The sequence below is a fragment of the Python bivittatus genome, unplaced genomic scaffold (assembly GCF_059951505.1).
Source record: "Python bivittatus isolate LINGU-HERP-01145 unplaced genomic scaffold, Pbiv_v1 ctg000670_np1212, whole genome shotgun sequence".
Taxonomy (NCBI): Eukaryota; Metazoa; Chordata; class Lepidosauria; order Squamata; family Pythonidae; genus Python; species Python bivittatus.
Window position 1 is genome coordinate 10,990,543 of NW_028277094.1, and position 66,958 is coordinate 11,057,500.

At 45.4% G+C, this 66,958-nt stretch overlaps 3 protein-coding genes across 6 annotated transcripts in view; 1 reads left to right on the forward strand and 2 right to left on the reverse strand.

Annotated features, from left to right (window-relative positions):
- Positions 1 to 319: 319 nt before the first annotated feature.
- ARHGEF6 (Rac/Cdc42 guanine nucleotide exchange factor 6) lies at positions 320 to 37,505 on the forward strand. Of its 4 annotated transcripts, XR_015798063.1 has the most exons (23): positions 320 to 499; positions 3,923 to 4,006; positions 10,388 to 10,472; positions 14,533 to 14,645; positions 15,290 to 15,491; positions 16,991 to 17,061; positions 19,486 to 19,580; positions 20,032 to 20,127; positions 20,497 to 20,619; positions 20,710 to 20,848; positions 22,398 to 22,457; positions 23,834 to 23,980; positions 24,218 to 24,304; positions 24,606 to 24,684; positions 25,845 to 25,984; positions 26,651 to 26,776; positions 29,300 to 29,320; positions 30,475 to 30,568; positions 32,072 to 32,161; positions 33,890 to 33,989; positions 34,889 to 34,943; positions 35,499 to 35,958; positions 37,136 to 37,505. XR_015798063.1 is itself a non-coding variant. In XM_007428850.4 (22 exons), the coding sequence occupies exons 1-22, from the start codon at positions 335 to 337 to the stop codon at positions 35,637 to 35,639; spliced, it is 2,313 nt and encodes a 770-aa protein (XP_007428912.1). In that variant the 5' UTR covers positions 320 to 334; the 3' UTR covers positions 35,640 to 37,505. The 4 variants fall into 4 exon arrangements, 3 of the variants coding, with proteins under 3 accessions (XP_007428912.1, XP_088007611.1, XP_025022808.1); XM_007428850.4 differs by having other exon boundaries at positions 35,499 to 37,505; XM_088151485.1 differs by lacking the exons at positions 320 to 499; positions 3,923 to 4,006 and adding an exon at positions 7,245 to 7,601 and having other exon boundaries at positions 35,499 to 37,505.
- Positions 37,506 to 40,728: 3,223 nt separating this feature from the next.
- Positions 40,729 to 54,742, reverse strand: CD40LG (CD40 ligand). The gene is made up of 5 exons (XM_025167041.2): positions 54,571 to 54,742; positions 50,363 to 50,509; positions 46,191 to 46,224; positions 44,306 to 44,362; positions 40,729 to 42,796 (listed from the first exon to the last, which is right to left on the reverse strand). The coding sequence occupies exons 1-5, from the start codon at positions 54,733 to 54,735 to the stop codon at positions 42,426 to 42,428; spliced, it is 774 nt and encodes a 257-aa protein (XP_025022809.1). The 5' UTR covers positions 54,736 to 54,742; the 3' UTR covers positions 40,729 to 42,425.
- Positions 54,743 to 64,381: 9,639 nt separating this feature from the next.
- Positions 64,382 to 66,958, reverse strand: part of VGLL1 (vestigial like family member 1) — a 3,278-nt gene continuing 701 nt past the window's right edge. The window contains exons 1-2 of the mRNA XM_088151672.1: positions 66,440 to 66,958; positions 64,382 to 64,907 (exon numbers count right to left, since the gene is read on the reverse strand). The exon at positions 66,440 to 66,958 is cut by the window's right edge and continues 701 nt beyond it. Of these exons, the coding sequence (XP_088007798.1) occupies positions 64,516 to 64,907; positions 66,440 to 66,650 (603 nt within the window). The 5' untranslated portion in view covers positions 66,651 to 66,958 and the 3' untranslated portion in view covers positions 64,382 to 64,515. The remainder of the gene's footprint in view (positions 64,908 to 66,439) is intronic.

Below are 66,958 nucleotides of genomic sequence, written 5' to 3' on the forward strand. Positions count from 1 at the left end.
CCCATCTTAAAGTTGCCACAGTTAGGAAACATTGTGCTCAGGGGGAAAAAATGTTCTTCTGCTTTGTACTTCTGCAGAAGTAATTGCATAAGACAATCCATGTAAACGCGACGAACTTGTTCCTCCAGTCCTAGCCGATTCAAGATGGTGCTTTCACGGTTTGTTGTTTTTTTTAAGTATTCGACTGATTTATCCTCTTATAGGTGCAGGGTAATAGGGGAACCTCTAACTGCTCGTTCACCCACCTCAGAAGAAGCCGGAAGATGCAGCCACGGATGTGGGTTTGGCTTCATCGTTGCACAAAAGAAGCGTAAGGTCAAAAGAATCTTCAGTCATGAATCCAGAAGAGCAAATAGTGACTTGGTTGATTTCTCTGGGGGCCGTAAATTCCCCCAAAATGATAATTGGCGACCCCGTGCAATTCCTCAAGACATCCCTGAAAGATGGAGTTGCCCTGTGCAAACTGCTTCTGCGGCTTCTGCCCGGATCTATCGAAAAGGTACGCCTATGAGGATTTGTCTGCTTGTTTATAGAGGGGGTAGAGATGGACTTTTGGAGACCAGATGGACTGGTTTTTGGTATTTTTGTTGCAAGTCATAGAATCTATGGTTTGAGACTCTTGAGTACTGGGGGTGAAGTTTAATTGCAAGTGGAAAAAAACCCATGGTGGTGTTTAACGGGGGTGGAGGACGGGATCCCACACCACTGGGGAACCTAAGAAGCCCCAGACCTTGAATGGAGCAAAGAAACAAAAATATCTGATTGATCTACAATCCAGTAGAGATCTTTCTAATCCAGAATGGAAGAAGATGCCAGGTTTGCAGAATAAAGACCAAAAGCAATGAGGCTTCAGCTTTATAACAAAGATACAAAAGTCCTTTTAGGATGGGAAATGGACAGAAAACTGCCTGGGGCCAATCTAAAATAACATTCATTTTTTGAAATGGTTGGCTCAATGACACCTCTTGATTCAAGGCAGCAGAACTCGCCAGTTCAACTAGGACCCCAAAAGCCATTCCAGTATTTACCCCCTTCCACTCCTGTTTCCAGACGATTGATTTCAAAGGGGGGATGACCAAGGTAGAAGAAATGAATGTTGATTTTGAAATCCATGAGTAGAAAGTGAGAACCCCTCTCAGGATATGCCTGTATCTAGACAAACAGAACCGAGGATCTATGAACTCTTAGGCTGAGATAAGCCTTTGGAAAGTGCAAGAGACCGAAGGAAAACACCGAATAAGAAAGAGGAAGAAATAAAACTATGTTATATTCTATTGCCTTTGAAGTTCCTTTCTTTCTCTGAAAAAAGGAAGCTTTTCATGGCAAAACTGCTTGGACTGTGCTCCACATAACACCTGCGTGGGCAGCCTACCTCTCTGAATTGTTCTACAAAAGGGTCTAGATCAGTGTTCCTCAACCTTGGCCACTTGAAGACGTGTAGACTTCAACTCTCAGAATTCCCCAGCCAGCCAGCTGGCTGGCTGGGGAATTCTGAGAGTTGAAGTCTACACGTCTTCAAGTGGCCAAGGTTGAGGAACACTGATCTAGAGGTCTGGAGTGAGAAGAACCATTCAGGCATCTAGGTTTTTGTTCCCCCCTCTGAATGAGCTGCTCTTGAGGAAAAAGGAAGCAGTAATGCATTGGTCTGGGTTAAAAACACAACAGATTATTCCAAAATTTGACGGCCTGGAGATCCAAATCTACTGCTGTGTTTTGGCCACATCCTGCCCACGTGACTCTTGACCTCAGCTTCTGCTTCACGAGCTGCGGAAGATCTGCTGATGTTGCTTCTTATGGGCAACAGGAAGAGCAAGGCCCACGGCAGGCCCTGCAAGATGGGGGGCCCTGCACCCCCTGGCCTGGAATTTGAGGAACCTCACTGAGACAGCTGCTGAGTGCAAACATTTTGGGCCTCTCTTTGCAGCCCTCAGGGCTCTTGCTGACCTGAATCTCAAGGCTGTTACGTTTTTTTTATTTTTCCCCCCCAAAGCAAAAGCGTTCTGGACCCCACAACACACAGTGATTGTGTTTTAATTACAGTATGATATTACGTGCACAGAAGGACAGTCACTTTTCCCTCTCTCTACATCTCTGTGCTTCCAAAGTTGTTATCTATATATATGTTGAAAATCAGAAACCATGATTTGGAAGTCCAAGAGCCCTGGTTCAGCATCTCTAGGAAAAACCCTCTCTGGAGCGCCTGAGGGCTCCTGCAGCGCTAAGCACCAGCAACTGCCTGACTTTGCCCAAGCCATCTCCCCTTGTGCCTACTTAATCGGAACCACAGAGACTGAAATCTCGTTTGATTTTTAGGAGAAGCTCAGCCGTAGGGTGGACGCTTTGGGTGCAAAATGCTGATTCAGACCTGCTGGAAATCAATACATTTTCTTCATGCATGGCCTTAAGCTGTATTTGACTCCCACTTAGATGTGAATCGAGATCTAGAAGTCAGAGCTTCTGGGTTAGCAGTCCGGGAAGTCCCCTGTGGCTTATACAGTAGGACTTTGTTTTAGGCGTGACTCTAGCAAAGGGGATTTTATTCGACAAGCTGTATTCAAACACACAACTAAATATGTAACTAAATATGAGAACAATCATCTACCTGGATGATTGACAGCTACCCCAACTCCCATGATCTCCAGCCAGCATAAAGATAAGAGAGGGCTGTGAGAATTGAAGTCCAATGTATCTGCAGTTTGGACAGGTCAGTACGCAGGATAGACAAATGTGCCGACTTAATCTACAGCAATTTATTTATTTCTGAAACCATCTTAACCCGATGGCTGTCTTGAAAAACAATCTTCTCAACTGTGACCGTTAAAACCCGAGACAAGCCCATAATCAGTGCTAAATCAGCAAAGCAGGAAATCGTAAGAGCAGCAACAAAATGCAGGGGCCGAAAGAATTAAATATCACACCCGCATAAATGAAACAGTTTTCCCCGGTGTGCTTTCTTCAGAATTGCATTTCAGAAAGAGTATCATCGCAAATAAAGAAAGCAAGATGTTTTCCAGGTTCCTGGGTTCTCATGGGCCCCAGAAGACAGTTTCAGATGATTAATTCCTTTTTTTAGTTGTTGTTATGCACGTTTCTTCCCGACTCTTCAAAGAACTTCCCTGTTCTCAAAAAAAGAAAAGAAAAAAAAAATCCACTAGAGCAACAAAACCAGAAAGACAAGAATTATAATTAGAAGGTTGCCAACAATATCCAAAATGCAACGGTAACTGTTTTAAGCCTCAGATTTGCATGAGAGCAAGTCTTTGAAATGCAAGCGACATTACCTGGCTTTAAAGGTTGCCATTATCACCTGAAATTAGGCTAACCAACAGCCTGGTGGAGCAGGCCAAAGTCTCCCTTGTGGAGTATCCCGTCACAGGGTCACAGGGTCAGAAGCCATTTGAGAAACGGTGAGCGTTCCTCCCCTTGCTAGAATCCTTCTGTTTCATCTTGAAGGCCCTGCACATTCTCAGTGGCCTTCCAAGGTAGCCCTCTGCAGAAGACCTTCCCCATCAGTGTCTAAACACCTCCAGCCCACTTGGTGTATCTCCCATAAAGACACCTTCAAAATTCCCCCAAATTGCTCAGCAGTGGGATTCCCCCCTTCTTGCTCATCTGCAAAGATCTTTTTCTTCCTGGCAGAGGGAATCCCATGGGTGAGGTCTTCTCAAACGTTCAGGGCCAAGGTCTGAGCTGGGTGGCTTTGGGTTCATTTGTTCCATGGTTCTTCCTGAGCTGACAACTTGCCTTCCCCCCCGCCCACCCACAGCCCACCTTCTTGTGAAAATCCAGCGAGCACCAAGCTGTCTCATTCATTAGTACAAACGCCCAGGCTAATGTTTGCTGAGAACAAAAGCAGGCTAGCTGATAGGAGTTGTCGCAAGCTTCAAAATCCATTGATTGTCAGGTTGTGGTTCTTTTTTAGTATTGCCTGGAGCCCAAGACAGAAGCTGACTGCATTGGCAATATCCAACAGTTTTTAAATGGATGTGCAGCGCTGAAAGTGGAGGTAAGTGTCAACAGGTAACAGTGCCATGGTCCTGTTGTTGGATGGAGTGAGGGGCTGGAGGAGGTGAGGAAGAACTGCTGGAACTGGGTCAGCGGAACCACTGGTACCCACCAAGGACGCTGTTGTATGCCTTGTGTCAAAGAAAGATTTAGTGCTCATGTGCACAGCTGCTGCAGAGGGCAGGGACCCTTTGTCCTCAGCAAAAGCAAAATAATTTAAGCCAACTTTGGGGTAACAGGGATGTATCCCCAGCCTTGTTCTCTGCAGTTCTTTCATTGGGAATATCAGCAACTGAATCCAAGACATTCTGCAAAGAAGATGGATGGATGGATGGATGGATGGATGGATGGATGGATGGATGGATGGATGGATGGATAATCAGAGCAATCAGCTCAGGCTGGCAATGCCCCCACTAAAAGGTCTTTTTCAGCCTCACTCTGCAACCTTTCACTGGAGATGCTTAACTACTGTGGTGTGTTTTAACTGGGATAACCGAGTGGTTTTCAGCTCCTGAACGAGACAGGCTCAAGAGAGCACCTCTTGCCAAACCTGAAACTGGTCTGATTGTTTCTCGTGTGTTGACGGGGAACTTGTATCCTAAGAGAAAAATCAAAGGGGGCAAGGAATCGGTATTGCCCTCTTTCCCTAAATGCACAACCACATTGTCAGCAATGCTATCGTAAAAACGTATGGCTTTCTTTGAAAAGAGTTCTCCTTCCATACACGGACACCTCAAGTTCTGCACGGACTCCACGAAGCGAGCTTGAGAAACCTGCAGATGTTGCTGTGGGGCAACTCCCAACATTCCCAGCCAACCAGGCTGATGTGGGGCGTTATCCTGGAGCAACCTCTGAAATAAGGTACGAGGCTGGCTTAGCAGGGCCACCGGGGCAGGACTCACGGCAGGGGGTGATGTCACTACATCAGGGATTCCAACGAGGGCGGGGTGGTGGTGGCTGGGAGAGGGCTGGCGCTGAGGAGGATAAAAGAGGGGCTTTCTCTGAAATTGGACAAACTCCAGCCCCAAATCTTTAGCCCTGCTACTCTCTTGTAGCAAGACCAGCCCTGAGTTCAGACAACCGCAGATGAGCCTCCCTGAACCTGCGCCCATTCGGCACTTCTCTGGAGTCCAGCGAATCTGAGAACCAGAACGACAGGTTTTATGCTTCCCAAGGGTGGGGCACCTTCTCACAGTCCTGTCTTCTTCGCTGCATCTTATCTTTAGAAAGGCTGGTTTTGCTTCCCCCCACCCCCCCGGCCACCTTCCTGGGTTTGCAGACACAAGGTGGGGAGATGAAGTGTTAATGGGGGGGGGGAAGTGGAAGAGAAGAACACCATAATAGTCAGTTGTTGCAGCTTCATGCTGGCAACTCCCACCAGGTGCCATATGTGGGATGGGGGAGAGATGGTTGATTTGTTTAAGGGGGGAGGAGGAGACATGTTATTTTGCAGCCCAGTGCCATTGTTCCCGTGGCAGATTGTTTCTGAGTATGATTCAGTTTCTGCACCCGGGTGGGGAGGGACTTGAGCAAAACTGAAACAGATGTCTGGATTCGATCGGGTTGTCGTGAGTGAGTGCTTGGGCGAGATAACAGGGATGCTAAAATACCAGTTCCAAGTGGCACCAAGTCTTTTCCACCCACCCGCGCTCTCCATTGCCGTCCTGGGAATAAGGCTGCCAAGCCGGTCCCCGGGCCCACGGTGTGGAAGAGGTGGGCTGTCTAGGGCATAACCGAGCTCTGGTTGGCTGCCAGACCGGGCAACACACAAGCTGGGGGTTTTAAATAAATGGGGAACCTCAACCCCTGCCCCCCCCCGCTCCAGGATCTGGGGTGGGATCCCAGGTGGTTGCCCTGCTGTTAAAGGAAAGGTTCTCAGCACGCACTTCAAGACACGCCTTTCTTTGGGGCATGACTTCTGGTTTTCCAAAATTAGACTGTGAGGCTTGGCAGGGACTCAGATTGTTCTAAAGGAAGGGAGAACTATGGAATTCCATTGGGAAGTCCTAAAGCAGTGTTTCTCAACCTTGGCGGCTTTAAGATGGGTGGACTTCAACTCCCAGAATTCCCCAGCCAGCAAAGCTGGCTGGGGAATTCTGGGAGTTGAAGTCCACCCATCTTAAAGCTGCCAAGGTTGAGAAACACTGCCCTAAAGTCTCCTTTTTGGCCCACTTTTGTGGGTCCAGCCCTGTCCTCTCCAAAAGTCGAAGCCAGACAGCTTTTGGGTGGGGTAAATTTATGCCCAAGCATTAAAATCTGGACAAGGGCTTATTGACCCAACCCACCGTTTCGGCCTCCTGTATTTTCACGGTTCTTAAATGGGTTCATTCAAAGAAATGAATGAATGCACAAAGACCCGTTTTCTCACGTCTTTGCCCATTCCCACACCTCTCTTTTGCCCAAAGGAGCCGGCAGAGATGCGCAGGGACGATCTGCCATAAAGTCGGGTAAAACCAGCGACCCGAAGGCAATCTGTGCCACAAGGCTGCGGGCGGGCCACGTCTGGGGACGGGGTCCTCGCTTTCTCTTGGGGGGTTTAAAGCAGGTTTGGATGTCGCCCCCTCCCCACGCGCACAGACAAGTTTTGTACCGTGCTGCATTCGAGCCCTTCTCCTCTCGAAACGCAGACGCGCTGGGGCTAGACTTTGCCCGCAAGGGTGACGGATGCCCCAAAGAGAGGCTCGCTAGTGCCAGGGAGCGTAAGTGGGATTTTAAAGCGCCGTCGCCGTTCCCTCCTCCCGTCTTCTCTGCCCTCTGCAATCCGAAACTGCCGCCTCTTCGGGCCGAAACTTGTACGTGCAAAGCCTAGTGCTGATTACCAAACGGCCGGCAGGCCTGACCAGCCCCCCGCCCCGCTCCCCTCTCCCCAAATCTCCTGCTATCCGTTTTTGCAGATCCGGAGCAAAGAGCCGTTGGAAGGATGGTTTTCAGACGTGGCGCCCAGCGTCTGCCTGTCCTACTTTGCGAGGTTGTTGTGAAAGAGTTCGCAACCAGGTGCCCGACCCGGCCAGGCTGGCAGGCAGCCGCTTGGGCATCTGGAGGGTGGGACGCGGGTTTCCATCAACGCCTCGGAGAAACCCTCCGACCGGGCTGGGGAGGCGACGGGAGCTGAGCGGGAGCCCCGCGGACCCCTCTGCCCGGCCCGAGCGGCGGCGCGGAGGGGGCGCTCCGGAGCATCGCCCCCGCCCGCCTGCCTCCCGCCGCCGCCGCCGCCTGTCACTTCCCCTCCTTCGCGCCGCCCGCCCGCGATCCAGCTCCGGGTCAGAGCCGTCCCCTCCCCAGCAGGGGCTCCGCGGTCGAAGGCAGCGGCCGGGCGGAGCGCAGCGCAGCGGTGGAGACGCCGGGCAGGCGAGCGGGCGGGCGAGGCGAGGAGAGGCGGCGCTCCTCCTGCGGCCGCGCGGTCCCTCCGCATCCCCGCGCGCCCCGAGGCTCCGCGGACCCCCCGCGCCTGCGACCCGGGTGGGGCCCGCTCCTCCCCGCGATCCCCGCGGGGGCTGCCCGCGCGCCCTCGCCGCGCGCCCTGCCCGCATCCCGGCCCTGCTTGGCGCCCCGGCCGGCTCCGCGGGCCTGCAGCGCTTCCGGAGCTCCCCGCGCAGGTAAGCCGCTTCCTCCTTCCCCAAGTTGTCTTCTGGGCGCTTGGCCCGGCGGCTCCGGGGCTTCGCGGCGCCCCGCGCGGCGCCCGCGGGTCCCCTGTCCGGGCGAGTCGGTGGCGGAGGAGCCCTTCCCTGCTCGCCTCTGCCCAGCCGCAGAAGGGCCTGCGCGCCTGGGTCGTGCGAGGCTCCCAGATGCGGCGGGCTGACCCCCGGCAGCCCCAGCCGCCGGCCGAGGGCGAGGAGTATATACGGGCAGCCGCGGCCCTCCGCCTCTGCTGCCGGCCTCGTGCTGCCCGCCCGGGCTGGGCAGAGCCGCGGGCGCTTCCGGACCACACGGCACAGCCCTGCCTCGCCTGCAGAACGGGCTGGGGTCCGGGCCCATCCTCCCCTTCCAACCTTGCTCCATCTTTGCTCTCCTCCGCTCCAGTGGCCTTCCAGCTGGGGCGGTTCCTGGCCCTGACTGATTCTGTGCCGCTCTTGGCGGCCGGAGAGAGAGTTTGGAACCGCCGCCCCAGTCCGAAGACACGGAGTTTAATTCTTCCTCCTCCTCCTCCTCCTCAACCGAATCCCTTTTCTGGAGAACGCGGATGGCAGAAACAAGGGGAAGAACGGAGGAAAGCTGCTGCGGGCGAGGGCTGGGTCTCTGCACGGGGAGGGGAGGTGACTGACCATCGAAGGTTGGAAGTAGCCCCCTTGAAGGGTGAAAAAGCTGGAATGGGTGCGCCGTGTCCATGGTGGGGGTGGCTAGGAGGGGAATATCTGGGGGCCTCTAGGCCACAGAGAAGGCCAGGAAGAGCTTGTCTAAAAGTGGGAATGGGACCCACGCATTCCACAGGGAAGACACGCCGTGGCACCAGTTCTGCCTGCTCGCGCTCGATCCGTCTGCAAGTTCTGGAGGGCAACAGAAGGCTGGGCTCTCCCCATCTCTTTCTTCCAAGTGGGGCTGCGGGATACATAACGGCTCCTTCCATGGGGTGCTTCCTTCTGTTGCCCACTCAGGTCCCAATCTGCCATCCCCCCCCCCCCAAGACATCTCTTTTCTACCTCTGCTGCTTTCCATCCGAAGGAGCCATGGCCATGTTTTCATCACTTAATCTTCCTTTTTCACATCTGGAAGCAAATACAAAGCTTTCATATGGCAGTGTAGGATAAAAGTTTGGCCAGACACGTCTCTTTTCGCTTGCTGTTTTAAAGCATTCTATTGAACGGATAAATTGGTTTTAAGGGAATTGATCTGCCTATACAGTTAGGTAAATCAGCGAAACTTCTTTAGATCGATTGCAAAGATGTTTCTTACTAAACTTAGAAGAGGCATTCTGGGTACTTTTGAATGAGACTGGATCTGTATTGGACATGGACGCACTGCTATTTTTAACCTAGAGTTTGGGTGTGATTAATCCCTTGTAGGGGAGATGATTCTTACATAAATGTAGGATACAAATAATATGTTTCACGAGGAGAGGAGAGGAGAGGAGAGGAGAGGAGAGGAGAGGAGAGGAGAGGAGAGGAGAGGAGAGGAGAGGCATTTTCCCAGTTGTGCACATGATGGAATGCCTCTTCTGAAATGATGCATGCTACGCCGGCTGCCACAGATGGTGTCCTTTCTCTCCCCTTTTTTCAAAAGGGCTCAAGACTTTTTTCACGAGGCCTTTTCGTACTAATTGCCGCTGCTTCTGCACATTTTCTCCTGGCCTGTTTCACCAGCAGAAGATTTGATTTTGTTTCTGGTTGCATCTGTAACGGAGTGCATGTTTTATCATGTGCTGCCTTGCACGGATAATCATCCTGGAGAATGGACTATACTTGCTTACAAGAATAAAAGGGATTCCAACCTATAGGTCCCCCCCACAGCCTGCGCTGCCCTTGCCATAACCCAGACCACGTGGGCCTTGCACCCCGATACCGTGGGCTCTCAAATAAGGCCTCCGGGGTCTGTAGTCGTCAAACTGTAGGGGAAGGCGTGAGTCACAATCCAGGATCTCAGGGTGGTACAATTCACTGCCAGTTTTATAGCTGGCCTTGCAAGCGGTTTTTCAAATAAACCAACTCCCGTTCCCTCTTTAGAAATCTAAATTATAGTCCGCAGGCCACAGAATAGCCGCCGGTTGGCCAGTATGGAAAGAAAGCCACAGAGCCCAGCGTTCAGGGGTACAGCTGCAGAGGAGCTGACGTAGAAGGAAAAGGGAGCTGTCCCCCCGCTTCCCTGCACTGATTTTAAAATTTAACTCACTTTAGTAAAGCAGGGCTGGGCTCTTGCTTGAAGATTGTGGAGAATGCAACGAACTCCGCATACCTCTATTTTAAGGAAGAACGAGCAAAATGCACCAAAGCCAGCCAAGTTGCTAACCGAAGAGAACCTGCAGGAAATGAAAATAAATGTCTACCCACCCCAAATGAAACCCAGAATGGTGCAGTGTTAAAAGCATTGGGCTTTGGTGCTGGACTTGATCGTTTGTGTTTAGAAAATCCCAGCGTCCCCCAATTCGCATGGTGGTGGCAGAGGATTCTGGGAATTGAAGTCCACACATCTGGAGGGTGCTTGGGTTGGGAAAGCTGGATTGATTAGAAACTGAAGGACCCAACACCCCTACTGTGGCCAGCCAGATATCTCTAGGAAGCTCACCCTGTAGCACCCAGCCTTAGCAACAGGTATTGTGAGGTAGGCTGCCCCTGAATGTGGAGGCTTACATAGAGGCTCCCAGCAACTGAAACATCTCTCCTGAATTTTCGATCGCTTTTGCTCATGGATGCAAAGATTGGCCTGACGTTTTTTCTCCTTCTTTGCACAGCTGTTTGATGCCCACGATCTCTACTCCGGAGAAAACTTCTCCAAGGTACTGACTGCCCTTTCTTCTCTCAACAGAGCAACTGAAGGTAAGGAAAAGAAAAAGTTATGTCACAGTGCTTTCCTGCGGACGTCTCTTGTGGAAGCAAAGGCCTTGATTCCTCAGCTTTGTTCTGAGCTCCAGAGATATTTCTCCAGGCGGCACCTCGCCAACCGTGGCTAGTTTCAAAAAGCTAAGCAGGGCTGGAAACAGCCACGACACCCCAGGGCTGGGGGAACATCCTGAAGGAAGGCGGGGCGAACTGTCCGGGTCGTTGCTAAATAAAGCCCGAAGACGTGTCCAGAGAGGCCTCAGGGGCCAGGCTAGACTTGAAAGAGGCTTTATCTTTACAACAGGGAGCATCTCCATACACACCCAGCCCCAGCCCCATCTATCTATCTGCAGTGTAACAATAGAAGAAAAGCTGTCCCTTTTGGCTGTTCCCATATAAACTGGTGCTTACTCCTTCTCAAAGATAAAAATGTACTCCCTTTTTATTATTTTCCCATATTCTATTTTTTTAAGCTAGCTAGCTGGCTAGGTAGCTAGCTAGCTTGCTTGCTTCTTTGGTCTGTCTGTCTTTCCTTCCTTCCTTCCTTCCTCACAGTTAACTTTGATTTGCCCTTCCTTCTTTCCTTTCTTCCTTCCACTTAACTTTGATTTTTCCTTCCTTCCTTCCTTCCTTCCTTCCTTCCTTCCTTCCTTCCTTCCTTCCTTCCTTCCTTCCCAGCAGCATTGGTCTGCTAATAGAGGAAAATGCACATGTTGTAGTTTCTCTATCCAAAAACCCACTATCCACAGAAGGCTAATCAATTAGGAAGCAGCTGGCTCTAAAATCCTTCTTTTTATTCTACCACCTTCCAGGCCCACAAGTCTGTACTGCATTTTCCCTAAATGCCACTTGAGACTTTTAGAGGAAGAAATGGGGGTGCAAGCTATCTCTGCTCTCCCCCTCCCTTTCCCAGGGGTATCTGCAGAATGGGGTCAAAAAAGTCAAGATGGTGGCTGCAGTGGCACAATCAATGGCATAAAAAAATGGTGGAGCTTCAGTTGCACTCTTGTGGCCTCCATCTCAACTTCCTTGACCACACCCTGTGGACTCTCCTGTCTTTCCCCAAATTGTTTCACTCTGTGGCTGCCACGCTTGCGTTTCATTTCTGTCTCTTTTCCCCTTCTGTTATTTAAAAATCTTGAACTGACTGTGGATTCTTTAAGGTGTAAGATGGTACAAGGTAGGGTTACACTTTTAGAGAAATAAATTATGAAGCCTGCAAGAGGGAAAACTAGAAATGTAAATGTAAAATCTAGCATTGTGATCATTCTTGGAGGGTTTGGGAAACGGCCCTCTTAGCATGATGTGGTCTGGCTGGTAATGCACAATGAAATCTTTATTTAAAGCTGAAAGCTTTAGGAGATGCAAACAGTGGAGCCCTGCTGAACAGATGCTCGATTTTAACAAGATTCTAAGAAGAGAACAAGTTATCCTTGTCAAAGAATACAGACTGAGGCTTCCTAAGCGTATCTAAAAATAAGGAAAAATACTATATTTTAAGTTGTCCTGGGTTGGTGTGAAATAGATGCCAGACCCTCAAGATCTTGCCTCACCAGTGAAGGTGTATAAGCGGTTGGGATGGCAAGGACCTTGATGGCCCTGAATGGAAGATGTTGAAGGTTATAGTTTGATACCTTAAAACAGAAACAGATCATGCTCTGTTGGTCTTTTTCTCAGCCGGGGATTTATTTCTTGGTCACTGTGTTCTGGTGCCCATTTTTTCTGTCTTGGATGGATGGATGGATGGATGGATGGATGGATGGATGGATGGATGAATACCTCTATCTATCTATCTATCTATCTATCTATCTATCTATCTATCTATCTATCTATCTATCTATCTATCTATCTATCTATCTGATACAGTAGGTAGGTAGACAGACAGATAAATATATGGTAGGTAGATAAGTGGGTAGACAGAAGGGTAGGTAGGTAGACAGACAGATAGATAGGTACGGTAGATAGGGTACAAGCAAAGCATCAGCTTCTACTCTTTATATTTACTGAACGCTGTGGACCCCCCTTCCCATCCGTAAGCATGGTGAAAAAATACAAATGCCAGATGATTTTTAATCCAATGTTTTTCTATGGCTGTCACCAAAAAAAAAAAAAGGATAGGACTTAAGTTGGGGTTCCAAGGAACATCCTGGGTGTTTTGTGGAGGTAGCAGAGAATCTATTCCCCAGCGCATCTTCTGCAAATGTTTTGTGTCTGTGTGTGACTGGCCGGGCCTGTTTTAGGAATAGGCAAGCCCCCCAGTAACCACCCTTTTGTGAGCACGCTCGTGACCCACTCCCCAGTTTCCAGCATGGGCCCACCCACCAGCTCTGAATATTTGCTAACTAGCCGAGGGACGTCATCGTGACTTCACGCTGTTAGATTTTTCCTCCTCCCTGCTTGAGGAGACTCTGCTGAAGGTTTTGGGCCCAGAACCTTTGGCAGCAGAAGAGGAAGGCACTGCGAGTTCTTCGGCCACGTTGCTTGCCTCCCCCCCGAAAGACCCCGCCTGGGCTTTGGATTTTCAGAAGCGAATTCTGCAGAATAATTCCTGCTCCGGGACCCTCAGCTCAGTCCCTTATTAAATGGGGCTTGATTCCTGGGGGCCAACCTCACACTGGGCGCTTCTTCCCCAATGGGAGGGGGGAGATATGAAGCACCAGGGCTCAAAATAGTACCCTGCCCAGCGTTCGGAACAGAACGTGTGTTGCTAAGTAGAACACTTTCAGCGTCATATGGCGAGCCATTTTGGAAGGAGGAAAGCGTGGGTGGTTTCTGCGATGTGGAATCCACGCGCTGTCCTCTCCGTCCACCAGCTGGTGTCACAGAACGTGTGAGTTGGACGGGCATCTAGTCCAGCCCCGTCCTGGGCAGGAATTCACCAAACCATCAGCTGAGCTTGGATCTGACGGAAGCAGCTCCAAGGCAGATTTAAATTCCGGAACGTTGCCCTGCGGAACATTTTGCTGGGTTGCAACAGAGCCTCGGGGAGAAGCGTCAGCATCGGCATGCTCTCAGTTCAGTAGGACGCGGAGCCAGGATCACTCCACCTCTGGCCTTCTCCTCCCTGCTTTCCCCACAAAGGGAAATCGGCTTGGCAACTCGCATCTAATGCCAGCACCGTGGATCTTTTTTTGGGACCTGTTTTCTGCCGTGCGGATTTTCCTTACGCTCACTCTTTGGCCAAGTCCTGCTGAACAAGCCAAACCAGGAAAATCTGGTCAGCCCCCGGCGGAAGAGATACACCCCTTCTCCTCTGATTTTCTTGGAACAGGGGCACGATGGTTCTGTATCCTGGCAGAACTTTGCTAAAACTCCCGACAGGAACAAGCGTGGAATTGGGTGTCTGCCACAAAGCAGCCTTTTTCATGCCTTTGTTTACGTTCGAGTAAGCTTATAAGGGATAGTTTCGCTGGGGAATGAAAGAATTAGAGAGTTGAGGAGTTGGAAGGGGTCCCAAGGATCATCTAGTCCAACCCTCTGCAGGGTGCAGAAAAACCACATAAGCCATCCACGAGAGATGGCTCTCCAGCCTCTTCTTACAGACCTCCAAAGAGGTCTGGGTCTGAGCCATTTACGAAGGATCATGCTGCTGAAATGGCTGTACCCTCCAGAGCTCTGGGGAACCTCCATATTTAGGGGAAATATACCTCAGGATAACACCCCAGTTTTGGAATGATCTTCCCTGAAGGCCGGGCTAGCATCAACGTTGCCTAGTTTTGGATACCAGGCGAAGACTGGGCTTCCCACTCCTGCGTTCAGGACGTTGATCTACAGCTTGGGTGACCCGTATCGTCACCTATGAAATATTTCTGGCTTTCGCTTACTGTACACTGCTTATGGCTCTTTTAAGTTTTAAAATCTTGCTTCTTTTTGGTTCCCTTTATAGTTTGGATGGACTGTAGCCTGGCCTCCCAGAGCTGATCGTTTAGGAGGTTTCAGTTGGGTCGCAGAGGAAGTAGGATGTGGGCTTTCATCTGAACGAATATGGCTCTTTTTCTATCCTCAGCGCAGCAAGGGTTATTTCCTTCCCTTTTTCACCTCTTCTCCTTTTTAACAGATCCAGGCTCGACCAGGAAGCCATGTTCTCTAACCGCCGGTGACTGCCACCCCCTGAGCCAAGCAGCATCAACTCGGCCATCAAGAGGGCTGCAGAGGCAGTCAAGAGTTGTGGTATGTTTCGGTACGATCCCACTGAGGGCAGAAACGCCCAGGCGGCACCCTCCCTTCACCACCCTTGGGTGCATGGCCCTCCGGGGTCTATTCTATCCTCTTCTGCCATCTCTCAGCAGAAGGTGGAGACATACGGGGAACGGCTTATGAACTGAATTTAATTAATGCGAGGCTGTTTTCTTTTCAATTCAAGATGGCTTAGGGTTGTGCTGGCCTTGTCTATTCTCCATTTCCACCCCCTCCTGGCCCATTGCTTTGTAGAGGTTGGCCCCTGCCCCGGCAGGCCGAGTCGAGAGTAATCTGCCGTCCTAAAAATGTGTTGAGTCAGCAAGAGAAATAGCAGGAAGGGGTCCAAGGCCTGGTGTTAAATCTCCTCCTGCAGCAGAAGAGTCGTGCAACTGCGTGGTGAGGCAGGAATTTCCTAGTCAACCCCTACGTTTTTGGGGAGCTGTGAGCCTCCTTGTTTCCGCCCTCCCCGTCTTGATTCTGCTTCTTCCTTAGCCGGGTGGAATCACCTGGCTGGGTGATTCCACCCAAGCCCTAGCAGGATCTCCTTTCGGACCACATCTCGCCTCTTCACAGCATCCTTCTTCAGCGTTTGTCTTTTGGAACCAACCGTTCTCCTGATCTTACCTCGTGTTTAGGAGATGGCAGAAAACGGCAGTCACCAACTGGTGGTGAAGGCCCGGTTCCAGTTCAAGCAGACCAACGAAGACGAGCTGACCATCAACAAGGGGGACATCATTTACGTCACCCGCACTGAGGAAGGGGGCTGGTGGGAAGGGACCCTTAACGGAAAGACGGGTTGGTTCCCCAGCAACTACGTCAGAGAAATTAAATCCACCGGTAAGAAGCCTGTTATTATCAGCCTTGTCATCGTTTATGCTTGTATTCATGTGTTGTTGTTGTGATGGCCTTTGCTTGGATATTTATGGTTTGCATGCACAAAGAGGTTTGTGAGGTGCATTAAAGTACATAGCAGCCTATAAGGATAGGAACATAAGAGAGTGTGGCTTCCATAGGTAGCTTTGTGTGTTCTATATGCATTTGTGGAAAAAAAAAACCTTTTCCTTCTCCTTCTTCTCCATCACCTCCACCTCCACCTCAATCCCCTAACATCTCCTTCTCCTCCTTCTCCTTCTCCTTCTCCTTCTCCTTCTCCTTCTCCTTCTCCTTCTCCTTCAATTATTGCTTCAATCCCCCTCCCCCCCCCCCAATTCTCCACAGCACTGCTTTGTGTTTTCAATCTCTCATGGTAAGGAGTGGAAATCCTGCTTGTTCCTCTTCCTCTAAAGGAAAAAAAAGGCAGTTTTGGTTTCTTAGGCTATGTTGAGGAAGTAAGATTGAATGGACATTCCCTCGGGTTTTGCCCTTGTGGTCAGATGAGTCACACACTACAGTGGAACTCCTGGTCCTTTCTCTAGCCTGAAACTGAGTTCTGTCTCCAGGAAGAGGTTTAATTTGTGCTGGTAATCACTGGATGGTCATTCCTCCTGGTGCTGGGATACCAGAGGGTCCTTGGTCCTTCTCCCTTGTGCAAGTCATGCCTTCAGAGATTGCTAGAAATCCCACACCAGTGGAGACCATTCAGAACCATTCAGAGATACCCTTGTCGTTTCAGGAAAGCCAACAATTATGTTGGGAGTCTTCCCTCTGCTTTTGCATAACATTAACTTTGTTTATAATAGGTTTCTAAACCGAGACTATAATTTCCCCAGGGGCAGAGAGCCATAGCACTCTATGTTTGTAAATTGAAATGTTCGGTGTTTCACCAGCAGAGGAGATTGTAAGCCAAGGAGATTTGTAGCAATCATGGGTGAAACAACAGTAGCAATGAAAATAAGTTATAATCAACCCTCGGAAGGAAGGAAGGAAGGAAGGAAGGAAGGAAGGAAGGAAGGAAGGAAGGAAGGAAGGAAGGAAGGAAGGAAGGAAGGAAGGAAGGTCAACCATTGCTTGGTTAAATAAGAAAAGTAACTTTTACCTGCAGGGTTCCAGTCATGCTATAAGGTATCTAAGCTTGGCCCCAGTTGAGGCACAAATGCCAAATTTCCTCTATTCCCTGCTGCTTGTCTACTTCTAGAGCAGCTGTTGCCACCTACCACTTTCCAGGTCCACACCTCATGGTCATGTGGGGTAAGACTTCTAAAAGTTGTGGTTCAGCACCCCTGGCTGGAGAAGGTTGCTCCAGGCAAGTAAGTGCATCTCATACCTGCTCCAAGGCTCTACTTCTACCATTGCACACCTGTGGGTTGTTGGCTTGTGTGTGTCAATGCGTCTTCTTCCTCCTCCTCTGGCAACATAAGATCACCTCTGTATAACCACTTCTATTGTTTCTCCTCCAGATAAATTGCTCTCTCCTAAGGCTTTGAAAGGGGCTGACAGTCCTCAACTTACTAAGAATTACTACACTGTGGTAAGCCTGTGAAGTCTCTGTTATTCCTGAATTCTGTTAACCAGAAGGATGCCTGTAAATATTTCTTTGTTTATTAAGAATGAAAGCAAAGGGTGGAGCACCTTTGCACATGTGGTGGGGAAGAAATGAAAGTGCTATATAAATATTTCATATGGTTCATATTCCATAGAATCATATAATTTAAGGGTTGGAAGAGACCATCTAATCTAATCCTTACCCATTGCAAGAATTCACTACTACAATATCCCTGAAAGCAGCCATCCAGCCTTTCTTCAAACATCTCAAACAAAGAACAGTCCATCACTTCCTGAGGCATCTGTTCTGTTGTTGAACAGTTCTTACTATGGGGAGTAAGAACTCCTTGCTGTCCAGTCAACATCAACTTCCTTGTAATTTAAGCCCCCTGTTTCTTCTCCTGTCTTCTGGAACAACTCAAGACCAATCTATTCCATCTTCTTCATGATAGACCTTCAGGTTCAGAAAGACAGTCTTCTCCAGGCTGAACCCCTCCAAGAACTTCTCTTAAGCAAAAAATATATACACATTAGTGAAGTGAAGGTTGCATGAATAGCCTTATTCACACGTCACACTAAACTGTGTTACTGAATTAACCAATTCTAGAGTTTGTGCAATCCACTGAACCATAAACTTAACTATAAATGGGTTGGCTTCACACAACACACTAAGTCATAAAAAATCAAGCCAAGCTTAAACTAAGCATATGTTGAGCAAATGCAGCAACCAGGTGTGCCCTGGTTATGAGAATTATCTGAGAAGTACATGGCTCTTCTCAATTTCACTTTTCTTAGCTAAGGAAGACACTCCCTCGCTTCAGCATCACAGCTGAGTCTCCTGCTTTTTGGCCTATTGAAGTCACGCTGTAGTTGAGAGACAGAACACGGAAATGCATTATCCTTTCCAAGAAAGGTCTCTTCTAATGTTGGCTCCCGTTTTGAGCGTAAATGGTCCACTTTGAATTGAAACGGAGAAGAGACTGGCTTAAATGTCTGTTTCATCCCCAGGACTTCCTTCTTTGAATTTAAGCCTCTGGCACGTGGATGGTTGGGCCAGTGGGGATGTCAGAGGTCAAATGCATTCCTGGGGGGCGCGTTGGGAAAGGTTTTATTATTAGAAAGGAGAATAAAATTCTTAAGAGAGCTCCCTCTTGTGATTTTAACCTCTAGATTTTTGCTGTTTTGTCAGGGGAAAAAAAATTCAACTCTTATGCCATTTTTAGTCATGCTATGCCAAAAAGTTCTCCTGCCTCTTTTTGCTAGGTCTTATTTACTTTGGTGGAAGAGAGTTAGCTTTCAACTTTTCTTCCAAAGGAGAAGAGAATTGCAATGACATTCTTCTGGGGGAGCACAGCATTCTTGCCTTTAATTTTTGTCCAAGCAGCAAGGGGGTGGATGGAGGGAAACGTCTCATATTTCCTTTCAAAAGAATGTCTCCAGCGCTCGGCCACTTTCCATGTATTACAGTTAAATTCCAAGGAAAGAAATCAGGTGACGTTGCTCTCCATAGATATTTATGAATTGATGATTTATTAATCTCATTCGTCCTTTCCAAGGACGTGATCCCCGTGGTAGTGGTTCAGTAAAATACCCACAATTTTTTAAAAAAGAAAATATGTTAATGTAGCCATTTTTATCCTGGTTATCAAATGCCAGCCCAAGAAGGAAGGGTTTTATCTCTCTCAACACAGCATGAAAATTTGGATTCCAAATTATAAAGGGTAGAAGTTTACTGTGATGGGGCAGTCCCAGAGACTATTTCTCTGACTGAACCCTCAAGGCCTAAAAATATGTAGCCTGGGGTTTCATTGCTTATCAATATATCAATATCAATATGGAACCACCCAGAGCCGCCCCCTGGGGGAGATGGGTGGCATATAAATGTAATAAATAAAATAATAAAAATAAATAAAAATACCCAACTTTTTCCATATCCTGGAAGGCAGCAATATTGTTGCCCAAAAAACAGCATAAACAACAGAAACTGACCTCAACTCAAGGGTTTCTTTCGAAAAGCTAAGAAGGGTTGGGTCTGCTTCATGCTTGAATGGGAGAGTCAAGACTGTAGGCTAAACTGGGAAGGTGAAAAACCTATCTTGGAAGCACACAATGACAAACCATTTCCAACTGTTGCCAAGAAACTACACAGATGTTTGTATGAAGTCACCAGCAGCTGAGCTGACTCAAGGGAGACTTTATTTTTAGCATTCCTTATTAGCAGCCTACATGACCGTAGACACGTGATGAGAGGAATTCCATACTCATGGGCCTAGCCATGTTGATAAGCATATAGTATGTTCACAGATTCCATGGTTCATAGGCAAGATGTGTTTGGATCCTAACACACATAATTAACGCACATTCCTAACCCGTCCTTTATTTCTCCTGCTTATGAACTCAACTGCTCCAGGTGCTTCAAAATATTTTGGAAACGGAGCGAGAATATGCCAAGGAACTACAGTCACTTCTAGGAACCTACTTAAAGTCTCTCCAGTCTTATGACAAGTAAGATTATTTCAGGTTGATCTCCATTAATGTGGATGAGGACAGATGGCCACTTCTGAAATGATCATTGATGACCAGTTCTTCCAACTCTACAGCCTGGTCTTTAGCTGCTGGCAGATTTAAATGCCTCTTTAATTGATGGGGATGGTCTTTTGCTTTGCTTCTCTAACCCTTCCAGTGTTTTAATGTCCTTTTCAAATGTTTGATTGCCCTTAACCACTTAAGCCTAGCCCACAAAATGGGGAAAAGGGTCTCCGTAGTGCCAAGGGAAAGATCCACACTCAAGGGCACAATAGTAATTGGGAAAACTGAGGAACAGATTGTTTGTGATCAAAACACTGAGGGTGGTCATTACAGTGGAATGGAGACCACTACTGACTTCCCACCTCCCTTAAGCCAAGATTTTCTTCTCCCGTTGAGGAATATCCTTTCATTATATGCATATTTCTAGGCTGAGTGCCATGGATATAGCATCTTTGCTCGGAAATGTGGAGGAGATCTGTACCTTTCAGCAGACGCTCAACCAGGCCCTTGAAGACTGTGCTAAGTAAGTCCTGAATGTGTTCTCTGTGGAAAGTTTTCTTATTTAAAATCTGCTCCTTGGGGGTCTAGCAGAAGAAGGCTTCAGGTGGGATGTGAGACACTTGGTTATTTCATAGATTTTCTCCAGACTGTTTTGGATGAAATGTTATGGGTTTTTATGGTTGTGTTGTGGCATTTTGTAAACTGCCCAGAGTTGTACAAATGGGGCAGCCCATACATCTAATAAGTAAATAAATGAATGCTGGCAGAAAAGCTTCTTCTCCACCTTGGAACAGCCCAGGAAAGTTCCCTTCAGCTGAGATAGAATTGAAACTTGAAATTCCAACCAACGGCTTCATTTATTAAATCTGGGTCCTGTCTGTATCTTCTATAGACTTCCAGAACACCAGCAGAAAGTGGGAGGCTGCTTCCTAAATCTGATGCCCCAGTTTGCGTCTCTGTACCTCACTTATTGCACTAACCACCCATCTGCGGTCAATGTCTTGACCCAACATAGGTAAAAACAAGAACCAAACCCTGCCCTTGGGAAAGATAAGTGCCCAATGGGCTGATCTCTTCTCTATCATCTTGGGTACTTGTCTTCCAGTGAGGAACTGGAGAAGTTCATGGAAAGCCAAGGGATGGCCTGCTCTGGAATATTGACCTTAACCACAAGCCTCAGCAAACCCTTCACACGGCTGGATAAATACATTTCCCTTCTGCAGGAACTTGAGCGGCACATGGAGGTAAGCTTGGAGTGGGGAGTTTTTTTATTAAGGACAAGTTTTCAATATTGGTTAGTACCACCGTTATTCAGTTACAGACTCTTCCTAGTGTTGTTTTGGCTTTTTTTTTTTTTCATGATTCTCTGTGGTCATCAGGGGTCTGCCTGGGTCTACATCCTGGCAGGTGGGCTTCTGGCAGGAGCCCCTTTCCCTGGACCACTTGCAAATTGATTCTTTGCCCAGCTCTTATGGTGGTCCAAAGACAGCAAGAACCAAGCTAAAATGGCGGAGCCCACGCCAGACATTTCGCCCCCTGAAAAGAAGAGCAAAGTATCTTTCCTTCAGTTCATGCTACTCAGATGAGCAGGCAAACCATGATAGGCACAGTCCCAGGAGAGCATCCTGTTCCACATCAAAAGGAAGCTCTTCCTTCTCATTGCTTCCTAACTCTGATGCCCCAGTTTGCATCTATGTACCTCACTTATTGCACTAACCACCCTTCTAACTGCCATTCCCAGGCCCCTTAGCCATTGACAGGAGGAAGGAAGGAAGGAAGGAAGGAAGGAAGGAAGGAAGGAAGGAAGGAAGGAAGGAAGGAAGGAAGGAAGGAAGGAAGGAAGGAAGGAAGGAAGGAAGGAAGGAAGGAAGGAAGGAAGGAAGGAAGGAAGGAAGGAAGGAAGGAAGGAAGGAAGGAAGGAAGGAAGGAAGGAAGGAAGGAAGGGCTGTACCTGTGCAGTGAAATAGAGGAAGAGAAGCCATGACAAGGAAGAGCTAACGCTCTCTGCCTGATTGTTGTCTGGATGGGAAACCATCAGGTAGTTCTAATGAGGAAAAGCAGGATGACAAACTGTCACAACAGGGCAACGGCAGAAAGAGATAGAAAGAGGGACTCCATTGAGGTTATCTCTCAAACCCACCTCCCCACCCCCAAGCTAAGACAAGCATTGAACTCTATAACAGAGGTTCTGGAGTGGTACTTATAATGACCATGCAACACACTCATATACACAACGCATGTATGTGTACAAACACACTCCACCACCATTGACTTGTTCCTCTTGTGTTCTGTTCTTTTTATTTTTAATTACAGTGTCATCTAAGGATAAATAGGCTTTGGGCCATTTCGGTTGTGTTTGGTCTTCTAGCCCAACTCCTAGGTCATAGGAACATGTAAGATTATAAGCCACACCCTGCTGGATGGGACACCTATCCCATCTCATCCAGCAGTCTGTTCTCACAGCGGCCAACCAACTGAGCCAGGAAGCCCATGAGTCTCCTAGCAGAGGGCCTACAGAGGCAGCCCCCCTGCCATCAAAGCTAATAACCCTTGATCTCCAGGACTTCCATGAATTGGTCTAACCCTTCTCTGAAGCCAACCAAGCTGGTAGCCAGCACCACATCTCATGGTAGCAAATTCCAAAGTGTAATTTTGCACTGTGTATAAAAAAATATTTCCTTTGGGCTGTCTGATTCTTCCAAGATTCAATTTCATCGGGTGACCTCTGGTTCTAGCATTGTGGGGAGGGGAAAATAGCTTCTCCTTGCCCACCTTATCCTCTTTTCCCTCTAGGAGGCACATCCTGACCACGAAGACGTTTTGAAAGCAGTTGCGTTCTTCAAGTCTCTTGTGGTAGGTCTCCAAGCAGCAGCGAAATTGCCCTCGAGGGGGCACTCTTTCCTCAGGCAAGGTTTCAATTATGATTTGTCGGGAAAGTGATCTTGTTTTATCGCCTCTTCTGCTGTTCTCCTTGCAAGGCAGAAGGTAAAATAATCTGCTTCTTTCCTCCCCAGAAAAGGAGCAACACTTTTGGGTGGGAGGGGAAGGAACTGAAGCTAGGAAGCGAGAAGGAGGAAATGTTCATTAAAGCAGGATAAACGATACTATTAATTAAACTGGAAGCATTGAGGGGATCTTAACTCTTAACACGAAAGCATCAGGGGTCTGGAGGAAGGGCAGAAATGTCATGGATGTCAGATGCTATTTCCCAAATGGCATGAATTATATCATTTGCGTGATAATGTCATGACACACATTATGCCATTGGGGCTGTAATGGATGCCTATGGATTATTTCTATGAAATTTCTGTCCCAACTTTTATATCTTCTATGAATTAACCTTAGGATAAGGTGGGTCTTTTTACCCTGGCCCCCAGAATCCCCTCTAATTATACCACCATATTTTAATTTCCTGCCATTTTGAGGTAGAGAACACATGAAAACTGTAGCATAGACTTGAAGTAAGATTCAAATACTACTACTACTACTACTACTACTACTAATAATAATAATAATAATAATCCCATTTTCCCATTCCAAAAAAAGTCTCAGGAAAAGAAACAGAGCAGAATGTTTCAGTCCACCCCTTTTCATGGCCATCTTCTTCACTTCTCCTGTCCTCCAAATTATCCAGCATAACTTCTGGTCGCTGAAAAGTTATCTGTCTTATTATATTCTCACAATCTGATCATATCCCCACCACTTCTTCACTGTAAGCACTGCACAATCCTATCCACTTGTCCTCATGGAACTTCCTTCCTCTCCCCTCCATTTTTGAGGAACCCCTCTCAAGCTTCTCTCCTTTCTTTTTAAAAGGGTTTCTCCAAACTAAACTGAGGGAGTTTATAGAAGGCTTATCCGAACACCAGCCATGAGGGCCAAATCACAGAATGGAGCTGGAGATCCTTCAGCATCCTGGCAACGGGTCTCCCTGTAACTACCAGAGGGGCAAAGCAGATGTCTAAGTGTCCAGGCTATTTAAATAGAAAGGAAGGCTATCAAGTGTTTTCTCCATGCAGGATATTCAGGGCATTCCACTCTAAAATGCAGATAGCATAGAAAGACATAAAAGCTTTGGTTTGAGATATGCTCTGAAGAAGTTCACACACGCATTCATCGTCTTGCACAGCATTCCATCGGAGTCATTTCCCCGATACACAAACAACCTTGCCTTGGCCTGTCTCTCTTACTTTCTATGACCTACTTCGTAATCTAAGCTTTGTTGACAGTCCCAGTGCCAGGAGATCAGAAAGAGGAAACAACTTGAACTACAGATCCTGTCCGAAACCATTCAAAGTTGGGATGGTGAAGATATCCGGTCCATGGGCAGCGTCCTTTATATGTCACAAGTCATGGTCCAATATGGAGGGAATGAGGTGAGATGGGGCGGGGTTTAACAGTGCAAACCATGAGGACTAGGTCCTTCTTTTATTGTATTGTATTCTCCTCCTCTTTGTTCAACCAACCCGGGCCCTACAGGTGCTCTATCTGGAAAGGTTTCCAATCATGGTTTTCACATGTTGTAAAGCAACAAGGCTCAAGCAATGGGGGGACTGAGGAAATCATGCTTTCCACAGATATTCACGCGCGGTGCATTTCTTTCTTTATCTCAGGAGAAAGAGGAAAGATACCTCATGTTATTTTCAAGCGTCCTGTTGATGCTGTCAGCCAGCCCTTGCATGAGTGGATTTATGTATAAGGTGAGTGGGGTGTATTTGCAATTACAAAGATTTCGCTTTTTCAAACGTGTCACGAGCCCCCGCAGAAGTATGAGACCCTTCTGCCCTCATCCCCAATCATGAAAATATCCCACTCCGAAAAGAGAAGGAGGCTCTTTTTCCTTTGAAATTTCTAGTTTTAGGTGTGGTGCAGATTTAAGCTAAACATCCTGATTGTTTTCAGTCGGCCGATCATTCTGCCATTTTCACGTGGCAAGAATATTGCTCAAGATTGCTCGGAATAATATCGGTGTAATTTTTTTTTCTCCTTCTGGGGGAGCAGGGAAAGCTCCCTTTAATAGGAATGATGGTGACAAAATTAGAAGACCTGGAAGGAAGTGAGCACGCTTTTGAAATTTCAGGTCAGTGTTCTTTCAGCATCTTAGATGTGTGGCACAATTATGATAAAGATATCATCCCAGGGGTTGGTACAAACCAGCACTTAGCAAACTAGGGTTAGAAAATGATGAATGCCCAAGGGAATCTATTAATAATCAATCATACTCTTTGTGTTTAAGTAGTATTAATAAATGTTATTAGTGCCCTATAAAAGTTCCATTATGCGGTCCTCAGAATGTTGAGATTGACTGATTGAGGTTGATGGGCAATTGATGAAGGACAAAAAAGCTAAAAAGGACACAGCTGCGCCAGACCAGTCCACCATTTGTTCCCACCGAGGCCAATTAGATAGTTCTGGAATCACTACCGGCGGGATATCAACCCCTTCCATTCACGTTTGTAAACAGTTGGTCTTGAGATGTTTGCAGCTTCTATTGCTGGAAGCCCGGTGTTGCTATTATGACAAGAAGCCACTGAGAGCTACAGCATCCGTGAAGTTGTGAAATTCTGTTTGAAAGACATCCAGGTTGGCGTGACAAGAGTCACATTAAGCCATCATATTTAGATTTGGCTCGGTGAGATGTGTGAGCCTAGCTAAAATGAGCCAGGGCTTAATAACACTGAGGAATCTAATATATATCTTGTGATGGCGATGGAAACGAAAAAGCCTTCTTCATGCAATACGTACAATCATTTATAGTGCCATGGTTGATGAGAATTGGTACTGATCAAAGTCCCATATAGTCCAGGGTTCTTCTTTTCCAAGTGGCAATTAGATACCTTGGATAAATCCACAAGCAGGATATGAAGACAAAAATTAGTCTCCTGTGCTTCACAGAAGCTGGTGCTCAGCAATGAACTACTTGTACACTTGGAGGTGGCATGCAACCACCCTGAGCCACTTCTAGAGTTATCCTCCTGGATTTATCTAATAATGTCTTCCCTAATCTGGTGCCTTCCAATGAATCAAGGCTACAATTCGGAGAATTTCTATAGGCCATGAGAGCTGGGAATTCAGGGAAATGAAAGCTAAACCATCTGGAAGTTACCAGATGGGTGAAGGGTGGCCTCATTCCTGGAAGCCACCCCTATTTGTGATCAGCACTAACTCACTTTGCCATTCTTTCTGTCACGATCTGAACCATTCTTTAATCAAGTAATCTGGTTTGTATTCATCTCATAGGGGGCATGGGAGACCGGATCACAGTACACTGCAGTAGCAGCCAAGATTTGCATGAATGGCTTGACCACCTACAAAGGTTGACAAGAGGAACAACTTTCAGTGGTACCCTTTCCAAAACCCAATCTTGGGGTTCCCATTCTGTAAGTACCACCCTAATAAAAGCTGAGATTCCAAACAAACTTGGAAACTTCTCTCTTACAGGTCATGCCTGCGGGCCCCAAACCTACCTTGACCCTGATCTTAGGGGACAGTGGGAGAAAAAATGGTCTTCCACTCTTTTCTAGGCCTTCAAATGTTGGGTTCCTCAATCCCACTTCATTTTTGATGTTTTCATTCATTGCCAGCACATATTAGTTGAAGTTTTTTTTAATCTGTAGATCTTGTACTGATGCTTTTTAGTGCTTGTTTTGTCTGCCTCAAGAATACTTGTAGTCGCTTGGAAAAAAAGGATTTTAGTAGTATAGTAAATAAATATCCTGCTTTCCCTCTTTCCTCTCTTTCAAGGGGGTGGGCCATCTCTCTAGGACTGGGGCCACAACTCACTCCTCTCCAGCTGGAAGGCTCCAAGTCCTCCTGTTTCCCTTCCAAACCTTATTTTGAGGGAAAAAATAGAATGTTTGCACTGCCCCAAATTAGTCATTTTGTGGTGGCTTGATCCAAAGGTGCTGGGAAGTCACAAATGGGGTTTTACAGAGCTGCATGCAATCCATGAGCTGAATGTGAGGTGATTTACTTGTCACTTTGAGGAGCTTTGAGGTGATTGGGCAGGTTGGAAACAAGAAACTCAGTGAGCTGTTCTTTATCAGACTTTCAGTTCTATTGGACAAGTCCATGGCCCACTGGAACCACCCCAGATCCTCAAACCTTGGACCTTGAGTTGCCTCCGCCCTGCACCTCCTCTCAGGCCCTCAGTGGCCCTCAGCTACAAAGAGGTAATGCCATGTAGCCTTTGTGTGTGTGTGTGTGTGTGTGTGTGTGTGTGTGTCTGTTGGCTTTGCTTATGACAATTTGATATCATGGTCCTTAATGCTGTGACAGCACATTCCAGGTTCAGCTGCAGGGTTGCACGTGGGTAGAAATGTGGCCATGGAGAGCCACCAAGTTCCCACAGAGGTTGGTGGAGTTTAGGAAGTTGGAACTCCGCTTGCAAGCTTTGGAACTCCCTGCCAGAGGAGCCATGTTTACTCCACTGTTGTGGTCCTTCTCTCAGCAGCCAAAGACATAACTCATTTAGAAATAAATTGTGCAGATTGGTTGGCAAATTAATTGTCAGTCTTGTCTTGCTTAATTGATACACTTAAGAATGAAGTCTTAGCTTGTTTGCTTGGTAAGTTTGGAAGCTTTAGTGATCGTTTTGTTATTTCATGTTTTATTTTCTGGGGAGAAAGAGGTTAGAAATTAAATAAAGATTCGTTTCCAATCCAGAGTTGTATTTTTAGGGAAGGAAGCTTTTCAAACACACTGCTCATTCCCAACCCCTTCCAAGCTTCCTTTTCAGTCCATCAAAGCTGCAATTTTGTCTAAATCTGAACCTCCAATTTCAAATCGGCATCTTCTGAACTTCTTTTTTTTAATCCCACAGAAGCTGCGATTCTTATCCATCAAAACCCTTTTTTAATTGTGCTTCAGGAAGCCGGATTAATTATAGGGGCAGTGTAATCTTCTCTTCCACTTAATTGTCATAAATCCGTGTGCTGTCAAAATATAACCCTATGCAAATTTAGGCCCACAGGAAACGGGGGTGAGAAGTTATTTGCATCAATGAGGAAACTTGTATCACACACCTAGAACTCGGTGATTTTAAACAAAATCACCTTCAATCCTTTGTACCCATTTTTTTTTCATGACTCACTCTCTGCACAATTCAAGCCAGGGTGAGATTTGCTCATCACACAGAGTCCTTGTACCACGAGTTTGGCATCTGCTTCCACCTGTTGCTTATCACAGGAGGGGAAAATACTCCACTCCCCCCAGCATTTCCTACACATTGTCAGACTCAAACATTTTAGCTCTGGTCCTCCTTGGGGGTTTTGAGATGAAGGCCGCGTGGTACCAGCAGAGTTGATCCATGTACAATGGATCTGGCCACACACAAACACACACACACACTTCAGGTGCTTTTCAAAGAGTTATCATGGTGTGGCTATCCCAACTTATTCACAGAGATCCCGTTGGCACAACATACTTAACCAGTCAGCGGCTAACCCAGTCAGGTTTGCTTAGTGGTGTTTCCAGCAGCACACAGTCACACTATCCCAGTTAAAAGTCAACATTTGGAGAAGGCAAACACCCTGCCTACTTTCCTCTGGAGGTGCCTACTAGCCTTCAGTCCTTGAGGCAGAAGATTATGAAGGAGCAAGACAGCATTTCTTCCCTAGCCCCCAGGGATGTCCAGGGATCAAAAAAGTCAAGATGGGAGCCACAACTCTGAGATCAAAGTCCTGCCCCCTTTTTTTTATCTGCATCATAATGTTGGTTAATTAAGGAATGAATTGGGCAATGTGATAAAAACAGCCTTAATCAATATCTAAGGATGCTCCAGAACTGCTCTGTTCCATGGGACATAATGTTGTTGATGATTTTTGCAGGAAGATTGTATTTCTCTTCCTTCCTCTTCAGCAAAAATGTGGACATGGTGCAGTCACCCTTCCCTTAAAGTCAGACCCTTGGGTCTGAGCTTTTCTTGGTCCTTTTTGTGAAAAGAATCCTTAAAAATCAGACCCCTGGCCATTTGTCAGTACTGTTAATCAAACAAAGGCAGCAATTCCAAAGAAAGCTGAAATAACAATAGCCTAAAAATATCATTGAAAGGATCTCTGATATCCTTAGAAACTGGAAAATCCAATTGGCTTGGCTTGGCCTGACTGCCTAAAAGGAAGAGGCCTGGTGAACTGATTTAAGGAGAACCATAATTTTGGTTCTACTTCTCAAGAAGATCTGCTCTGTAGAAACCGCCCATCTAAATGTGAAGAATTGGAACGCGTGGAGGTCAGCCTCTGAAATACATTTTAAATGTTAGGCAGGATTGTGATAAGAGAAGAGACCTTCCCAGAAGGATCCTGGAGGGCAATTACAAATCTGATATTGGAGGTCCCAGCCCACTGCTCCCCGTAAGAATCCATGTGGGTAAGGGAGGTTCTGATAATCAATGTGGGAAAACTTTGATGAGCTAGCTAACCTTTCCATGAAAATGCAAGGCCTCTTCTGTTATGATGAGCAAGCAGGAGGAATTGGTGCCCTTGGACAGGGGACCCCAACCCGTTGCCCCACACAGAGGTACAGCTAGAAGATTCCTCTTCAGGGCTCAGAAGCAAGAAGAGTAGGAACCCTGAATATAATATGATTTACTTTATTAGCAACATCATAGTTTTGAAGTATATCTTTAAGGCAGTAGTTTGATGGCAATGTTCATCTTTTCATGCTCACCCTTTCTTTCTTTACATGCTCGTTCCCAGCGGATGTCCTACATCTTAAAGGTAAGGCCAGAAACCTCTCCATGACTTGTCCCATTGCAACATATTTATGTGTTTTAATGAACAAATAGGGTTTTCCCCAAGTGACAAGTTTCTGCCCTGGGTTTGAGGTCATATTTTCCCAAAGCTAATCTCACTGCTGTTTGTTTCTGCAGTCTGGCTCCGTGCACGTTTACTTAGAAGTAGACCGCACTGAGCCTATCTCCTGAGCGCACGTGCAACGGAGATGCCCTTTAGTGTGTCTCTGGCTCAGGGTTTATTTATTCGGTCAACAGATTACACTTGTATATCACCAAACCTGAAACAATTCACAGTGGTTCATAGGTCGCATTCTGTAAAGGAATTTAGAGCTGATCTTGAAGAAAGTAGGAGTGAGCCATTGAAGGGGGAAAAGACAGAACAAGGAGAGACGAGAGATTACAAAGTCCAGAAATGGAAGGAAGTGTGAGAAAGAAACTCAAAATAAGCCCCCTTGATCTTGTTTACCATAAGTTGGTACATAGAGAAACTGGGCCAGGCTTTCAAGATCCTATAATTCCACCATACTATAAAGAGCATTCCTAGAATTTCTGCACTGTCCCTTTCTTGACCTGACTTTTGAAGCCTGTACCAGTTTCTTTCTGTCCCATTTTATACTACACAATATCAAGGCAGGGTTACTTTGAGTTTCCTTCTCATGCATCTTTCTATCTCAGGACCATGTACAGTAATCTTTTGTCCAAGACGCTCCTTAATGGCTCACTTGTAAGGTCAACTCTAAATTCCTTCACACATATTTACTTGCTAGATCTTCCATGCTGGAATTCAAGGCACAACATTTATGGGACAGTCTGTCACCCAGTCAGGAATCACCCACGACCTTTCATTAAGAAGATACTACATCCCTACTCTTTCTTCAAAGGTAGTTGGGCCCATGGCTATGAAGAGGGATTGGGGAACACACCATTTCTGGCTTCCAGATTAGCCAAATCTGCCTTGTGTCACGTGTCTAAACATGTCACCTATCCATACCACTGCTCAGTCGTTGGATATTTACTCTGCAGACTCATAAATATTTGAGCTCACTCCTCAGTTAATCAACTAAAGCTTAGATGCATCATGAGTGGAGGTTTCTTCAGCCAGGACATAACCCTAATGGGGTTGTTCTGCCTGTACAGGATTCCAGCAAGAGCCCCAAGACGATGAAAAAGTTCCTTCCCAAAAGGAAAACAGAGAGGAAAGCATCTGATGAGGAGTTTGTCATTAGAAAAAGTAGGTTGGCTGTGTGCTTTGTTGCTGTAATGGTTTTTTCTTTTCTTTTAATTATGCTGTAAGGTAGAAGACTCTGCTCTTTATCCATTGGCTAAAAATAAAATGGCACTTCCAGACAGTTTTATGAACTTGTACGCTAAAGGAGGAAGGGAAAGACTGTCTTCCAGGAAACGCATCCCTGAATAGTTAGTTTAGTTTAGTTTCTAAATCATGAAAATTAGTATTTCCAATCAATCTTCCATTAGTCGGGCCCCACCTCAAGTACTGGATCCAATTTAAGATTATACAAATTGCAGTGGAAGAGATGCCTAAAAGGGCAAGGAGAAGGAATGGGAGAAGTTCTACAGGGAGGTGTTGAGGGAATTGAGTCTGTTTAGCTCAAGAAAAGACAGCTGAAGGGAGATGCAATAGCCCTCTTCAAGTGTCACACAGAAAAAGGACAGATCTTGTTCTCAGTTGTCCCTGAAGGCAAGACACAGAAGTTGCAGATACAAATCTGAGTGGAAAATTAGGAGAAACATCCAAACTATTTAAGCAGCGAGACAGCAGAACCAGTGACCCAGCTTGATAAAGGGTTCTCCTTCCTTGGATGTATTCAGGACAATCATCTGTGAAGGATGCTTTTGTTTGGAATTCTGCATCAAGCAAGGGATGACTGGATGGCCATGATGGCCTTTTGCAGTTTTATGATTCGAATAAAAGTCATTAGAAGGAGACAGAGGATAGACTTAAAACAACAAATAAATAAAGCAAGCACTGAAAATGTGAGACCCCTTCATGACTCATCGGCTTATTATCCTGGAAGCTTTTGTGGATCAGATGCCGCTTCATCAAAGGTCTCGCCTATGCTCTTGCGAAAGGAATACGATGCCTGTGGCGGGGAAAGGAAAGAGGACACTAGAATGAATGATGAGACATAGTGAGCGTTATCAATAGGTAATGACCATTCCCCAGTCAATAATTAATCAGTGGCTGATTGCCTCACAATAGATGTGTTCGGCTTGAAGGACTCAAAACCAGGCTAATAAGGGTGCTTCATTGGCAAAAAGGCGAGGCATTCAAGTTAGTCAACTTCAGTGCCAATCAGAAGCCCCTTCTGGACTTTTCTCAGGAGACGGAAAAAAATGAAACTATGATTTATGGATTTGACGATTAGTTAAAATAATAGGTTATACCAGATATGTATGTTAAGATGCAGTTTTAGAGTAAGAGGTTACTATATGATTGATCTATATCTGCTGCGTAAGAAGTCGGAAGTCATTCTTTCTGTAATTTTTCCTCTCTTCCTTTTTCTTTCCTTTCCATCACTTTTGTATTCTTTCTTTCTTTCTAACTCTCTTCTTCTCTACTTCCCTCTTTGATTATTAGTCCTTGTTTGCTTTTTATAACTTAATAAAGTGCTTATTAAAAAGAAAAAAGGGAAAAAAAGACAAAGTGAGCTCAGCCCAACTGATGCTCCAGCCAAAATCCAGGGTCTGGTCCTGACACGCGTTTGCTTCACAGGCACGGCTGCTTTGGAAGAAGATGCTCAGATCCTCAAGGTGATTGAGGCGTATTGCGCGGGGGCCAGTTTTCAGCAGAACGTCACTTCAGGTCAGTGGATTGAAGCCAAACCAGGTGGTTCACAGGGGCTTGAGATATGGTTGATCTCTTGGGCCGGGTCAGACGTAGGGGGCCCTCAGGACACCTGCCTGGCGTTCTCTGAAATGGGGGGAAGCTGTGATTTGTTTTACCACTTTTTAAAAAGACCGTAAACCGCCACGTGCACAAACACATCTCGTTTGAAGAAGGAGCAGGGGTCGCACCCCACAGAACGAAGAAAGCTCAACTGGGTTTAATGGGGTGGATACCCACCACCGGGCGTCTAGCTTTTTATTGCAGTCTTCCCACGCTGGAGACCTTCAAATGGGGTGCATCACAACCCAGAAGGAAGGGCACATCTGGAAGATGCCACGTTAGGAACAAAGTTGGTCTTATTGACCTTACGCACCTGGCAGAAGCCACCATATCATGTGATTATTGTACAAATGATGCCATAGGTTTCAGGGGCTCGATGCGTTGCCTCCTTTGCCCCACGACACCACGGGTTGCGGGATGACATTTCCCCCCCAACCCCAAGGATGCCTGAATGAATAAATAAGCCTGCCATTTCCTCTTCCGTTGCTTGGAAGAAGTTCTGCAGGATTCAGACAGGCGCGGCGACCCGAAACCAAGAATCGGGAGCCAGACTGACTTTCTGAGGCCCCGGGCCTTTGCTCTGATGCGTTTACGGTGCTCCTTCTTTGCCTGTTAAACTCAGATGCTGCATTTATATTGTCTCTGAATTTGCAGCTTTCTTACATAGAGCCATCCTGCTTAGCAACTCAAGCAATGTTTCTCAACCTTGGGGACTTTAAGATGCGTGGACTTCAACTCCCAGAATTCCCCAGCCAGCATGGCTGGCTGGGGAATTCTGGGAGTTGAAGTCCACGCATCTTAAAGTCCCCAAGGTTGAGAAACACTGCTTGTGACTATCCCAGCCTTTCTAAGACCTTGGAGACGGGAGCAAAACATCCTTCCTCGTTCATTCTGTCTCCCACTTTCTCCTCGCTGGACCCTTGATGGAAAGTTCATTTTTTTCTCACTCAAGTTAGTATCCCGGGAAAGAGGAATCCTTTTCCCCAGTTGAATGAAAAGCATCCATCCATCTGCTCATTTCCAACACTAAGCCAAGCACGAGTTGCAGCAACTGCTTCCTCCTCTCTGAAAAAAATAGGGGGGGGAGAAAGAAGCCTTGCGCGGATGAGTCAAAACCCAGCCTCCGAAATAAGCTGACTTTTAAAATAGCAAGATGAAGGTAAAGGAAATCAAAAAGTTGCAACGAGATGCTGCTGCTTCCGTTCTTTCTACTCTCCCAGCCCACTGAGATGCTAATCTCCGAAGACACCGTCACTTTGGGTACGAAGCGCCGGGTGATTTTATCTCCGAATCTGCTGCGTATTTCAGAAAAAGCGGCTGCCTGGGTGGCTTTTTTGTTTTTGAGTGTCTTTTTTTTCTCGCATCTTCTGAAGCAATGAATGGAAACACCGTCTCTTATCAGTGGGGTTGAGGTGGCAACAATAAATCAGTGCATTTGGGGGCAGTGGGAGGTGGCGGATGGTTTTTGTTTGTGTGAAGCGCTGCCGGACTGATTCGGTCTTAGCTCAGCCTCCGTGAGTGGTGGCGGATCCCGGGCCTCCGCCTCAAGGAGGGAAGGAAAGGTCCATCTCAGGCTGAGCTGGACCAGCGTCGTGGTTCTCGTGTGCACCAAACGAAGCCCCCATTGTCCACTCTCGTCCTCAGGTTCCCGCAAAGATTCTGTCCCCCAGGTCCTGCTTCCAGAAGAAGAGAAAATAATCATTGAGGAGGTGCGGAGCAACGGGCAGACCGTGGCAGAGGAGAAGTGAGTGGGAGCCGGGGGCCGGCTGGGGGTCAAGCCCTGCTGTGGCCTGCAGAGAAGCTGCAGCAAAACGTCCTGGGTGAAATACTGGCCTCCATGCAACGTCTCCATGCGGCGTTGGCTTTTCTTGGAGGACATTCCTTCCTCGTGTTGACTCTCCTGCTGATGACCCAGCCAGGAACACCAGCATCTTGCAGATGGTTCTAGAAAGCCTTCTAGGGCAGAGGTGACCCACCTCTACGTGTCCCTTGCAGGGGAAGAAGGGGGCGCAGTAGGCACAACGGTGTCACATGTAGGCAAGATTGTGTCACCCGTGTAGGTGCAAATGGGGTGTCCCCCACCCCCACCCCGGCTTTGCTCTGTTTGTTGGTGAACAGCACATTTTGACCCATTTGCAGATTGGCAGGAAATTGGGCCGCCCAGTTTTGCCAATGGTGCTCCCCAGTTGGGGGGGCCGGTCAGATTGGGCGAGGCTTAGGAGCCCTTATCTGAGGTCCTTCAGGGCCACAGCCAGCACCCAAAGAGTTTTGTGACTATAAACAAATTGTAGTTGAGGAAAACAAGACTCCCATGAGTCATCTTTTTATTCAAACCATTCCTTTCTTTTCTTTTCTTTTGCCTTTATTGCAGTATTTTTATTATGCCCAGAAACCAGTGTTCTTAAGCAGTTTGCTAGGAAAGCTGAAAACCATGAAATGAAAACATAAACCTAAAATCAAATTTTGCCCTTTATAAATTTAGCCTTTAAAAATTAAAAGAGTAGATCACAGTAGTACGACGTTCTAAAAATTAAAAAGGTTTAAAAAAAAATCAGATTTCAACCCTGGGAAAATGAAGTAAATGTTCTATGCCTGGTGCTGATGGATTTTTTGCCCTTTTCTACTGTCTTTCTTATTTTCTAGGAGTCTTGTGGATACTGTCTATGCACTAAAAGATGAGGTCAAGGAACTGAAGCAGGTAATCCATAATCATTGCCTGATGCTAGGCCGCATTTAAAAGCGGTTTTTCAAAAGCCCAGGTTGCAGTTGGGGGCTCCATAACCCAGATTTCCCAGTGAGTTTAAAAAAAAAAAAAGGTTTCTAGTCCTCATGGCAGCAACAACCAGCTGGAAAATGTGCCCTCAATTATTGTTGCATGAGGGAAACAGCCTGGGGCCTGGCTTGGATGCAAATTCTTATTCAGCCATGGATGTCATTTGAGGATTTGGCTGCTTCTGACCCTGATCTACCTTGCAAGGGTGTTGAGAAGCTTAAAAAGTCAGGAAGTGCCATCGTACGTTCTTTGCAGAGAGGGCAGGATAGCAGTTTCATCAATTAAGCCACCAGGAGCTGAGTGGAGATGGTTAGCCCATCGAGGTCCGTGGTTTTGGTTTGCAGAAGGAAAGTCGGAGACTTTCAATGAATTTAATTATTCGATGAATTTAATTATTCAATGAATTCAATTAACAACGAAGTGTTAACACCCCCCCCCCCCATTGCCCCCATTTTTCTCCGCCTCTCTTCCGTGCTGCAGGAGAACAAACGGATGAAGCAATGTTTGGAAGAGGAGCTGAAGTCCAGGAAGGATTTAGAAAAATTGGTCCGGAGGTTATTAAAGCAAACAGATGAATGTCTCCGAGAAGAAACGGGCCGTCGTTCCTCGGTGCTGGCGTGATCCCTTCTCCCCACCCGGGGTGGTTGGCAGCCCCATCGCAGCATTCCCAGAAAATGGGCTGAGTTTTCTTGTTCCCTGGCTGTTTCGTTGCGGGGGGGGGGATGTTTTGCTGCTTCTGTTCTGTTCTTGTTGCAGAGAGAGACAGAGGAAAAGAACTGCCGTGGCTCTGGCCAACCTTCGAAAAGCCCGTGTTGCATGCTGCTAATTGCCAGCAAACGTTTGCTCCAAAGCGGCCGCTTGGGCCCCTTCTGAGTCACAGAAACCCGCCTGCCACTTCTGATACCTCACCACGTCTTCTTCTTCTAGGAATACGCCCTTGGCAAGTGATCGGTGCCCACTCAGAGTGAAGATTGCTGAGTGCGAGACTTTTCGAGAAAGTGTGGAAAGAGAACGCGCATGGCCCTTTCCCCTCTCTTTTCGTTTTAATGCATGTTACTTAATTTATTGGGGGGGAGGGAAAAACAAGCACGGTTCCTTGAATTGCCACCAAGTTAAAAGCCAAGCGATGATTTGCACTTCTTTTTTCAGGTAATCAGGAAAACAAAGAGTGAGGTTTTCCCCATTGTTGCCCTGCAGTAATTCCCCTCCGTGGCCTTTCTAGAGATGACGTTATGCAAAGGGTCTCAGAGCCGGATGGATGTAATTCCTCCGGGAGCCTGCTCTGGACTCGCAGCTTTCGGCTCATGGCAAATTAGCATGGATCCCTCAGTGCTGTCCCCAAGCATTATGCACATGTACAGTCACAGATTCCCATGGTTTTATGTTTAATTAAGGTTGCCCGGGTTAGCTGGTTAAGCCTTGTTAGCAGAGGTAGCTGAGAAGAACCGGACCTGCCTTTTTAGCCCTTTCCCTTTCCTGAAAAGCAGAATTTCTGTACTAAGAAGGCACCTGTGTGTGCCATCCCCTTCAAAAATCACAAAGCAAACTTTCCCCAGGAATATTTGAGTTTACATCAGGGAAAACTAGGGAGGCATTGCTTCGTATGCACCTCGTTTATTGACTGATGCCTGCTCGTCAGCTGACCGCCTGTTTTAAACCTTTTCACTCAAAAGGACATCTGCAGGGGACAGAGACGGTTGCGCAAAGCTTGATTAATGCTGGAAGAGTTTCTTTTTCTTTTTTTTAATGTCGGAGGATAGGTTCCGTTACGACGGAGAAAGCAAATGCTTCAGGTGTTCACCTTTGGGTCAGGAAGACAGCGCAAACTGAATTATCACTTTTCCCTCTTAGATAATCAGGGATGATGGATGGTTCAGCCTGGGTTGTTAAGAAGAGACCTTTGTCTGTGTACCAAATGAAAATACTAAGTTAATGGTCACAAGATGCAGACCAACCCGCTTTGCCTACAATAAGTGGGCCTTGCGTGCTCTGTCGCTCTGAGGTTGGAGCTGCCTCGTAGTTCCTACGGACAGGTAGAATTATTTTTTGACAGAGCCCAAGAGCAAGGGTGGAATTTGCTCAAGGAAGCCCTGTTGAAGATAACGTTTGTGTTCCAGCTGTCAGCTGCTGGAGAGAAGAGACGCAACCGCATTGTGTAAGGCAAAGCTCTCCTGCTGCAACAGCAGATGCGTTTTGACGCAGCAGAAAAGGACAAGGACAAGGATAAAGCTGAAATGCACAGAGAGACAAACACACGCAAACTCTTGTGTTGGGAGAGTTCACGTGGAAGCTTATTGCACAGAGACAGAGTGGAAAGGGTCTCCTAGAACATCACACTGAAGTCTGCAGCTCCCCAACTTCTTTCATGGATGATCTATCTGGAGTTGGCCTTTTCCTGGTCACAAAACGTCTACGGTTTGCCCTTTTCTACCCACCTGGATTCACCTTGCCAGAGAGCAAAAGCAGGCAGAAAACTGAAAAAGAGAACTTAACAGCGGTTTCTCAGGCTGTGAGATCCTATTTTCCCTGCTAGCTTTGCAGCTAAAATGAAGGAACGTGCACACCAGTGAACGCAAACGCTAGCTTCATGTTCTGTCCTACCCTCCCTTGTAGGCCTTCTTTAAAAAAGGAGAGTATGATAGGTTTTCCGGTTCAGTTGCATCTTATAAAGGAACTTCTTTAAAGTGTACAAACGATCTAGACAATTGGGGGGAGGGTTGGGGTTGAGGGATGTCTTGGTGGCGTTGCAGGTACTAGCCACACAGCACTGAGCATTGCCAGCTTCTGAGACAGACCTGGTGGCACCTCTCTCTAAACCTTCCTAAATTCAGTGGTGGACAGGAAGAGGCATGTCTGAACTGAATGCAGAGATGATCTTCTGGGACATCCTGGATGATCCCTGGGATCTTCAATTATTTCTGTGCTTCCTTACTAACCGCCAGGTGCTTCCAAGGACTTGGATCGATGTGTGCTAAGCAGTTCCAAAACTCTGTCTGGAGCATGCGCGTGGGTGGTTTGAAATATCCACAGATCCATCTCTCTTCAACTTTGAGGAGGCCCCAAGCAACTCCAACATGGCAGGAGGAAGAACGTTACGCTGAGATGCTCTCAATAGTCAAGGAAACCACCAAATCTCTGGGCACAAAATATGAAGCATCTCTAGGTCAGAATGTAAGGAGGAGACCTTTTCCAAGAGGAAAAATCCTTGTTTTCCCCAGGATTGCTAATCCCTTCAGGTGGGGAGGGGGGAAACCCTTGGATTTACTTGGAAAGCATTCGTTCCACCTCTGCTTGGTCACGTTTCCTCAAGCCAAGAGAATCACTGTGCCCCAGGCCTCCAAAATTTGAGAAATGCTAGCCTTATTATCTGAATTCAATATTTGCTTTTACTATATGCACCAGATGTTTGTGTGTGTGTGTGTGTGTGTTTAAGGAAAATTAAGGCTGCAAAAACCCTAAGCCCACATTTTTCAGAGAAGTCCCACGGAACTCAGAGAGTTTTTCAATGAAAATGTATAGGATTGTGCTGTTAAAAAACAAAAGGAAGAATATACAACTGTACTAAAGGAATAGAAGCCATGTGAACCTGATTGGATTATATATATATATATTATTCTATGTAAATAGGTTTCTGTTAAGACCCTACGTTATTGTTTCCTTCTTTGCTTTTCAATTTATCTCTCGTTATGTTTTTATTTCCCGTCACAACAACTGATGCAAGCAAAACCCTTTTTCTAAAATATTTTTATTTTGAGCAATTTTTAAATTTTGGTTTTCAAGGAAATAAAAAAAGGATTTTTAAAAGAAATGTGGCTGTGCCTTTTCAGGTGTATGTGTGATTTTCTTTACAGCAGGTCTGTCAGGTTTTTTCCCCTCAAGCTTGATTATAGTTTTGATTAAAAATGAAAGGAGGTCATTGCAAAAGTCTGTGTGATCTTTTAAAGTGCTTTTTTTTAAAGAAAAAAAACCAGAAGCTTAAATAGATAATATCAGCAAAAGAAAATGCTTTATTTCAACCATCTTGGCAGACTCTTTAAAAACAGGATGAAATTGAATCATTTTGTGTTTTCGTTTCCAGCAAAATGTCTAACATTACCAGCTAATCTGACTTTTAAGACAGTTCACCTGCAATAGTGAAATACAACTGGAGGCTTTGAATGTAGTTGAAAATATCCAGAAGCTTCCAATTAAAACCATAGATCAAAAACCAGGAAGGCAATTAAAAGAAAGGAGAAATTGTAGGTAAGAATTGCTCTCCTTGCACCCAAAGCGTTAAACGAAGTTTTAAATACAATCAGTGCTTGTGCGTTTCATTAACTTATTGCTCAGTAGGGTTTGCTTAAATTATTATGTAGAAGATAAGATTCCCATCAAAAGGCCCTTTCGATCTGGAACTGATGGCAAAAGTTCTCCCTAAAACGTTTATGAGAAAGTTACCTGTTTCTTCAGATCCACTACAACATGTAGAGCAGTGTTTTTCAAACTTGGCCACTTTAAGATGGGTGGACTTCAGCTCCCAGAATTCCCCAGCCAGTATGGGGTGGGGAATTCTGGGAGTTGAAGTCCACCCATCTTAAAGTGGCCAAGTTTGAAAAACACTGATGTAGAGGGAAATGCAGAAAAATTCCAGTACAATACACAAGGGTTAACCCCAATTTTTGTCACTCCAAAACTATCTCTCTCTTTGCACCTAACCACAGTCTGCCAATCTCCCTTTTCTGCTGTGTCCCCATGACGTTGCCGCCTTCTCCTTTCCAGCCTCCTGAGTCCTCCTTAGTGTCCTGGGGTGAAAGGGGCATTCCCCCTCCTTTGCAGGGGAAGGGGAGGTCAGAAAGACAAGATGGTACCACGATCCAAGTCCTGTTTTTGTCATGCATGTTTATCTAGGGTTGGGGCTTCGATCACAGGGTTGTGGGGCCATCTTGAGTTTTTAACACCCCCTATGGAGGCCCTTGAGGGGATGGCAGAGAGGAGGGGCAGGGGCAGCAATGGGGGCGGCCAATTTTATGGTGGTTGAGCTTTCTGGATGGATGGAGAGCACCAACTCAGCACAGGAAAAGCTGAGAGCAAACTGATCTAAAACACTGCCTATGACTAAAACTGTCCTGTTGGGAATGTGAGATTAATAACGAAAGATCTGCTTTACCAAACAGGAAATTCAGTATCCATCGATAACTGAAAGCGAGTCTTTGCATATTTGCTCTGTCATCACCCTGTATCCCTCAAACACGTATTCCTTAGCCACTGATGAAGAAATGAAGGTTTGGACCTGATGTTTCTGCAGCCAAATGAAAGAGATCTTTTGTAATCAAGTTTGCATTGCAATGGTAGCTAGGATTATGTTCTTCTGGACAAGGTGCCAGATCCAAAAGAGATGTCTTTTTTCCCCGCACAGTTTATATTACATGAATTATGAACATCTCAGAAGGTCTAAAAAGTGGGGGGGAAAGAATGAGGAGCACATTCTTTGGGGCGCCTATTTCCTTGGAGAGGACTGATGGTGGATAGGAAGGGAGGCAAGAGTGGGGTTTGCAATGGGGTGGCCAGTTTTATGCCAGTTGAGTTTTCTGGATGGAGGGAGAACCCTCTTTGCTCAAAAATGCCATATTACAATACAGATGATCATACTTCAGTTCTATCAACTCCATAACCGGTAAGAATGAAACAGTCCAGCATTTATCAAAAGAATTTCATTGAGCTGCATGGAATAGACAACTTCGGTAACAATAATAAATGACATATTTTACATAAAGCTCAGGGCCATGTTTTTCAACCTCTTCATCCAGGGATGTCTGCAGGGTTTGGTCAAAAAAGTCAAGCTGGTGGCCACAAGGATTCAGTTGAAACTCCACCTGTTTTTTATCCATGACTCATAAAAAGGGATGTGCTTCAATTACACCATCATGGTCAGCCACTTAACTGTTTTGACCACACCCTGTGGACACCCTGTCTTCATCTCTGGCTACCCTTCGTGAAATACAATCCTCATTAACTTCATCCAAGCTTCCAATAAAGCCCACAAATTATGCTGCAAAATTGTATGTCCAAAGTCTGATTGCAAAACACACATTCATTAGTTGGGGCTGCTGTGGAAGATCTGCTGCCTCTTAGTTGTGGAGCTGCTCTGATGACGTATTTCTATGTCTTCCTTCCTATGTGCACAGCTTTGGAGGGACTTGCTTATTCAATGAATGCATAAAGTTCCAGGGAGGCAGAATTTATATCACAATGTTCCAAGTCAGGACCTTGGTTTCAATGAGCTAAATCCCTGGATGCGTTTACAGACTGCTAAACCAACATATTTATAATTACAGTTGGTTGCCCAAACCATAGTGGCCTGCTTAACACATAATGCTAAGCCATAAAGAGGAGTCGCCATCTTTGATCCTACACAACATCACTTTGGGCTGTGAAAGTTCGACCACCTTACCCAAGATTTCACGATCCCATGGATATTTCAGCAAGAAGTTCACGGTGGGGGACCTAAGCTTTCTTCCTTGGGTCCACACTGTAGATTCTTGTTGTAATACATGGCTTATATATAATAATGGCTGGGTTTATATGTTGTGCAAAGCTGAAATCAAACACACTCAACCCAATGTCTTTGGATGATCACCCAGCCAAAGTATGGCCACAGTACCTAGATTCTTGTTTATACAATAAGACATTAAGTTGGAAAGTTGTTGTCTTCAGTGTTTGCTCCTCAAGGAAGAGCTGTAATATATATATTCAGCTCATTTCTTGAAAAAGAGGGACTACTTTTATACACAACACATTGCATTCTTAGGAAGCTATTTTAGACACAGTCACATCTTTAGCTCATCTTTCCCAGAGCATCATATACCACTTTTCCTCAACCTGGCCATGTTGGCTAAAATGTTTGCAGCTGGAATCTCAGCACACTTGGAGAGCATGAGATTGGGGAAAGTTGGTTGACCCTGAGGAGTGAGCAGCTCTCCATAAGGGTCTTTCTCAGCCCTCTTTGGAGATAACTGTGAAGTGGAGGTGGCTCTCCAGGACAAAGCAGATGTTTTCCCATTGAGCTACAGTCCTTCTGTGAATTCTACTAGTGAAGTACGCATTGCATTGAGAGGCCCAGCTGCTTCCTCCTTCAGTAAACAGCCCTGGAAACTACATGAGATGCAGTCTTGAAACTGGGCGTGCCAGCACCCTCAGCCTTCCAAGATGGCACGCACCACTGCTATTTGCCTGTGCAGCATTTTGTAATGTCTCACACCGAGGCCTGCCTGTATTTGATAACCTTCTGATATGAATGATTCACCCTCCACTCCTTCTTAATAAATTAAATAAAATACACCTATAAAGGAAATAGAACCAAAGATTAAAGGGTTCATAAATATTGTTGGATGGGGAAGTGATGTTGGTCAACAGAACTAAGCGCCTGTTCTAAGAGAGCTGAATGATGCCAAAGTAGGTGTTCCCATGGTCATAATTCACTCTTGAGTAGTCCGTTACATTCACAAAGACAGTGTGGCCCAACTGGAGCTCCACGGCCCTCCCAACATAAATGGACTGCAAGCCACACAGGTCCTCTGAACTGCTGTAAGTTCCCACTCCCTTCAGTAGCAATTGATCTGATTCCGACGGTAGGTTCAGATAGACATAAACGTTGAATGGGGCACGCAGCTCTGGCTTGCTGCAAAAGGCGACTTGGGAGTAAATGTAATACCGCCCTCCTTTGCCAATTTTGATCTTTCCATCCAAGTTGGAAAACACATCATCCTTTGGAGCATAGACTGCATTCTTCCACTGCAGAACTGTAGGGAAGAAGATAATGAATTTCATTTACTCCATGTCAGCCCTACATGGTAGACCAGACTAAGAAACCAATGTCATATAAGTCAGGACCACTTTTATTGGATCAGCTATACCGTGCTGGTTGGGGAATTCTGGGAGTTGAAGTCCACACATCTTAAAGTTGCCAAGTTTGAAAAACAGGACCTTGCAACTCTGAATGTGCTTCCCTGCTCTCTCACTATCTACATGTGAACTAGGCAGGGTCTTGTCTGAGACATTTTCTCAAGTTGGTTTCTTGGCCTGGGCTCAACCCCCTCTTATCTGACTGCTGCCTTGATAACAGCTCTTTCTCCTGTCCTTCAAGGCCGTTCCCTCATCCCTCTATACTCTGTGAGCATTTTGTCCTCACTCCGAAACCAGATCAGGAAGTCCATCCAACTCAACTTCTCCAATAATATTCTGTCCAAGATATGGGTATATCAACGCTGAAAACAGGTCTTGCGTTATTAATGAGTTAATTAATTTGCGTCCAATGAACTGTAGTCATGGAATCAGATGGATTTCAAGGGGACACGACTAGAGCAGCTTTCAGGGTCAAGTCTGGAGCATGTCTGAGCCTCCACTTAATGCCACGTTTCCTTATTGCTCAGCAGAAAACAAGCAAAGGTATTCCAATCCAGGTATTTCACAGCAAAAGTTAAAGTCATGATGTAGCAAGTCAATGATAATAAAATCCAAAATAGGTTTAAAAAACATGGCCAGAGTAAAACTCTGAATGTGCTTCCCTGCTCTCTCACTATCTACATGTGAACTAGGCAGGGTCTTGTCTAGTTGTTCATTGTGAATGAACAGCTATAGTGCAAGTAATCTAAAGATGACATTGAAATATGAAATATTACATGCGGGCTTGGGTGTACAGTGGTCAGTATCAACCCCCAAGGGTCGATGGGACTATCCAGGGGGCGGATAAATGGCTGGGGGTCAAAAGGGGGTCAGTAAATGGCTGCGGGTCAGTAGGAACAGACCGAACCTGGAAGAACATGATGACTTGTGACTAAAACTCGCCAGTCTCCAACCAAGCATCAATGCCATAGTTGACAGTCACCAGATGCATCCTTCCCAGTAATTATATCAACAGTTTAAGTAAAAAAAAGGTATATTCAATCTTATATTTTTCATATTTCAAATATTACCAATTGTTATGGTCATTATGATTATTATCTGTTATTATTATTATTCATAATGCTATTAGTTAAGATAGTATTAAATTATTTTTATGTCATAAATGTTTGGGGTTGATGAACAATTGGAAACTTCATGGAGGGATCAATGAGTTGAAGAGTTTGGGGACCCCTGGCCTTGACGGAACTAACTTTGGGGCATAATTTCATCCAAATTCTGCACTAACCATTCTTCTCATATCTGACTCCGAGTCCAACTGTTTCAAGAATTAAAACCACAACCACTTGATAGTGAGTCACTTCTCACCCCTTCATGGCAAATGCCCAGAAAATAATGCCGGTTCTCACCTTTGCTCCTGGTGTTCATGCCTGCCAAGTGAATGCTTGCAGATGGCTTTTTGTCACCTGAAACAAAAACAGCGGTCACTTGCCTGGCTCGTGGGCCCATGGCCTGACTTGTTCCTGACCCATTGTGGCTGCTACCAGGTAGACATTTTGACTGGTTGTCATCCAGTACTTTCAACTCCCAACAATCAAAGATGACAAGGATGTACATCAAAAGAAAGTCACCATCCACTCTTTCATTCCAGAAGGCAGAATATGGAATTATGGATTTAAGTTACAGGAAAGCAGGTTCCAGTTGAACATCAGACACTATAGGAGGAGAGCTGTCTTAGACTATGGGAGCAAAAAAAATTAAGAGCCTGGTAGCACCTTTTCCAACTAACAAATTTTATTAAAAGCTGCAGCTCAAGAAAGCTTCTGTCTTTAAATAAAATTTGTTAGTTGGAAAAGGTGCTACCAGACTCTTAATTTTCAACCGACTGTTAGAAAAGACTTTTAAACATATCCAGTTTCCTAAAAAGATGGTGGGCCCCTCTTGGCTGGATATGTTCAAGCAGATTTTGGACATCCACTTGCTCAGGATGGTTTCATTTCAATATCTGCATTAAGCAGGGGATTGGATTAGATGGCCTCAGAATCCCCCTTTTGTGTGTGCGCGTGTGCCTTCGAGTCAGTGTTGCCTCCTGGCAACTGTCTGGACTAGTCCATGAAGTTTTCTTGGTGTGATTTTTCAGAAGTGGCTTGCCATTGCCTGCCTCCTAGGGCTGAGAGATGGACTGGCCCAAGGTCACCCAACTGGCTTCATGCCTAAGGTGGGACTAGAACTCACCATCTCTGGGTTTCTAGCCTGGTGCCTTCACCATGACACCAAACTAGCTGTCATCAGCTAGTCGTAAGCCCTTACACACCTGTAAGGATCCCCTTATAGCCTTGTAATCCATGATAGGGCGGTAGAGTCAGATCCCAACTGGATTCAGTGCTCGGAAGACTGTTAGCATGTCACATGTAACTTGCTTTGTAGAACACTGCAGTGGTGGGATTGGAGGAAGAGACTGGGGTGGGAAGAAAGAGGAATTGAGAAGAAGGGGGTGCTGACTGTCTGCCTCCTGCTGGATCCCCAGTCAATGGGGGTGTCAGAGTCTGCACACTCAATCCCAAAGTTCAGTAAATCCTCTGGAGTCCAAAGAGTTCCATCACAGATTTCTTTATTCAGGAGAAGCGTACAGCACCATAGTTTGTTGAGTCTGCCTCAACATAGCAAAGCCTTGTCTTTTTACAGGGGGGGGGAGTTCCCATTACTGCAAATGGGAGCTTCTTCTTCCCATGCAAACAGCAGCGAAGGACAAATTAAAAACCCCCGATACCCATTTCTGATTATTGCACAGGTGGCCTCTTATTTCAGGGACCGGATAAACTGTCTAAAACGCGGTTAGCAACACTCCTGTGGTCCCATTCGGAAAGGGCAAAGTGGTGCCAAGACCCAAGAGAGCAAAACTGATCTGCCTTTAGTAGAACTGCTTCCTTGCTCCATTGATCCTGGACTGTAGGATGGTCCAGAGAGGAAGAACACTCTAGAAACACCAGAAACAGGGCTGAAAAATTCAGGAATGTGCTGCAGCAATGTCAAAAAGAGGTACTTTCCAAGTGAGGACGGTGCACCGAGAGTTGCCAAAATGTCCAAAAGGTTTCTTAATTGCTTTATCCAGAAAGTACAGTTCTGTACATGCACACCACAAAATATCAGAGGCCCTGGATGCCCCCAGTAATACAGTAGCATGCATAACCAATTTGCTGGTGCTATTATTATTTTTTCATCCCCCCCCCCTTTTTTTTGCCTCTTTTGGCAATGAGCTGTGAATGACGCTTTCTAAAAGCTGCAGGCGCTTACCTGTTTGCATAGCCGGCTTCCTCTGATCTGGAACCTGTGGAAGAGAAAGAAACGGCTTTATTTATTTTACTGATGCCGTTTATATAGCCGCCCATCTCCCACAAGAGCTCTGGCTAGGGTACAAGGATGAAGAACACCAGCTCCGAAAACCCCACCAGATATAACTCCAGGCATCCAAAGACAGACAACCCCCATAGAAAAACAACAACACCACATCAACTACAACAGCACCGCTCATCTAACCTCCTGGCTCCAGCACCTGGGGGAACAGCCAGGTCTTCAGAGCCTTGCAAAACGTGAACAGGACCGGGGCTCTCCGAATCTCTGGGGAGATGCTGCTTCACAGAGCAGCCGCAGCCGCGGAGAAGGCACAACTCCGGGGTCCAGCAAGAATCATGCAAACGTATCTCCCCCCGTTCAAATTCTCAGCAGCATTTTTGATTGGAGGAAATTTACGAGCTTTTCCTGAATGCCTGATTAAGACAGGCTACCCAGCTAATATATTTCACCGGTGCCAATGGGACGTGCCACAATAATCCACCCTAAATCTAGTTCAACCTTTGCTGCCAAAACGAACAAAGGCTGTCAAAGTTGCTTTCCGTTAGCTCCTCTTGTCTGGGTGGGGGGGCCTTGCCTGCTCAGTGTGGCTTTCTTTTTGGGGGGAGGCACTGAGACCATCTTCAAACCAAAGTTTGGGGGCTTCTGCCATTGCTTTCTGATTTTTTTATAAACACGTTTGGCCCGGAGGTGTCTTTAAGAAGCAAAGGCAATGTTTTGCAGCAAGCCACCTTTGCCCGCAATTTGTTTTTCTGAATTAAAAGAATAGCATAAAACAAAATGCAGGAGAAACAAGAAACCTGGCAAATGTTCAAAGACGTGTCCAGGAGCACATTAGCCCAAGATACTCTGTTTTAAGAAACGAAAAGAAAAATTTGTGCCGCATATTTAACCAGTTTCTGAATGAACCCATTTTCTGGGTTCATCCAGAGCTTTAGACCATAAATTAAGTAGAGTGCGTTTATACACCACATTAATCCACCTACTTACCCATAAAAGGCAAGATTAATACTAAACAAATGCACAATGTGGTACAAATGCTTAGGTGAGATCTTCATCTGACCCAGTGAAGTGTACTGTCTGAACATGCCCCAAAGATATGGTCTTTTGGTACAAAAATTGGTCCTGCTTCATCTGTGCTCCCCCTGATTACTATAACCATCTCTCCTCTTGCCATCTGGTATGACAAATTCATTTTCCATCCCATGACACTTGTTATTCTAACTCTGCTGTCCATTCATTCCAGGTAAGGACATCTTCTCACCTGACCTTACAACATTCCATGGCTTTGTCCCTCCCTCTCCTTAAATCACCAAATGGTGACCCAATATCTCTTCCTATGACCTTCTCAGGCCAGCACCCTCACTCTTGGGTGTCCCACAGCCCCCTCCTCCAAATGGGTGGATTTCTACTCACTGGCCAAGACAGTCAGTACTGAAAAAATTGAAATCCATGCCTCAGGAAGGTCCACATCCCCTGTTGAGAAGTGCCTCCAGGTCACTCTGAGATGTTTCTCAATCTACCCTAAACTTCAGTTGAATTTGGTTTACCACCAGAAGGCAAAAAGGAAAGGGAAGGAGCACAAGATTTTAAATAGCTCAGACAATGAGCTTTATCCGATTATATACTGTGCTGTATTGAATACAATTATTTAATATATTTATATACTCCTTCTTCAAGGAAGCTGCATTTAGGATTCACAAACAAGGTTCAAGCTAAAGTAGTCCTACTGAAATCATGGAAGTCTCTTTTCTATTATGTAGAAAATTTCTGTATTTTGGATGCATCTCCTCCAACGACAGAGAAAGAGGGAGGAACGCTCTAGGTTCCATATGAAACAAGATTATAGCTTAATTCTAAATAAAGAAGAATTCCTTGATATATAGCAGAAAAGGTAATCCATCATATGTTCCTCCCTGGGCTTTGGGATGATGACCTTTCATTTTAAAGATTATCTATGGTAGTTACTGCTTCTTAATCATTTATTCTTAAGCGGCTACCACTTTGGGTTTTGCATGATGAAAATGCCGGGACAGGAAAACCTATATTTAGCACCCCAGTACGAGAATGAGTCCTAAAGCGCAAGTACAATTAGGGTGTGAAAACGCAAATGCTACTTCCAAGAAGACAGCGCAGCCTCGTCACTTTCTTGGCTCTTACTACCATTCCAAAAGTGGGTTTTTGTTTCTCCGTTCCCCTAGCCTCCTCTTAGCATAAACATGATCTTTTTCCCTTGCTTCCTCCCCAGCCCAGGCCTATACAACAGGCTTTTCCCAACGTGGCACGTTTCCAGATGTGTGGGACACCAACTCCCACCATTCCAACAGCTGTGGAATTCAGGCTACTGTCGAATTCACAGCTATGGCTTCACATCTGGAGGGCAACAGATTGGAGGAAGCTGGAACACCTAGACTAGCATGAATGGAATTGCAGATGAAGGGTCAGAACCATAAGGGAGCCCAGGGGATGAAATAGGGAGATCATGGGGATGAAGTTACGTAATGGGCAGAAGGAATAAACTTGAGGAACAAGGAGGAAGAGGGGCTACCAAAATAACGTCAGATAAAAGAAACCTGAGTCCGGGCCAGAGCTGTAACCTGAGAAAGCGTCTCAGACAAGACCCTTCCTAGTTCTCACAAAGATAAAGGGAGGGAGGGGGAAGCACATTCAGACTTGCAAGATTCTGCCACTATAGCTTTACAATAAAAGTAGTATTGCCCTGCATGACTTTGGTTTCCTAGCATGGTCTACCTTGAAGGGCTGACACTCTGCTTCCTCTTAAACCAACCACAGTCTCCCTACCAGGCCTCAGACTAAGGCTCTGTCTTCCTTGGGACATTAAAAAACCCAGGAGGTCTCCATGAAGAAAAGAGGAAGCCATAGGAGATAAACATTTTCTCCTTTCTCCACACCAAGAGAAGGAACCAGCAAATGCCCCCTTCCTCTACCTACAGATGAAACAGGAGCAATTATTCTGTTCTTCTGTCTGCACAGAGGGGAGGCCCAGGCCCAGGGGGTCCAAAAAGTCAACACAGCTGCCACAACCACAAGATTGAAGCCCTGCCACCTTTTAGCATGCATTGTGTGTAAAAAAAAATAATAAAAGAGTCAGGGTTTCTGTCATATAGCCATGACCACCACCTTGTCTTTGTTTCAATGCCCCTCACAGGCACCAAGACAGGAAACTATCACAGTAAGATCTATGGACCCCAGGTTGACTAGCCCATCTCTACATGCATTAAAGGAAGGCTGGTATTTTACAGAAGGAGCATCTTCTAGTTTTAAAATAAGGCTATCTTCATTCAAAACAATAACCTCTGGATTAACAATGCAATACTAGGCCAGGTTTACAAAAAAAAACCACTGAACCAACTCTGTTAAATGTGGCTGGATTTGCACAAAGGGCAAAGTTTGATCAGTTTTAATCTTTAGGGCTTTTAACATTTTGTTTTGTGTTTATTTTCTGTTAGGGGAGGAGAAAGATGGTTTAGCCTGTGTGTGAATCCACCTACTGGTTAGTTAATGGTTCAGTATATCTCAGTGACTCAAAAACTGGGCTAATTAAATGAACTGTTGAAATGAAGTGAACATGAACATATTTGGGTTGTTGGGTTGTGCAAACTACAGTTGTGTTCACAGAACATGCAGTGGCCAAATAAGCCTTATTATGGATTAACATGATTTGGACAACCTGCTAAGGTAATGGCTGAGAACACAAAATATACTGAACTACAAAGTGTCCAACCAGAGGTGTCCACAGAGTATGGTCAAAAAGTCAAGGTGGTGGTCACAATGGTGAAATCAAAGCACTGGCTGTTGTTGTTGTTGTTGTTTTGGTCTGTGTGTCACACCGTCATGGGCACCAACTTTTTTTTCACCATATCCTGTGGATGCCTGTGTTCAACCAAGTGTTAAGACAAACATGTTGTGTATGACATCAGCCAGGTAGCACAGACCAACCCGAAGATCAAGCAATCTGTGGGGATGATGTTTGAGAAATTAGCTTTTTCTCCCCCAAGCTTTGCATCTCCTTCCCTTTCTAGGGTCTTTGGAGCACCCTAGAAAAGAACCAAAGGATGCTTAGATCAACTCAGGCACAGATGAAATTCCACTACCTTTTTGGGCAAATCCAGCAGATCTCGGAAGGTGTCTGAAATCTTAGCACAATCTAGAAAGGTGGTATCGTCCTCCTGTGGTTTCCGACAGTTCTGTACTCGCTTCAGGAACATGAAATCTTCATGCAAAGTCATTTCACTGCCCATCTGTCAGGGAAAAATCATCACAGCCCTCGATAAATATTAGAATCATGGCTGCCAAGTTTAATCAACTGGTTGGCTGACTGAGTCAACCGGAACACTTGGGCAATTCTTTTTCATGTGAGGGACCAGTGAGAAATAGGTTACGAGAGGCATTGACTCGTTCTGTCTTTCACTTCTTCACTCTTGCACTTTTTTTAAAGATGGTTCCAGATGCAAAGCCTATACACCAGTGTTTCTCAGCCTTGGCAACTTGAAGATGGGTGGACTTCAACTCCCAGAATTCCCCAGCCAGCCATGGGAGTTGAAGTCCACCCATCTTCAAGTTGCCAAGGGTGAAAAACACTGCTATACACCCTCTAAAACTAGTGCAAACATGGAGGTGTTTCCCCTCCAATTATATCATGCTTGCCCCATGCAAAGATATGCAAATTGAATTGACTGATTCATCTGTATGCTATGTTTTCTTTCATCGGAACAGAACAGCTCATCTGCATTGGCCCCAACCCCTATCTTTTACTTTTTAACAGTAAAAGAAGTTCAGGACATAAATCAATGTTAGAACACAGGCTGGGAAATATCCTGACCCCTGTTCCCACCACCACCACCACCTTGGACAAACTCTTAACAAGATTTTTGCCTGGTTTGCTCTTTTAAACAAAAAAGCAATCACTTCAATCTCAATCTGCAGGGTTTCTGTAAAAACTCAGGGGCTGGATCTTGTGCACCTGTTAGGGCAGAACGTGATAAGATCATATTACATTAGAGGCAGATTCATACATGATGTCAAAACTAGGGCTGAGCTGCAGATTTTGCTCTATCTTAGCTTAGGGTGACATCAAAGTCAGGAAGATGACACAGAAATGGTCAGGCTTCCTGTGAGCAAGCGACAGCCACAGTCCAATAGTCCTCTCCTTGCTGTCCTGCTTGGACACAAGGGTTGAATCCAGATTTCGTCATGATCTGCGCAAGGCGCGTGACCAGCTCAGGTCTCAGTGATTTCAGCCTCTTCTTCTAAATAAGGTTCAAACTGGATCCTGCCCAACAGGATGAAGCGGACTGAGTTCTGAGTAGGCAGCTATGGAGGAAACAGTTGCTCAGTGTTGCAAGGGGTCTAGTTCTCAGAAACTCGGGGGGAATTACTGAAGTCAAGATACGCCCATCCTGTCCGTGGCCTGGCCCTGGTTCCACCCCAAAACAATGAGGACAGCATACAGAGTTCCCCTGTATCACGGTTCTGTCAAGTGGGTTAGCTGGAAGGATTGTGACTCAGCCGGGCAGTGAACCCTTTGATGTTGCCCCAAACAGTTGTGGCCATGGTGACTGACACCACTGCTCAGCTGAGGGTGTTTTCCCTTATTCCCACCCAGTTTGTCATCCTGCCATCTTTACACCTTCTATTTATCTATCTATCTGTCTGTCTGTCTGTCTGTCTGTCTGTCTATCTATCTATCTATCTATCTATCTATCTATCTATCTATCTATCTATCTATCTATCTATCTATCTATCTGTTTTGGGTTTTTGTTGCCCTTCCTGTTTTTAATGTTTTAAGCAATTAGTGAATTGCCCAGAGTCTCTGAGAGTTGGGAGGTATATAAATTTAATAAAGTATTATGGTTGGTCGCACAGTCAGCCAGATGTTTAGACCGGATTTGGCCTTTTTATCCACCTATCGAGTCCTTCCCAAGGACCTAGGATGGGCAGATGTTGTTTGATGGTGTTAGACTTCTTGTTGTTGCTGTTATTATTGTTATTATTATTCTGCTTTGGAAGAATCAACCGTCTGCCGTTGGTTCTGGATTTCATTCTGTCTTAGACCCAGAACACAGCAAAAGATATCAACATTAATAACCTGGGAATTGTAAACACCGTGCAAACAAATTCAACATTTGAGGTAGCCTTCCCCAAGCAGAGGTCCTGCAGATTGATTGATTGATTGATTGATCAATCGATTGATTGATTGATTGATTGGCCGCCCTCATCTGTTACGACTCTGGAAACCTTACAGAATGCCACCATAAAAGCGCAGTAAACGCACAGAAGATATCATCAAAAGAGAAAAATCAACAAACAGTGGAAAGGCCAGCAGAACTCACAAGGGGTCTACCACCCATTCTAAGCCAGGGGATAGAGCTGTTGGATTTCAGCTCCCATCATTCCCAGCCATCAAGGCCAAAATGTTGGATGAAGACCACGTTCAAAGCAGTTTCTTCTGTCCAATCAGGTTATGCACATTTCCGAAGCTCTACCATTAGGCCAGAGGGAGCCCTGAGCCAGCTTTGCAGAACATCCTGGTTACAAAGTGCAGGGTACAGGGGGTTGGAGTCGCTGAGCTCTTAGGTCCCTTCGAACTCTAGGATTCTATAAAACGTGACGTAGTGTGTGCTGCACAAAATGTGGGAGATAAATGAAAGCCAACTCTTGGGGAAGACTGACTGTTGCTTTACCCCATGAAGGGTTCCCTGGATCTAGCCAGCAGATCAAAAACCATTGAATGGTTAAACCTCCCTCTGTAACCACCTGTGTTGGAACCATGTTAAAGATGCAGTTGTTCACCAGTGGTTGTATAAGTCGCATTGCGTTGGAGAAATTGGGGGGAAACAGAAGCCGAATTCGCTTTCTTTAGGAAGAAGGAGTCGGTTTATCAGATACTTTAGCTGTGTTGGGTGCACTGAGATAATTCAAGGCGCCCTTGGTCGTGCCTACTGTATTGTCACAGAACTGGGAAAAGGAAGAACCAGGGACTCATGATGGCTGAGTTAAACAGAGTCCGGCAGCTTAGCACCACTTTCCTCTTTCTCTCCTATTCAAAACTCTCACCAACATGGCAGCTGCATTTCGTGTTGCTGCAGTGCCAAAGAGACAATGCCTGATGCTGGTCGGGATGCCGCTGTTTGCTTTCTTTAGTTATGTTTTTACGTAGCCTACTAATAAATTGAATTGATTGAAATAAAATGGAGTGGTTGGTCAATTGCAAAGGGGTGCATTTCGCATGTAGGAGCTCCTACACCCAGTATCCTTTCCTGAAGGCTCCCGTAGGCTGGGAAGGATGGATACTGGAGTAACAATAGGCTGCCTTCGTGATCCATTAACTTCATCAGCCTAATACTCTCTCCAAGTCAGCTCTCTGGTTTGCCCCAAATTGGATGGTTCTCTTTTGCTGCCCCATTCTCTTCATTCTCTTTGAAAGACATTTTTGAGTTTCCTTGGTTGAGGTTCCAAGGTAGGAGAGGATGTGGTTATGATTATTTGTTCCTGTTACCTATTTTTCCATGACTCTGCAGCCTTTCTGCCCTCCCTTGGTTAAAAAAGGAAGGAAACAAGGAAAAACTCAGTGGCAGAAGTTCTCTTCCAAAACATTCCCTTGGGATTTAATGGAAGCATGAGAAGCCAAGGAGGCTGCAGGTGGGGGAGGGGCTATTTCCAGCTCCATCTCTTCCCATCCTTGTGAAACCTCCCTGGCTGGCCATAGTTTCCAGTAGGAACAAGCCCTCTGGGAGGAGCAAACTCCCAAGGTCTTCTCTTGGGATTGAATGGATGTGTGGGAAGCCAGGGAGGCTGGAGATGGATGGAGAGAGAATGAAAGACAGACCCCACTCAAGCGCACCTTCCTTGCAATTAAAAACCCCATAGCAGAGCCAGGAAAACTCCCCTCAAATGTTCTGCTTTGAAATTTCTCTGAATGCACTTTCTCTTCCTTCCATTCAATGGAATGAGAATAATCAAGAATGACCCATCCATCCATCCATTAGATTTATATCTGTCTTTTCTCCAGGAGCTAAGACAACATACACAGGATTCTTTCTTCCAATGTGTTCCCACAACTCTCAAGTGAGTAAGGTTGGGCTGGGAAGAGTAACTGACTCAAAATCATTAAGCAACCTTGCATAGCTAGATGGGAGCTGATCCTTGGTACCCCCAGTCCAAGATCAACATGTTAACCACCACCCCATAAAGCAGAATAAACTTTTGACATCACGTAATTAAGCCTGAGGTCCGCTGTAGTTGCCTTCCCAGCCATGAAAACCCATCCTCAAGATCTTCTGTATAAAGAAACTGGGCTTACCTTGTCTAACTTCATGTGAAGGTGCAAAATATAAAAGACAGTCCCCACAAGTTGAGCGATAACAAAGAGACTGATCACACCCAGGAAGGTCTTCATGGTGACCATTGGCACTGGCTCAACTGGTCGCAGGTTTGTTGGGGAATAAGGCTCCCTTGGTTCCTCCATCTGCACCTTCCAAAGTTCTGGTGAAACTACCATGAATATTATCTTGGCACTTTTTCTGCACAGTGTGCGCCAGCCCACAACTTCCTGAGGAACAAACTACATCTTCCACTCTGTGGGGAGGGGGGCGTGGGGGGGCGGGGTGGGGGGTGTTAACCCTCCTCTTCCACAACAACGATGAAGCAAAGTAATTGTTTGAACCCAATGCTATTACTTAAGGTTGTATCAGAAAATCACTCCTGGGTTCCTCTTCCATGGATTCTTTCTTCCACTCTAACTCTTTTTCACAGTGCCCCCTCTTCTCTTCCTCCTTCCAGCTTCAAAGAGAGGAAGAACTAATTACAACACAGTAACCTGTTTGAATGTTGCTTCTCTGAACAGAGGAAAACAAGAATATCAAAAGAATCGCTGGATTAAGACAAAAGTCTACTTATTCCGGCCTTCCCCAACTTACCTGGTGTCCTCAGCTGCTAAGTGCCAACGTATTTCATTGAGAAAAACTCATCTAATCCAGCACGATTCCTCTGGAAAGCTTACAAGTGAAGCTCTTACCTGACTGATCTCTTTCTAGACCCTAACCCTAACCCCAAACTCTTCAGCTCATCAATCCTTTCATGAACTTTCAGGTTGTTCATAGACCCCCAAACATTTATTATATGAAAAAAAATTAATAAATACTACTTTAATAGTACTACAGACAACAACAACAGCATGCCCTTGGATAGCCCCATTGACCCTCGGGGGTCAACATTGACCACTTTGGAGAACCCTGTTCTAAAGCATCAAAGTAAAGACTAAGTTCACAGTCTGACACTCTGTTTTGGCTTTAACTTCTATATCAAGTGTCAATGGTAAGTCAAAACTATTACTTATACAACAAAAAATATTTAGAATTTATTGGGCTCCACTACGCTGGTATAGAAAAGGATTGTCAAAAATAGCATTTTGTTGGAGATGTAATAAGGATAAGGCCTCTTTAAAGCATGTGTTTTTACAATGTCCTATAGTTACTAAGTTTTGGGAGAAAGTAGTGGACTGTATAAATGTGATGGTGCGGCAAAATCTAAAATTTTCAGAGGATAATTATCTTTTGAACTATATACCTAAGTACATGGAACTTGACAACTGGACAATGTAAATGGATTTTCCGTGCCCTTACTATGGACAAAAGTCTGATATTGCAACATTGGAAAGATAAATATATGGCCCCATTTATTCAATGGGTTGAAGACCTGATTGCGCTTGCCACTTATGAGTGGGTTACCTATAGATTTAGACTTTATATGAACAAATATAATAAAATATGGGACTCATTTATACAAAATACAGTAGTTTAAAAAAATGACAGTCACGTAAATGTATTGGAAATATATATGTATCTGAATAATATTTGCATTAGTTAAATATATATAGATTTGTAACTATTTACTGTTACAATGATATACTATGCTAATTTTTAAATTTTCTTTGTCGTATCTTTGTCACTTTTTCATAATAGCACTTTTTAATTTTTTTTCTCCTTGTTAGTGTATTATTATTTTTGTGTTTTCTTTTTCTGTTATTAATTAAAAAAACAATAAAAATTATTTCAAAAAATTGTGTTCTGGCTATGATAACCTTAGGGTGGAATCAAAAATAATTACAGAGAATATTGATTCCCCCAGACAATGGCCATGGAAAGACCTCAAGATGGACATAAAAGCTACAGGGTCCCTTTTTATGGGAGAACTTTGAATTCTAGTATCTGAAAGGCGCAGAGAACATTTTGTTCTTTTAGGCAAATGTGAAAATAACATTCATTCATGGTGGGAAAGTGTCTGATATTCAAACTGGTCCCCGTCCTTTGTAATGAAAGGGAACATTTAGACACATGCAGTAGTTTTTCAAACATGGTGTTTAGCTGTTGGTTGTTTAACAAAGTTCAATAACCCGCTGAGATAATGCACAGTAAAATGTGAATTCTGAGTTAAAACAGCTACGCCTCTTTAGGCCTAAATCATGAAGGCAAATTTATATACTTTCTTCTTCCAGAATATATTAATTAGAGGACAGTCCTGCTGCGGGAGCATCCGCCGGTGAGTTTCTTTTGCACTGATGCTTTGGAAAAATCCCATTTCTACCCGTTGAGACCTCTAAATGCAGTTATTTCATTATGACGCTTCGCTCATTTCAGTTACTCTAAGAAAAACGATAACCCAAAGTCAACTTTTCCATTCCAGATAAGCTTTCCAAGGTGCCACAATCTCCATTTTCATTATTGTTTGTAGCCCGTTGATCAAAGCCATTGAAGAGATTGTCATCCAAACTTGTTCTGACACAAACCTTTGACACATCATTCTTCCGTTGCAACAATTCCATTGCAATCAAATCAAAGGACTGGAAGCGCTGATGGTTTCATTTTCTTGTTTCCAAGTTGCTAGAAATGTTTCCATCGATGTTATATAATTTATCTGAAAGAAGTCCTCCGTGCTTACCTCCAATTTTTCTCCTCTTTCTCTTCTCTGCCTCCTCCCCATAGAGACGTACAATTGCTAAAATGAATTGCAGCATTTTGGGTTTTTTTAGTTTAATTCAGAGGACACTAATTTAGGAGAGGAAAAGAATGCTGGTGAGGAGGGTTAATAATTCAGTTCTATATTGCCTTTTTGAGCAGGGGTACATAACTTTTTTTCCCCTTGTCTTTGTCATGGAGGGTGTAGATTCCAAAGAACTAAATGGTGGTAGAGAAACAAAAATAAGTTTTTTTATCAAGGGAAATCTTTGATGCTTCGTGATCAAGCTACTCAGAACACAGGTTTTGTTATCTCTGGGTTTGCTTGGGTTTTTTTTTTTGCTATCTCTGTTTTTCTAAAAAAAGAAAAAAAGGCATTCAGCAGCCTTATTGCCCTTGCACAGATATTGTCACCAATGTGCAAGGTATTCGAAATGGCATTCGTTACTCACAGAGCTACCTTTTTTCGTGCTTGGAGTTTTGTACAGTGAGGGTCCCTACAGCTTGTTCTCTTTTTGCATAAAACCTGGAATTGAGAATCTGAATCCCTGCACCCCACCCTTCCTAGTCCCTTCCTAGTGAGGTGCAAATAACTGACATTGCTGTTCTGTTATAAACCAGCTTTGAAGAGGGCTATGAGTACTACTGAGAAAGGGGAGAAGTGCACATTTTTCCAAAGCGACAGTGAGTCAACCGGGATCTCAGACATGACTCGTGTTAGCAAAATGCCACCCAAGAATTCATTTTCAGTGTCAGAATATGAGATATGATCGGTTCGTTTTGCTAGGTCTTGCCATCTACCACACCCACAGGATTTTAGGTAACAAAACACGTCTTGGCTCTTGCTGTGCGGGTGTGCGTTTGTATAAAATGTTGAGTGTTGAACAGTGTTTTCCAATGTTTGATTATCTCTATTTTCAGCTGGCATGTCTATCAGACTTACCCTTTTTTCATTATTATTATTATTATTGTTGTTGTTATTTCTTCTTCTTCTTCTTCTTCTCCTCCTCCTCCTCCTCCTCCTCCTCCTTTCCAGAAACATCACATGAATTTTGCAAAAGAAGACATTCTTTATATTATTTTGGAAATGTAGGACCGAGCTCCACACATATACATGGATTTCCACTTTTTTCGATGTGCAAATTCTTCCTACAATGCCCACTAGCTTGTAGACATTGTAGGAAGAGACCATGTTTGCCTACAGCAGCAGAAAATCACAAGCAGTTGGTATGGTAGCACCTTTCTGGACTAACCCATTTTATTAAAAGGCATAAAGACATGAACTGAGCCGCAGCCCACGAAAGCCTCTGCCTTTTAATAAAATGTGTTAATATGAAAGGTGCAAACAGGATCCTGATTTTCAGTGGACTGGAAAATCTAGAACATTTTAATCAATGATTTTAATCATTGCTGGGCTGCTTGGGAAGAGGACATCAGTGGGGCCTTTCTCTAGAACACCGCATGAAGTCTCAGAGGGTGCTATTGAATCCCGCGGAGCTCCATTTGAGCAGCGCCCTCTCCTTTGTGTCCCTCGCGGGTGTCAGGGCAACTCAAAACGTTTCCACCGGACAGCCATCGGGAACTGGAGGTCCGGGTGCTAACCTACTTCTGGCACCTTTTCTGCTGATGAGCAGATCACACAAACAAAGGCGCTGCGACTTCCGCATGGTATGGAAACAGTTACCAGCTTCCCAAGTGTTTGCAGTAGCAAAGATGGTTTGCTGTTTGCCGGGGAGTAAGGGCTGAGGAAAGGATGTGGTTGTTGAGTAGACAACTTTTCTTCACTCTGTTTTGCCTCCTTGTGCAAGTCTTGCTGGTCCCACCTGAGGGTTTTCCCGCCCGCTTCCCGAACGCAGCTGCACCGTCTGCGTCTGCGCTGCAGGCGGGACGTTGGAATGGGGATCTGGAGCGAGGCTGCAATTCTCCAACTCGGTGCTGAGAATAGGAACACCAGCAAACTGAGGGCAGTTTGTAAGAAATCGGCTGCTTAGCTTAGGGTTCCCTTTCATTCCAGAATGAAATGTGCACCCTTCAGCCCAGAGCCCTTGTGGCGTCTCTCCCCGATTCATTGTCCCAACTTCGCTCCCTTCCAGTCAGCTTGCTTTGGTGTTAATCATTTTGCCAATCCCTTCACTAGTAGTAGTAGTAATCTTTATTGTCATTGTACTTCTCGTACAACGAAATTAAATGCCACCCCCGTGCAGCTTTAAAAATATAAAAACCATAGAACACATAAAACACAACCTAGTTGGCTTAGCCCATTGTTTCTGCCCACCCCACCAGGTCTAGCAGGGAGGGCATGCTCCGGCTCCCTTCCATCAACAATGCCATCTTGTTGGGTCCCAGAGTCGTGCCTTCTGTGGCTGTACCTGCCCTATGGAACAGCCTCCCCCCAGAGATCTGGGTGGTCCCGACCCTGATAATGTTTTCCCCGGCATTTGGGCCAGGAGGTCAGGTGAGTTCGGTTGGGATGTGGTTTTCTTTGGGGGGTTATTGTTTAACTGGGGGGGGGGTCATAAATTTATACTGTTATGATGGTTTTAATCTTTGTATACCACCCAGAGTCTCTGCTGTGACTGGCAGCTCTATAAATGGAGGGAAGGGAAGGGAAGGGAAGGGAGATGGTGCAATAATCTTCCTTCCAAAGAATGATCCTTTGCAGAAACAAATGGAGGATGGTCACACAGCCATCCTCCAACAGGCAGAAGGTCCTCTGTCTGTCTGAAGGACCCCAGACTGGGGAAGAGGCCATTCTAAAAGTTAACTTCTCCAGATGTGGTAAGGACATGTTCTTCCAAAGAAGAAACTTATGTCCCTTCACCTCTCCAGAGTTTGGGACACAGTGCCACTATAGAAAACTAAATAGGAAAGGATAAAGTGGAAGAATCCTATGATAGGAAGAGAGATTTTTCTGCTTCAGACTGCAGGGAATGGCATTGCTGGACAGAATCAGTGCTGGAGAGAATCTGAATAAAGTAATAAAAAATCAGGGGCAAGGTAGAGAACGTGAGTACCCTGCTCTAACAAGCAGATCTGGGGCTGCAGCTTAAGAAGGTGCTCCAGTTCGACCTTGGAGAATCCATTCTAAATGCAATTTTTCTCAGGCCGTCCATATGTATTGAGCGAGGCTAGAAAATTGTTGTTGTTTAGTCGTTAAGTCGTGTCCGACTCTTCGTGACCCCATGAACCATATTGCGCCAGGCAACCCACTCCAGTATCCTTGCCAAGAGAACCCCATGGACAATGTTAAAAGGCTAGAAAATTACCCCAATCCCAATGTTTCTATTTGAATGCTGTAACAAGCCGGCAGCCTTCTGATTTATTCAGATGCCTTCTGCCCCTTTGAAGATAGTGCTGGGAATGACACATTCAAGAGGGTGGTTAAAAGCCATCAGGCCCCATAACTTTCTCTTCCTCAGATTCCACAGAATTGGAATCTGCCAGTCAAAATTCAAATTCACAACCCACAGACATGCTGAGTTCATACAACTCACTCCATCAGGTTAGATAAAGATCAGGTTGCTGCATTCCCTTGCAAGGCTAAATTTGGCTGAGTTCCCCTTGGGGCTATAGCTGTGTTCACAAAACAACACACTTAACCTAGGGAGAGAAAAACCTTGCAGCCGGATTCAAAGACCGCATTGAGCTTGGCTAGTGTTAACTTGAATGAGCTATGTTGTGGTTTTGCATCTGGTGCAAACCCAGAATTCATTAACCAGCCTAAGCTTGTTTTGCAAATACACTCAGTCTGAGGGGGTTGCATTTTCCCTGCATGAGGCAACCTGGGTGTGAGAACCCAACTGGCATGCGAAGACTGCGACTTCTGGCGTGTCCTTCCCTCAGCCAGTTAAACTAGGCTAGAACTGTGATGTGGACACTGACCCTGAAGTAGAAACCAGCATCAAACCGGAGCAGATATGCATTCCTCTGCTATTTCGTGCCAGACAAAAAATGCACAGCGTCATACGATTGCCGATTTTCCCATTCCATGCAGCCAAAGTCAGCCCTTGCTTCTGCCACATGTCTGCATTTTGATTAGATCCTTACTCAACCTTTTGAAACCAGGGATTTCCACCTACATCAGCAGGGATGTCCACAGGGTGTGGGCCAAAGAGTCAAGATGGTGGCCACAGCAGTGTGGTTGAAGCTTGGCCTGTTTATTTTAATGTGTGGACACCCCTCTCAGGTTGCCCTGTGCTTGGCGTAACACCTGAAAGGTCTCCAGACGCATGCCAAAGAAGAGAAGCCACACAAAGGCTCGTCAGGAAGTGCAACACATGTAACTGTCTGCTGAGTTAACTCATTCTCCAGGTTCACACAATATCACAAACCAAAAACTAACCAAATAAGTCTGGGTTTGCACAACCCACTAAGCCACTGAAGGATCACCTGGTGAGGAACGGGAAACCTGCTTCTTCTCTTGAGAGGCCATGGACCAGTATAGACAACATTGGTCTGAATAGACGCATCACAGACTTCCTCTAACGGTGTCTGGTCTGTGATGTTAAAAGGGAGGGGGATGTTCTTAATATGAGCAACTCCCTTTTGACTGCCAAGAGCGGAATTATTTGGGAAGAAGAAAGCCACAGGTTTCTCTTAATGGGCCCTGGGATGTCTCTCGCCCATTTGATTTAGCTTCCCCGTGGCAAAATTGTATGTACGTTCTGAAGAATGCCCTTAATAGAGCATCTTGAGCATGGATCCTTCCATGCCCGCGTCTTCTTGATGCTGATCTGCAGCCAAATTATGAGATTTGCTGCCATCGTGTGGCAGCTGCCAGCCTACACACTATTTTTGTGTTATTTCTAAACTGATATTCGACTCAGAAACAACTGTTTTCCCACCTCTAAACTATAGTTTCAAGATTGTACCCTGGGCTCCCTTACCTGTTGTTCGCTTCTCCTGTTTCATGCATGAATTTCCCTCCGTGGTACGGCTTGTTAGGACGAGAATTGGGTGCATTAAATCTGCATCAAGACTAATCTTGGTGAAGGAGAATGAAGGATACCCTTAAACAGAGCTGGCTTTACGAACAGAAGAGGGCAAATTATGACCTTGCATCATTTTCAGGGCGTAGATGACAATGATGGCTGTGACTGGGTGTTTAAAAAAAGTGGATGTCACATCCTTGATTTCTAAATCCTGAGGTATGTCTTGAGAGTGGAACAAACGCACCTTGCGATTTTTGGTAGAGGAACAAATTTTATTCACAGAATTTGCAGAGCATTTACATGGCAACACCTAGCTGACCATGGCTGATCATGGCTAGGCAAAGAAGGATCACGACTGGTTAGTCCTTGGATGGGACACTCCCTAGCCTAGCCTAGGAAATGGAAGAAATGGCAAACTCCTTCTATGCTGGCCAAGAAAAATAATACCATGTTGTAACATTGGAGAGGAATGGAAGTACAGATATGCATATATACGCTACACCAGATGGCGGCTGCTTAACGTTAAATAATATGTGTCAAGTCTTCCAGACTGAGAGGGGAAAATACGGGGCCCAGGGAAAAAAATATCGCAAAGCAAGTGCAGCAAATGTGGGAACATCTCCCCATTCTTGTAAGTAAAGTGCTGGTTGTGTCTTTTCCATCAAGGAGATCCAACCACAGTGCCTTTTTCTACTCCTGGGAAGAAAAAAATATGAATTTTCTAACTGGGGGCGGGGGGAGAAAGATGAATATTCTAATTCTGGGAAGAAATAGACGATATTCTTTTTCTGAAGCATATATTCAAATTCCTAACAAAGTTGGGAGAAACCACTGGCTCACCGGCTCGCGTCTGAGAATTCAAAAACAACCTTCTCCAAAAGCAGACCACCAAGTTTCTTACGTTCATTGCATAGCATTGCCTAAATCGGTGTTGTTCAAACTTGGCAACTTTAAGACGTGTGGACTTCAGCTCCCAGAATTCCCCAGCCAGCATGCTAAATGCACAGGTTTCACTTTGGGGGCAGCAAATGTACAACTACCTGACCCTTTTTAACTAAGCTGCTGGGAAAAAAAGAAACGACTTTCCTCCTTTCCTTTGTGCAAATCCAGTCCCATCCTGTTGATTTTTTTTCTTGAGGGGACGTTAAGTATCAGGTGAAACTGAATGGAAACTTGCAGGCGAATAAAGTGGCTGAAGATGCTCTTTGACTATTCAAACGTCTGCAGGAGCAGAACAGATCCTGGAGACCCCAAATATTAGGAGTCCCCAGGAAGACAGAGGTGGGGGGTTTCAGCTGGAATTGAAAGCTAGAGACGGGGAGTTTTCCGTGGGATTGGACTTCTGCACGCCACAGAGCAAAAGTTGAGGCAGACGTGGGAGCATCTCTTTGTACCCGTTCCAGAAATGGAAATAAAAGCACGTGAAAAAAATATGTGGTCAGGGAAGGTGGAGGGCTCACTGTCACTTGACTACTTTTCTTAATTACAGCTCCCAGAAAGTCTTTTGGGGAGAAATAATAAGCAAATAGGTCCATTTTTTAAAAGCACAAATTGGCCATTAGCAGGGATACCTAGAAAACACAAATGAGATCGACCGTTAGTGGATAATATTCAAATATAATATCAGGGATAGGAGGATGAACAGGATAATAATAATAATAATAATAATAATAATAATGATGATGATAATGATGATGATGATGATGATGATGATGATGATGTCGTCAAAATGCTTTGTCAATTAATTAGGCAAATAATTTAAAAACTTTTGCTGGACTATCAAGCTGCCTTTCCATAGTTGTTGTGGCATTTTAGGTTCATTGTCTAGAACTCTTCACTATTCCCATTAATGTCCCAGGGGCCTCCACAGGGGATATATGTGTCAAAAAAGTCAAAATGGCAGTTGCAACTTCCAGGCATGGCTACCATCTTGATATATTTTCCTCCCCTCTGCAGATACACCTACACGAGAGTTGGCTTATTTGTGATATCAGTCGGTTAGTCTTCGACGTTAACTGTAACAAGCTAAAATAATTCAAGGCACAGCATTCGTTTTTGGAGCTCTTCTTAAAAATGTACAGTTTTGCACTTTTTAAAAAAAATTATTTGAAGTTCAGTTTGGGTAAGTTAACAAAAAATATCCCAGGAGATTTTTAATCAGCCACACATGATGAAACCTGGAAGAAACAAATGACATTTCCCGGTTTTCCTTTTCCATCACTAAACCTTCATTTTTGGTCCTTTCATTAACAGTGCACACGCACATGTACATACACACGGTTTCTACCTCTCGAAAAACACCATCTACCTCTTTTCCCCATCTTGAAAGCACTAGAGGATTAAAAACAAACCAGGACAGACTTACCTCTGGCTCACATTTTGCAACCTAGCCGAACCAGTAAGACAAGCTGATCGAGAATCAGCAGGCTCCTGGATGGGTCGAGGACATCCTTCTTGTTCCAAGAGGCCTAACAGCGGACTGTATTTCTCATCTGACATGCCACCTTGAGCCATATGCAGATGAGAGGCTGGGTACCTCGAAACGGTGGTCAAACCTGGATCGCCCCCAGAAGCCAAGGGCCAGAGCTCAGCTGCCGCTGGAGAAGCGCCCTGGAGAACGGAGGGCTGGTAGAGGTCCATCATGGGAGCAGCTGTGTTCTCGTCGGAAGCACACGGGTTCAAAGGGGAGGACGCGCAATAGGGCTTGGCCCAGTGGGGTGAAAGGCCCCACTCGTGGGGCGGTCCATGGTTTTCTGTTCAGAAAATGCAAGCAGAGGCATTCAAGCTCCAGGGGGACAAGCATCACCTCTTTCCATTGACAGGTAAATTGCTCATGGGAAAGCAGGGGAGACCATGGCCTCGGAAAAATGCCACCTGATTCGAAGGGCAGGTATGAGGACAGTGACAAACTCATACCTGCCTTCAGTACAGTAGCTTTGCCCGCTTCACCGTAGCCTGCCGCATTTGAGTTTGCAGCAAGACGTGTTGATAAACTTACAAAAATAATGTTCTTTCTGAGAGGGGGGAAAAGACTCAGAAGAGTAATCATTTGGTATGGGACTGGTTACCACAGGAATGAAAAAACTTGGTCTGCAGTTATTGCTTTCCTCCCATTGGCCACTGTGGCTGCTGGGCATCGCCGTGCAGTGACATTTGGAGACCACAACTCAAGGAGTTGTGTGTTGGAGTTTGGCCTGGGGTGCTGGGCTGTGGTGTGTGTTACCATGCACATGCCCCCAGTCACCACCCAGCAGATCTTGGGTCTAAGAAATTGCCCCTGGTTCTACTTTATAATATAAACCACCAAAAATTCCTTCTAGACCACTGTTTCTCAACCTTGGCAGCTTGAAGATGTGTGGACTTCAACTCCCTGCTGGCTGGGGAATTCTGGGAGTTGAAGTCCACACATCTTCAAGCTGCCAAGGTTGAGAAACGCTGTTCTAGACCAAAGGCAGAGTAGAACCCAACTCAAAAGGACAGCAGCAAAAATCAAGTAATTTGTAATCCCTAATGTTTCTCTCAATGTTTCTCTTCTTGCAGAAGCATTTTTTAAACAACTGCTCAGCTTCCTGAGGGCGATTGGGCACGTATCCTTTGATCTGAGATGTAATCCCTCTCTGGGGAAGTCTGAGTTTGCCTCATAGCAGGCTTAGAAAAAAATGGGGCAGAAAAGGGTGGAGGAATATGAAAGGTACAGTGAGGCTAATCTCTGATCAGGTGACCTTTGGGTATGGCAGAAATTATTTTAGGAGTAGACCTGGGCATTGCGACGTAACTGGACTTATTGGCTCCGAGGATAATGCTTTAAGTGGGACAGAAGTGGAGAGTCTTTGGAAATTTCTTCTAAACCCAACCCATCCCATCTTTTAAGTGTGATCCACAGAGCCTGTTCTGCACTTCTGGGCTGGCTTTCAGGTATGGTGGAGAAAGCTATGGCAGGGCCAGCGTTGAAGAAATATTCTTCTACATAGGGAATGGGTGCCACCTTCTTCTTTACCACAGATAGCAACATATCTTGGGCTGGTTTGGGGGATGATTTTCAGATTTCTCGACCCCCATTTCCCAGGCACATAGTGTGTAAAAGACTGTGAGAACTCAGGAGGATACCAAAAACCTCTGAGTCACAGCTCAGATTAATCCCTGTCCTTCAAGCGGCCAACAGGTTTTGTTAAGCATCAATAGAATTACACCTGGAAAAGTTTGTTGTCAATAAGGAGTCACGTTTCTTTGTCACATGAGTTGCTATCTATTAAGTAAGTTAACAAGCCATGGGCGAAAAGCTCACCGTTGTTAATAATCCCATCTTCAGCATTGTTATTTCTACTCAGGTCCTGCGGGTTTTTGGTGACGCTCAAAGCTCTAGAGAAATGTTCATCCACCATGCTATTAGTGTCTCCTTGGAAGTAGGTTAACACCATGTAATGGGCTCCCCATTCTGTTTTCACTGGCTGTTTGATTCTGCTCAGCTTTGTGGAATTATTCTTTGTCTCTTCCATACCTGGAAATATCTGTCAGGGCCTAAAAATAAAGGTGACACAAGAAAGTTGTATATGGAGTTGACGGTGATGTTGAGTCCATGGTACTGATTATCTCCTGCTCCCCCCTCCCCAAGATCACTGCTGAGTTTACTCAGAGTTTATGCTTGGGATGTTGCACTTGGAGAAAACAAGACAGAGGGGAGAGATGAGATCAGTGTTCAGGTATGTAAAAGGTTCCAGAGAGAAGATGCTCAGGAGATATTTTCTATTTGCACAAAAACAAGGACCAGAAATAGCTGGTATAGTTGAGGCTACCACAATTTCAC

What these genes read in the sequence shown, in the direction of transcription:
- CD40LG (XM_025167041.2), bottom strand. Translation starts at nt 54,735, where the DNA reads ATGGAGGAACCAAGGGAGCCTTATTCCCCAACAAACCTGCGACCAGTT. An exon ending in GAAGCCGGCTATGCAAACAG is followed by an intron (nt 44,363 to 46,190) that starts GTAAGCGCCTGC and finishes TTTTTGTTTCAG; the next exon opens with GTGACAAAAAGCCATCTGCA. An exon ending in CATGAACACCAGGAGCAAAG is followed by an intron (nt 42,797 to 44,305) that starts GTGAGAACCGGC and finishes TCTTCCCTACAG; the next exon opens with TTCTGCAGTGGAAGAATGCA.
- ARHGEF6 (XM_007428850.4), top strand. Translation starts at nt 335, where the DNA reads ATGAATCCAGAAGAGCAAATAGTGACTTGGTTGATTTCTCTGGGGGCC. An exon ending in GCCCTTGAAGACTGTGCTAA is followed by an intron (nt 20,128 to 20,496) that starts GTAAGTCCTGAA and finishes TATCTTCTATAG; the next exon opens with ACTTCCAGAACACCAGCAGA. An exon ending in AGGTCAAGGAACTGAAGCAG is followed by an intron (nt 34,944 to 35,498) that starts GTAATCCATAAT and finishes TCCGTGCTGCAG; the next exon opens with GAGAACAAACGGATGAAGCA.